At 40.6% G+C, this 72,089-nt stretch overlaps 1 protein-coding gene and 1 pseudogene across 1 annotated transcript; both read left to right on the forward strand.

Moving 5' to 3' along the window:
• The first annotated feature begins 33,838 nt into the window (after positions 1–33,838).
• Positions 33,839–34,365, forward strand: LOC105303175 (annotated as a pseudogene).
• A 17,836-nt stretch (positions 34,366–52,201) lies between these two features.
• NFKBIA (NFKB inhibitor alpha) lies at positions 52,202–55,468 on the forward strand. The gene is made up of 6 exons (XM_011376668.2): positions 52,202–52,553; positions 53,125–53,233; positions 53,551–53,761; positions 54,047–54,135; positions 54,267–54,527; positions 54,876–55,468. The coding sequence occupies exons 1-6, from the start codon at positions 52,327–52,329 to the stop codon at positions 54,921–54,923; spliced, it is 945 nt and encodes a 314-aa protein (XP_011374970.1). The 5' UTR covers positions 52,202–52,326; the 3' UTR covers positions 54,924–55,468.
• Positions 55,469–72,089: the final 16,621 nt, after the last annotated feature.

The following is a 72,089-nucleotide window of genomic DNA, read 5'->3' on the forward strand; positions in this document are numbered from 1 at the left end:
GCTATTAAATAGTCACACAAAAGCTGAGCTGACAAATTACTCTCTCCATGGTGCTCGACAAAGACAGACAATAGATCATCATCATTTACTATACTCAAATCCTATTAATCGCAGATTAATGAGAACATGTCTAGTGGGGAAGAAATTACCAGAATGTGGGCCTATTGGCTTGTTACTCATGTAACATCTGCTCTGGCTTTACCTTTAGTGTCATGTCATCTTTTATCACATTGAAATAATGTTTGCTCCAGAAACATAATTAAGATAATGGAGCAGATTCAGAGCCCTTCCCTTAATAATTAAAGAACTGGGGTTATATTTCTTAGTCCAGTGGCTTTTAAAAACCTAATTTCCCTCTGTTCTTGATTATTTCCTTTTTCTTTTGCTCATAATGATCTATCAAATCTTGGGTTTTTTTTGTTCCTTCTCTGTAAACTATGTGGTTAATACTCATACTCAAAACTAGGACAAAGTCCAAATTTGAGTTCTTTTTTCTATGGAGATAAAATTCAGGTAACAAAATTCACCATTGTAACCATATTAAAGCGTACAATTCAAAGGAGTTCCTTTTTACAATTTGAATTATTCTAAATTCAAAATAAGACTTAGATGATTCTATAAGGCTTGTGATGAGCATCAAGTATTGTATTTGCTTTCCTTAATCCTCATCTACAATGTGTTGTTTTATTTTTAATAGTCAAATACTTTCATTTTTTTAAATGTGTGGTTTCACCAATGTTTTAGTCTTTCATTCTTAAGCCAATTTTCTGCTTTACTTCAAAGCATAGAAGTTGAAATTTGGGTTCAAATATTTTATACTCTTGGAGGTCTCCTATTGTCCTCTTGTCTCAACAAGGAGTAGAACTGGGGGAACAAATACTAAGTTTAAAAAAAAAAAGGCAGTGGCATCTGTAATCTGCTGATAAAGAGGAAAAAAAGAATCACAATTTATGATTATAAAATTGAAGAAAGTAATTGCTCATGTTATTAAAATCTAGACTATGTACTTGTCACTCTTGGAAGGCAGTGGTGATTAGTGCTCAGGGCTGGGTAAGCTGTGATCTAAGGCTTTGTGATTAAGCTGTGATTCAGCACCACAGGGATAAAAACAGCTCCACAACCACGAGCTGGCAAGCACCAGTTGAGGGAGGGAGGAGGGGGAGGATTGCAAAGAGCTTCTTAATTAAATTTTAATTATTGCTAATTAGGACTACTGTTTTTTATATCCCCAACACGGAAGACAAGAGCTGATCTTGCCTTTTTATTATTTTGCTAATTAGTTTCCCAAGGAGAGGTTTGAAAGGGCAGACTCTGCTTTGACAGTATCCAAGTTGTTAGCTGAACTCAGATCTGCAGGTAGATCCCATCCTAAAGCTTGAGCTTTAACATTTCCAGGTAGTTTTTTTTCCCCCTAAATCTAAGATTTTATTCCAGACACTTCAGGAAATGAGCTATCCCTATTCACTATGTGAAGAAATCCATGACTTAGTTATTCTTTTGTTTATCCTGTCTACCTCACCCTCATACAAGTCTCAAAATGTTTTGCTTAATTATTAAAACAGAAAAACCTCTACATACTCTTAATATACTCACGTAAACTTTTGTGATCTGCTAAATGTTAGAGATGATCTCTGCCAGACTTAAAGGAATAACCAAATGTACACATAAAAAGTGATTGCTAATTTTCTCTAGCAGTGAGTGAACTTAGTGCTCTCCAACAAGTAACAACAACAATATCCTAGTCCCTGCCCCGGAGAGCTCCCAAGTTCTATTAAATACCATTTAAGATGAAATGCTCCAGGTAAACCACACTTGAGATTGCAAAGCAGAAACCCTAATTGCAAGCTTGAGGACATAATCCCAGAAGGTTCCCAAGACCCATTAGCATTATAAACTCTTTGCAAAATTTAAATCCTATTTTATAAGTGCACACATTTCAGAATTCTTCTCCCCAGATAATAAAGTTAAGAGTTCTGAGTTGGTACAACTCCCTGTGTTAATTACAATAAAATCCATCAAATGAAATTACATTTCTAGAATCAACAGCATTTGGCCAAGCATACACACATGCCTTGACAGCCTTCCTTTACAGCTGGAGTTACATTAACACATGTGTTTGTTTCTGCACCTTTTATAGACACAAGAGCCCTGTGATATGTTAATTTACACCAAATCCCAATCCTTTCCCTTGTCTTTATCTTCCCAAGTCAATGATAGGATGTGTCAACACCTTTCATGTTGGGAAGAAAAAAACTGCTTAGACAAGATTTTGTTTTTACTCACTTTAATTAAAAGTACAGAAACTAGAAAACAAAGAGTAAATAAATTAAATCTGCCTTTCAGCGCCATTCACCATCTGCCCTGTCAATATCCACTTTGATGTGAATTATTCTAAAAAGTCATCTGGGTCTTTCTTACTCTGATTAGTCAATTAGCCACATCTCACACTGGTTTAAAATGTGTTTCTTCAGGTCAGTGAGTTGCCCTCACAAGCTTAGGGTAGTTGACATACCAATAAATAAAGACTTCTGAGATTTCCCATTAGTACTCAAAGATTTCTGTTGCTTCTTTATTTAGCTTATTCAATATTTGAAAGCTCTCTGATAATTATGTAACTTTTCAAAATAATAAACATTACACGATTATGTTTTATTTTCCTTTATTTTATATTTTTATGTTAGATATGAAACAGGTAATAACCTACTCATTAACGTCAGTATTGACCTCGTTTTTGTAGGTGAAGAACGTCCCCCAGAATATTATCCAACCCCAGTTATGCTCCTTTTGCAACTTGCTGGTTATAGTATTCCTGCTTGTTCCACAACCACCTATATTAGTCCACAGGAATTGGTTTTTAAAAGATACTTAGACTATTCCAAATCTCTATGTGTGACCATGGAAAAAGCCTCTAGATTTGGGTGCTTTTTAAGAGAATGGGGTGAGACAGTGAACAAGGGTGGCGGGGAATAAAACAGAGTGACCTTTTACAGAATAATTGTGTGTCAAGAACTGAGGAGTCTGATTAACTCAATTCTGTGCATCTGAACCACACACTCCGCCCTGCCCCTCACTTCCACAAGCCCTACCAAAACGAAAACTCTGTGACCCACTTGCATTCAAGGACACCTTGGCACATATAGTTCTACAAACCTGGAACTAAGTTCATGACTTCTCAAAGTTAGAATTTTCTAATCATTTTATGTTAAATTTTGGCAGGTTTAGTGAGTTACAAGATATAAGTTTTCAGATATAACAAATAGCATATGCCTAAATTAAAGCCTATATAGTGGGTATGATTTAAAAAAAAACATTCAGGTAGCAAGAAATATCACTGTATTTTATATAAAAACTTAATTTTGGGGTGGGACAAATTGAGGTAAAACTGGTTCTACCCATCAATCACCTCTGTACATAGGTTACCACTGAGTCTCCCATAGTCCTGTGCAAATGGCACCTTCAGTATCAGTGGTTCTCTTCTGCTTCGTTTACATATTTGGGACTTGGAATTTTCCTCAAAACTGACTGAATCCCATATGTCTAGAGTTCTGAAGAAACCTCTCTTTCTACATCACTTCTCCAGGACATTCTGTCTCTACCTGAAAATCTCCTCCCTTTTTCCTTCTCCACAAACTCTCTAAATTTTCTCCAGACCCTAAGCTTTTGGAAACAAAAGCCAAGTCTTGCACAATACCCTGCTTTCTGCCCTATAGAGACCCTGAGCAGGAAGTAGAAAAGAAAATATGTGGATATAAAAACCATTAATAACACAAAATATTATCCATATCTCATACCACATACTAGGAACATTCCATATAGATCACAGATCTAAATGAAGAGAGAAAGAGATGAAGGAAAGAAGGAAGAGCATGCCCCCCATAGAAGTATGAAAAGGAGAATTCCTGTATAACTTTGGCATAGGAAAGGGTCTTTCTAAATATGACTCAAAAGCCAGTGTCATTAAAGAAAATATGGACAGCCTACATTAAAATATTTTAAAGTTCAGCACAGCAAAAATAAAATATGTGATATCAAAAGATGAATTGCAAATTGGAGGGAAATGTTTATAATAATTCTTGCCACAGACAAAAAGCAAATCTTTATCTAGAAGGAACCCCATAAACAAAATAAGGAAAAAGACCATCAACACAATTCAACAGGAAAATGAGCTAAAAATAGGAACAATTCACAGAAAAGGAAATAAAAACATTTTTGAACACAAGAAAAGATACTTAACTTCACTTATAATTTTTTTAAAAATGCAAATTAAAACTACATTGAGATATCATTTCTCAGCTATTAAATTGGTGAAAATCCAAAAGTTTGAGAATGCACAGTGTTGACAAAGCTATGGGGAAACGGGCCCTTTCATACAGTGCTGGTGGAAGTGTAAATTAATACAACTCCTATGGAGGGCAATTTACAATGTCTATCCAATGTACAAATGTACATGTTCCTTAACTTAGCAAATCCACTGCTGGGAATTTATCCTACAGATATCCTTGAATAGATTATTCACCAAAACATTGTAACAGCAAAAAATTGGAAAACAATCTAAGTATCTATTACTAGAGAATTCACTAACTAAATGATGGTGCATCTATATATTGAAATATTTTGCAAATATATGAAAACAATGAGAAAGTTCTATATAGTTATATTGATATGTGTCAATATATATGTGTGTGTGTATATATCAATATATATGTGTGTGTGTATATATATATGTACATACATATATATATGTATATATCTCCAGAATACATAGAGATATTTTTTAAGTGTAGAATAATACCATCTTTTGTGTACAAAAGAAGGAGCTATATCTATTCATAACCACTTGTATATGTAAAAACTCCATAAAGATTCAGAGGAAACCAGGCAGATGGGGCCAGATATGAGGGGTGTACTCATATCTCTATAATGTGATTTTTTTATTGTGTACTTTTTCATCTTCATGTTCTCTCTGATCCTCTCTACTACTTATGAGTTATAAATTACAACGAATTCTGATAATTATTTTTCATCTGTTTATAAATTTTGAATGATTTAAAATTTAAATACAAATAATTGTCCATCTTTCAAATTTTTAAGGTTTCTAAGCTTAAACAACTATTTTCTTAAATCCCATTAGAATGAATACCAGAATGCTGAACAGTTTTGTCTTCTTTTTTTTTAAAAAAAGAGTAGAGGTAATTTTACTTTAATCGGATCTTCAAAAAAAGTTTATTAGAGTAGAGATTTTTTTATGCAGCAAAATTCCATTACAGGAATTTCCAAGAGACTTCTAATATTCTAAAATACTATTTTATTATGTTTGCTGTATCAGGAGAGTGTAATTATTAAATATATTAGCCAAGAACTGAAACTTGAAATATTTATTCAAAAAGAAGTTTTTTATTTTAATATTATTTGTGGTACTAAATTTGATCCATACTATTAGTGTCAGCACAATGTATTCTTCACAGTATTGGACCACACAACCTAGCGCAGAGCGTGGGCTCTAAGCTCAAACTATCTGGGTTCATGTCCTGACTCTACCACTTACTGACTGTGTGACCTTAGATAAGCAACTTTACTTCTGAGAGCCTCTGCTTTGTCATCTTAAAATGGAGATAACAATAGTACCGACCGCATAGGATAGTTCTGAGAACTAAATAATTCAGTGCCTGCACATAGAAAGTACCCAACAAGCTTTAAGTATTATCATTATAGATAGACAGATATACAAAAAGAGAAAAAAATACCACTTGACTTTTGGCAGAGACTCCAAGGAAGAGTATAAAAACAATGCCATTTTTCACAGAAACAGAACAAACTGCTTTAAGATTTGTATAGAACCAAAAAACTCAAATAGCCAAATTTCTTCAATCCTGAGAAAGAAGAACAATGCTAAAAGTATCATGCTTCCTGCTTTCAAACTATCATGAAGGGATAGTAATCAAAATAGTATGGTATTTACCCAAAAAAAAAAAAAACAGACACAAAGAGCAATGGAACAGAATATATGACCCAGTAATAAACTCATCCATATATGGTCAATTAATTTATGACAAAGGCACCAAGAATATACAATAGGGTATGGACAGTCTTCAATAAATGGGAAAATTGGACAGCCACACGTAAAAGAATGAGAAGCAGGCCAAAAATTTTGCCTTTGGAGATATTAATTTTAAGCTGGTTATTAACAAACAAAAAACTCAGAAAGAACATTTGGCCCTTCCCCCTTTCTTGCCCAAGAGATCTGATAGAAAACCTGCTTTAGGAAAGAAATCTTAACATGTTCACTTTAGCCTAATTTGAATTATGTATAGTAGATAGGAAGGTGTCAAGTAGGAGCCTGATAACTAGATCACACGCTGTGTCCCACTAAAGCAAGAATTTACCTGCCATATATGTTCTACCATTCTTCAATTAACTGTATGTAAATCACCCATTCTCACTTTTGAAATCTAAGATTCTGTTTGCCCCTTTTCTCCTTTGTCCAAAATGACATATATGCCCAATTTTTCCTGTCTGGAATTTTCATGCTTATGTCAATTCCCTATACATGTGTATTAAAATTTGATTTTCTCCTATTAATCGGCCTCTGTTAATTTGACTATTAGCCCAGCTAGAAGAACTTAGGAGATGAAATAAAAAAGCACTTTTTTTAGCCCCACAAATGAAACTGGTTCATCCCTTACACCATACACAAAAATTAACTCAAAATGGATTAAAGACTTGAATGTACGATCTTAAATCATTAAAACTCCTAGAAGAAAATAGGCAATAAGCCCCTTGACATTGCTCTTAGCAATGATTTTTTTTATTTTGACACCAAAAGCAAAGACAAGCAAAGCAAAAATAAACAAGTGGGACCACATCAAACTAAACAGCTTCTGTTCAGCAAAGGGGACCATCAACAAAATTAAAAGGCAACCTGCCATATGGGAGAAACTATTTGCGGATCGCATATTTGATAAGGGGTTAATATCCAAAATATATAAAGAATGCACACAACTCAGTAGCAAAACACACACACACACACCTCAATCCGATTGAAAATTGGGCAGAAGATCTGAATAGACTTTCATCCAAAGAAGACGTACAGATGGCCAACAGATACATGAAAAGGTGCTCAACATCACTAATCAGCATGGGAATGCAAGTCAAAACCATAATGAGATATCACCTCATACCTATTAGAATTGCTACTATCAAAAAGATAAGAAATAACAAATGTTAGCAAGGATGTGGAGAAAAGGGAACTCTCTTGGTAGGAACATAAATTGGTGCAGCCACTATGGAAAACAGTATGGAGTATCCTCAAAAAATTAAAAATAGAACTGACCATATGATCCAGCAGTTCCACTTCTGAGTATTTATCTAAAGAAAACAAAACCACTAACTTGAAAAGATACCTGCACCCCCACGTTTACTGCAGCATTATTTACAATAGCCAAGACATAGAAGCAATCTAAGTGTCCATTAATGAATGAATAGATTTTTAAAATGTGGGGCAGATGTGTGTGAGTGTGTGTGTAATGAAATATTATTGAGCTATAATAAAAGAAATCTTGCCACTTGCATCAATGGACCCTGAAAACATTATGCTAAGTAAAATAAATCAGACAGAGAAAGACTAATACTGTATTATCTCACTTATATGTGGAATCTGAAAAATAAACAACAAAAAAAAAACCTCATAAATACAGAACAGATTGGTGATTGCCATAGGTGAAACAAGGAGGAGCCTAAGGTGGTGGGAGTGTGTGTGAAGGGGGTAAAGAGAGTCAAAAGGTACAAATTTCCACTTATAAATGAGTCATGGGGATGTAATGTATAGCGTGGTGACTATAGTTAATATACTGTACTGTATGTTTGAAGTTGCTGAGAGGAAAAAGTTCTCATCACAAGAAAAAAAACTAACTGTGTGGTGATGGATGTTAACTAGATTTATTGTGGTGATCATTTCACAATATTCACAAATATTGAACAATTTTATGTTGTATACCTAAAACTAATACAATGTTATATATGTCAATTATACCTCAATTTAAAAATGAAAAAAATATATATAAACAGAAACTTTATAAGCCATGCACAAATAAACACATGCAGAAACAAAAGAAAAAAATTCTTCAAGTCGGTGTTTTCCTTTGAGAAGTATTTTGGAGGGCTTATTGTTAGCTAGCAAGGGAGAGAAGCACACACATCTAATTTGAAAAAGCACTGAATCAATGATATAATTTTATATCTGGAAGAACACAACCTATTGTTCACATACTGCAAACAAAGAAAGTAAAGCTCAAGAAAATTATTTTGCCTAGGGGTGAAACAGAAGATACAGTGCTTCCTAACAAGGGGCATGCCACTTTAAAGAATCATACGAGAAGTTGGGGGCAGTGGGATGCAAGAGAGATAAGACGAGATAGTTGCCTTTAACAAAGGAGCTTGAGACAGATAGAGAATCAAGAAATAGTGCTTTAAAAGAAAATAAAACTGGCCAAATGATCAGAGGAAGGAGATCACTTATCAAAAAGAAGGAAGTTTCAACTTAAAAGAAGAAATTATTATTGGCTTGCATCTCTACCACCCTGTCCTCTCTCATGCAGATAGATTTCCTTTGGCTATTTGTTTTGAGGAAGAAGAATAATGATTAATCAGAAGAGTAGGTATTTATCTTTCTTTCCCTAGAGAGTGAATAGGAACCCGATCCTCCATCTTCCCAGGCTTCCTATTGCAATAATGAAATTCCATTACATTGAAAATGATGTAATTCCCCATGGGGTTAGTTGTAATCAGACTTGACCTATATATGGATGGACACAGTAGTGATGAGAACTAAAGAACAGGGAAATTAACAGAAAGAAAAGGACAGCATTTAGATTTGTTTTGATGGATTTACTTTGTTTTAATTTGGTTACAAAATGTCTATTAAAAACTTGCTTCATTTCTGGTAAGAAAAATAATGCAAAAATAACAGACAAATTGCCAAACAGCTCCAGGTTTCAGTGGTCTCTAAACAATTATCAGGGCTTGTTATTCCTCTTTCCACCTCTGCCCCGCCCCACCCCACCACCACCACCATTGATCAGTTCTCATTATTAGCTCTTAGAAAAGCAGACAATCCCCAGGACAAGCCTGGCTTCAGATCGGAGAGTCAATATTCTACTGTAACAATCTGCCAAAAAACGCAATTCAGGCACATTTAAAGTGTGTCGCCCCAGAGGAAAGCTAGAAACAGAGGCCATTCACAGGGGCCTCACTATTAAGTTTGATTCATCCACAGCTGCCTCTGACATTTCTAAGCCAGTCAGGGTTATCATCAGAAAACGCGAGTGAGCAAATGCAGAGTGACAGCAGACCACAGCACAAAGGCTGCCTGCCTGGTTCTAGAAGTTTATCCAACTCCCCTCACTATCTGCCCCTCCCTCTGCCCTCTTCCTCCCACCCCCATGTGAAGAGCTGAGTGCGTGATAATAAGAATTCACAGAGAATGAGTGCCAGGAGGGCAACGTGTGAGAGGAGGGGTAGCAGTACTATCACTTAAAAAATAATTTTTGAGGCACAGGCTGAGTAACAAATGCATGCTTCTCTTGAAGAACCTTTGGAGCTGTAAGACACAGGTTAAACACTAAATACATGTAGGTATGTGTATGCGTGTGTATATGCATGTGTGTGTGAAATTGCCATTTTTGTAGTCAAAAATGATCAAGCATCCACAATTTTAGGTCATTTGACCACATAGATTTACATTTGACAAATATACATAAACAAAAACAGAATGGGATAGAAATGATTTCGGCAAGATCAACTGTTAAGCCAGATGTGAGTAAAGAATAAATGGTTTATTGACATACTGTTGAATTGTTAAAAATCCATCTTTCATTAGTATGATTTAATTATATTTAGTACTTAAATTACGTATATGAAAAATTGCATTTTTAAGGACTATTTAAGTGTTAGCAATATTGAGACAGGAGGGCAACTTTCTACTGTTGAATTAGTCAGGAAGATCAGCTCCTGGAGCCTGATAATTTCACAAGGATACCTGCCCTAAGGTACCACCTATCGACATCAAGGAGCCTTGGGAGGCGAACCACAACGCTCTGCACACCAGCAATAGGGCACTGTCCCTAACACTGCGCAGGCGCAAAGAGGTCCCACTAGCCCTAAAGTGACCTTTTCCCTAATTTAAATCACACCCAGAGGTAGAGATTTACCACGCTAATGAGATGCTAGGCATGAAGAGGCAGTTGCAGGCGCCAAGAAATCTCTGCTTTTACGTGGCTAGACACAGCCTTTACCCCACGTAGCTCCCTTTAAAACCCTGCCCCAACTTCTCTCCAGGAGCCACCTGAACCTTTCCTTTCTCGGTGTTGGTTCCCTGTGCACAAGCTGGATAAACCTTTGCCTCTTGCCTGAACTCTCTTGCAGTGATCTGTTTTGATTTACATCCTGGGAGATCGGAAGAACCCAGGATACCGGCAACAATATAGTAGTAATGAAAAAGGATATAAATTGTGATAAAATTCTAATTGTATTTTTTAAGCGAATACAAAAAAGACAGTAGCATATATACAAAACACTAACAACATTTCTGGATTCTTGGATTAGAATAAACTTTCCTGCAGTTTCAAAATTTTGATCACTTACAGATTTTACTATCTTTTCTTCAACCTCAACATCAAAACATCAATCGCTAACCTTAATGAATATGCAATTATCTTATAACCAAAAATATATATTTTTAATTTTATTTTATTATTAGTTTCAAGTCAAAAATACTTTTAAATACATGCATTATTTTCCTTAACTGTACTCTTATTACAAGATAAAGTTTATTATTCTCTTGAGAGCTAGCATCAGAATTTTATTACAAACTTTCTTTGCAAAGTAGTTTAAGTAGCAAATGGGGCTCCCCATGGTATTTTGAGAACATGGTAAAAATGCTTTGCATGAGACTGACTACAGAATCTGTCACCCAAAGCCTCCCTGAAGGTGAGAATCTCAGATTTCCAAGCCTCCCTGAAGGTGAGAATCTCAGATTCCTTGGCCCAAATCTAGATCAACAATTATAAGCTCTTCCAGGAAAGAAGTCTGGTAATCTGCTCTAGACAAATGTTCTTATAGCCAAAACATACTTCTGCAAATGCATCTCTTTGTCTAACCCCTAAGCCCAGCTCCTTTGGGAGAAAGAGCTCCTACAGTGATGGCTGTCTTCAACCTGAGAGAGGCCTGGCACCCCCATAACATCTGAGACACCTCCACTGATTGTGGGTTTCCTGCAAGTTGAGTCAAAACAGACACAGTTGGCTCTGTTCTTCCATACCCATGTCTAATGCAGTCTCAAATCTTTTCCTAAAGGAAGCACTCAGTCAGGCAAATGGGGCCTCACCCAGAAGCGAATTATAGAACAGAATATCAGGGGTCCCCAGCAGCTGCATCAGCTCAGCTGGAGATTTCACAGAAATGTGGCCCTATCTGGTTCTGTTGACATTCATGCAATAGTCTTCTCCAGCCATTTTACCTGATATGCTTCTGTGGGCCATTTAGGCCTCCTGTAGCAGCAACTTTCTTCTTAATGTCCTAGCCATTAAAGTCCAAACTCCAACCGAGGTTATGGGGGCATAATTGGTCCACTAGTTCTTCTAGTAACCCTATGTATTCCACAACATTCCACCCATTGCAAGACTATATATGTGTGCCAGGTGAAATATACACAGACAGAAGTGTGTAGATCCCGAGGATAATGTCTAATGCTTAAGAGACCTGTTGCCTACCTTACACATATTCCTAGTCCTTTGGCAGGCTTCCCTTAAAAAAATCTGGAAAAACCCAGGGTCCACCCATTCACAGGGAAAGCAAAAGGCCAAACATAAAAACATATTACAATTAGGACCTGGCATCTATTACATACAATCTTGTTATCATGGATCACACTCTTCTCAGCCTGTTTCAAGCTTGATTCTGCCAGTAAATAGCATAATTGCTTTAGCATAAGGTGCTTTAACCCATTTCCTGTTTGCCCCAAGAATACTTGCCAACAGTGCTTGCAGCTGCAATGTTTACCCTGAGATAACTCGTGAATTACAGTCCTAACCTTACCCCCAAAGTTTGCCACAAAATATCTTGCTTTTATTATTTTTGCATTGCTCTAGTATATCAATAGTCTTTAGAAACAAATGACATCATTCTATTCATAGCATTGTGTTTTTAGTAGTGGTATTTCCATTTACAAAATATAGTAATTCTTGATCGCTAAAAATGTCAAATCCTAGAAAACGTAGCATTCCTACGCGTGATGTAAACATCGTTCTCGAACAGTTGTCAGCCAAAGATTCATTTGATGAATCCTATTTATGTATACATTTCTGTTACATTAGGATTAGAGACAAATTCTGTTTATAAATAAGTCCAAGAACGGTTTTTATTTTCACATTGAAAACCAGTCAGATTTGCTTCAGCCTCAAAGGCATGTTTATGTAAAATAAATTAACGCTGGCAGTGAGCTTCACTTTTTTTTCAAAAGGGTTAATCACCATCACAGCTTTGACATCTCCCACAATTTCAACCTCCTGGATCGCAACTTACATTTTTCCTGGCACGGGACATCTAGACAAACCACACAGAAATAAACTTGTCCTATTTCAGGACCTTTCTCTTGGACGTTGAATCCATGAGTAACCATGAGTGGGTAGGGCTCAACACTTACAGAAGTTCCCACACCTGATAAGAGAACCTAAAGAAAGTCTAGAAAGATTTTGAGCAAGAGAATGGTACAATGAAATCTGTGCTTTAAGAAAGTTAGTCTGGCAACCGCAGGATGGCCTTGAAGGTAATAGTTGCGGAATTCATGGGAAAGTTATTATAATAATCATATATGAGAGTCTAAAATCTAAACTTGCGAGGTGGTATTATAAAGGAAGATGTATATATTAGAGATGTTGGAAAAGAAAAATCAAAAATTTAGTAAGTTTTACTCAGATAAAAAGAAGGCCTAAGAGAGGTTGCTGGCGGAATTTACATGACTTAAAAATAGAGGCAGGACATAAGAAAATTAAATATTGAAGAAAGCTGGTATTCCTGAGGGATGAGCAATTTTAGGGATTATTTAGAAAGAGCAAATCACTAACGATGAAGAAAACACCAAGCTCCATGCACCAATGGAACTAAAATTTGATTTCTTCTGTGTATATATGAATGTGCTCTTTCCTAAATTCAAGAACAGCTCAGCCAAGAAAAAGAAATCTGAATAAACAACTCACAGAGGAAGAAACCTGAATGGCCAATAAGCATTTGAAAAGATATTCAATAGTGGAATTGCAGCTAAGGACTAATTTCTAAAAAATAGAATGTAAAACTAAAATGAAGTACAGTATAGCCATTTGCCTTGAAAACCTCTTAGATCTCCCAAAAATGCAGTATGTATGATTTAGTGGATGCATGATTGTATGTATGATTTATGCAAGATGTATGCATAAATATATAATAGCTTATGTTGCAGGGGGGCTGGTCCTCAAGACCACCCTCAGTTTCAGTGATTCACTAGGAGGACTCACAGAACTCAGAAAAGCTATACTTGTAGTTATGGTTTATTACAGCAAAGGAAAAAGTTTTGTAGAGCAGAGTCCAGGAGAACCAAGCATAAGCTTCTAGTTGTCCTCTCTTGGCAAAGTCACACAGACAGTGCTTAATTCTCCTAGCAACAATCCTCAATGTGTGACAATGCATGTCATGTAAAGTATTGCCAACCAGGAAAACTCACCCCAGCCTTGGTGTCCCAGGTTTTTGTTGGGAGCCAAGTGCATAGACATGAAGTACCTATGTGACTGAACTAATCTCCAGCCCCCCAGAGGTCTAAGACAGCATGACCCAGGGCCCCAGATGAACCAAAACAGGTGTCCACCCTAAATCACATTATTTACATAAACTGTCTGGCATGGCCTATGGTCACTATGCAAAGACACTTTTATCAAGCAGGAGTTTCCAAGGCTTTTTGATCTCTCCCAGGAACTTGTCAAATGCCAGTCCTAAAGACTTTTGAAATATGCAGGATTCAGACACCTATGCTCTCTGAGTTAATCCTTTACTACACATGCACATAAAAATATGGGCTATATGCTAGATTATCTATGCAAAACATAACTATATAACACTGCCTTTAAAAATGAGAATCATAATTCCTCTTATAGGATTATACCCAAGTAAGTAACAGATATGAATAAAAATCTACATTTGAGGATGACAGTAAAAGAGCAAAAATTTGAAAACAATCTAAATGTCCAAGATTAGCAAAACAGTCAAATAAATCATGGTGCATTCATATCTTGGACTACTATATACCCATTAAAATCCAGATACTGTTAAGTAAAAAAAAACATGTTAATAATACACACACACACACACACACACACACACACACACACACACAATACTACTATCTATAATCAATCCTCATTCATAGATTCTGTATTTGTGAATTCAGAATTCTCTAAAATTTGTAACCCCAAAACTAGTAATTGTAGTGCTTCTGTGGTAATTTGTGAACTTTCACGACCTGGCAAAAAATTTGACTCTCCTGACAACATTTTTCTCGCTGAGATCAAACACAGTAACACTCTGTCTTCCTGTTCCAGCTCCCTTACTGTAAACGAGTGTCCTTTTCATGATTTATTTACTGCCATGTATTTCACATTTTTGTGTTTTATTTGGTGAATCCACCGTTTTAAATGGCCCCCAAGTGTAGCGCCAAAGTGTTGTCTAGCATTCCCATGGGCAGGAAGGCTGTGGTGCGCCTCACAAAGAATATATGTGTGTTCAATAAGGTTTATTCAGGCATGAGTTTTAGTGCTGTTGGCCATGAGTTCAATGCCGATGAATTAATAATATATATTAAATAAACTGTCTTCAAACTGAAACACACATAAAACAAGGTTATGAATTGTTGGCTTAATGAAAATGAAGTGACCAGAGGCTCAGAGGAACCTAACACTGTACTTCTCATAGGATCCGTGGTTCATTGTTTGCAGTGACTTTATAGAACATGACTACCACAAATAATGAGAACTCTATGCACATACAACATGGAAGGATATATATATCAAGGTATTAATAATAAGAATGTGTTTAATTTTTAATTCTCTTCTTTATACTTTGCTCTACTTGCCAGATTGATTTTCTAATAGCAACATGTATAATATATATAATTAAGGAAAAATTAATTACATAATAAATAAATGTAAGATTCTACTAATTTTAGACCTTAGTAGCATTCAAAGAGCCATAAAGTGCTCTAACGGGCACTAATGTTTCTAAAGGTACCAGTGCCGTAAGTAACCATAGAAAAGAACCACCTAGGTGAGTACATGGTCTTTACCTTTGCAGTCATGGGTAGGGGCTAGTACAGAAAGGAGATTGAATAATATTAAGCTTACTCATAAAAAAAAATAAAATAAAGAAAATAAAAAAACAGAACAAAGCTTCATTCTATTTGTTTTCAAAGGCATGGAAGGGAAAAACCTTGTTGGCTTGCCTCTTTCAGCCTGTCTCCAAATAAAGCTTATTTATGAGCTGGGAGCCGAAAAGGAGTGAGAATCCCTCATTTGTTCCCACTCTGATGCTTGCCGGTAGAGATAATAACTGTGGACCTTGTGTAACCAACCCATCCCACATCACACGATGGTTAGGTCAAGCTTTAAGTGAATGTGTTATTTGAAAGTCAATGCTAAGATCACGAAAATAGCGTCGCAGTATTGTGACTGTCTCAACCTCCAGATTTTCTCCGGTGACCTGTTGGTTGTCAACACTTCACCCTCACATTACTCACAAGCAATAGCAGCTGTGGCAGCATATTTTCATCCTTGGTTTGTTCCAACTCCCCTAAGAACCGTATAGAACATAGCTCCCATTTATGCCAACTCTTCCTTTGCAAAGGATCCCATAGGCTTCATTAATTTCTCAACCTAGCCCCAGAGGTCATTGCTGTTGTTTTGGGGCAAAGCACTACCAGATAGCACACAGAAACCAGGATGGCCATTTGAATTAAAAAACAAGAAAGCGTTCTTACTACAGGGAGCTCAGAAAAACTGCATATGACTGGTTAACCTGGTATTTAGTCAGACATTCTCACCCTGACAAAGAAATAATGGCTGTCATTGGCTCTGAGGTGAGGTCCTCACCCTGGAAGTCCAAAAATCATTTTGAACAGGTGGACTTCAAAAAATAAAGTTTAACTCAAAAGGTACTCTTTGGTATAGACAATTTGACACATCTTGAAAGGAATACTAATGCAATGGAGTTTCCTTATACAATGCACTCAAAACTCCAAAGAAATTAATTTTCCTGATACAATGCAGCTGGATATTAGCAAGAAAGAAGTACATGAAAAAACTAAGGTCAAATGCATCAAGCAGGGAGAACACAAGGCAATTAATGTGAGAGGAAAAGAGGATGATGGCTCTAAAGGAAACGGAAACAGGGTATTATCATTCTTTTGATGATCACAGACCAAGCCCACTTCAGCAGGAAAAAGGTTTCATTAACTAAATGGCCTAGAAGCTCTTAACACAGATGAATCAGAGAACATGTATCCAGGACAGGGAAAGAAAAAAGTTTGTTTAAAATGAAAACCCAAGAGATCTTTCATAACTAAAATTTCTTCTTAACTACCTAAAAATCAATAAGAAAAAGAAAAACACCTCAGTAGAACTATGGGCAAAGAGCATGAACAGGCAAGTCACCGAGAAGAAAAAAAATAAGCTAATGAACATTAAAAGCTGCTCAGCTTCCCTTATAATCAATCGGATAAAAATTAAAACAACAACGTGATCATTTTTACCTATTAGATTGGCAAAGATGTAAAAATTGATGATACTTAGTTTTGGCAAGAGGGTAGGAAAGAGAAAACATAAATGGGGAAACATTCTTATTAGAATTATTAATTAGTACAGTCTTTTGGAGGGAAATATAGCAATTTTGATTACATTTTTAACGTTCATCTCCTTTGACTCAACATTTCTATTTTTAATCACTTGTATCACAGAAGTGTGCAAGTGTTTAAAGGTGTTCAGTACAGCTTTATTTATAATATTTTAAAAATCTAGAATAACCCAACTGTCCATTAATTGAAGTTGGTTAAATAACTATGGTACTTATAATGGAATACTATAAAGCTAGTAAAAAGAATAAGACATTTACACAGCATTAAGTAATTAAGCAACTTGCAAAACAGTATGAATAGTATAACCTAACCTACACATGTAGCCTAGCATAGATTAACCTTGTTTAGAGTTTATAATTTTGCCTTGATTAACCTATAAACCCATTTAGATCACTCTAAAATTTACAAGGTTTGTGTAATGCTGTCCTGTAATTTGCTGTAAGTCTCACAGAAAGACCAAGATTTATTCAGAGTTTATCCATACCTATGCAATCCCCGATGTTGATTGCCAAAACTGTTTTTCAGAAACAAGCCTAGGATGTTTTGCTGGTTCAGGGGGTGAACCACCTGAGATGGACTGGAGCAGCCTAAAGGACCCTCCAGTGACCTCCTCATGAACTTTCCTCATTATAATCACAGAGATTTTTTCGGCCATTTTTTAACATGCAATGTACGTATAGCCACGTTTTCTATCTGCCTGTGCACTAGAATGTCCCCATCTATACATACAGTAAGGAAGTCTCAATATTTATGCATGATTTCCCCTAATAAAGATGGATTAGATGCTTTGTTCAGGGGCACACCACCCCAGGAGTGATCGTGGTGTGTCCTTGCTTACCGGCTTACAATAACATTTCTTCTCATAAAGTCATCTTGGAGTTGTCGTTTGGCTGGCAACTACTGAGCACTCGGACCGGTTTGGTCCAGTAACGATATGACACAGGTGTCCTTTACAGGGTAATGAAAATGTTCCTGAATTAGATAGTGGTGATGATTGCACACATTGTAAATACAGTAAAAGTCATGAAATTGAATAATCTAAAATGGTTAAAATGGTAAATTTTATGTTACATGAATCCTACCACAATTAAAAAATATGAATAACATGATCTCATTTTTTTATGGGAAAAGCAATAATATTAGTATGTATATAGAAAAAAAACCTGGAGGGATATACTAAAGAATTGATAATAATTACCTCTGAAGGTGACAGACATGGTATATTGCCAATGTCCATATCGCATGTGGCTCTAATGTTCAGATTTTTAGTAAAAGAGCATTTATAACTTTCATATTCAGAAAAAATCATATTAAATCACTTGAAAAGTATATCCTTTTCTGGAGAACAGAGGTCTGGTTATTTGAGAACAAAAAATTCCTTTGAGGTTAGTTAATTTGTGTCCCCACAAAATTAATAAATAAAAATTCCTTTCACCAAAGATATTTAAAAATATCTATTTCAGTGATGATGGGGTTCAGGACATGCTACCCTTGAAATATGGCACCTTGGGATATTAAATATCTTAAGCTGAAGGAATTTAAAAAACAGCTGGAGTAGGAAGTTCACTCTGACCTCCACCCCTTGCCCTTCTTCCCTAAAACAGGTCATAAAACTCCCATGTGAAAGGTGCTCTCCTTGTACCTGGAGGAAAGAAGACATCCTCATCTCCAGAGATGGTATTTGGGGCTAAGAAGGCTGCATAAACCTTCGTAAATTAACCCTTGTCTTCTTAGTTACTTCTTTACCATTTACTACTTGTATGCCCAAACCTCTTTATCTTGTCAATTCTTCACAAATTTATTGTTTGTTTAAAAAGTATAAAACCTTTCTTCTCTGGTCACTTCTTTGGGTCTTCACTCTCTTGTGAAGGCTCCCATGTACATGTAAAAATTCAGTAAAACGTGTATGCTTTTCTCCTGTTAATCTCTCTTTGTCAGTTTAATTTTCAGACCTAGCCGGGGACAAAAGAGGGTCAAGGAAAACTCTTTTCTTCCCCTATAATGGGAATTGTATTGTTTCAGAATTGTGAGATTGTTTTTCCTTATTCAATAAAGAATATGTACAAACCCTTGTTCCATATAGTTAAATGGTAAAACTAAAATTCATTGAGGCTGAAACGTAAATATTCATTTGTCTAGAAGGAATTGGTTACTAAAGTCTATGTACCCTGAATTATACTTTTGCTTCCAATCAAAGCATCTGCTGAGTCCTCGCTTTCAGACAATAAAAGGAAGTATCAAAGTCAGGATCAGAAGTTTGGAAGTCTGGTTCCAGTACAATTGCTAACTTGCTGTGTGAACAAAAGCAAACTCTTTAATCTCTTTAGGCTTCCATTTCTTCATCTCTAGAAATGGGGAGATGGTACTAAATAATTAGAGTGGTATAATTATGTGATTGTGTGTGAAATCAAGAAGTCAAACAAAAATTACGCTCAGAAAATTCCATTAAGGCAGTATATTACTTTATATAATCTTAAGTAAGTCTGTTAAGGCAACTAAACACAGAACTATGGCCAAATACATATGTTTGTGAGGATGGCCAACAGACGATATGCTTCCATGACATTTTAAAAACCTGGAAGTGAGGCAGCTATCAGAGTTCCAATGTGTGAAATGAAATTCTTCTCTAAAGAAATGTTTGAGCCTTCGAAGAAGAACAGTTGATTCAACTAACCTAATGTTTCTAGTTCTAAAGATGAGTAGTTTTGCATACATCTTTAGAACTAGAAAAGACAACAGAAAAGAATGTTACTCCTTGCTGCCCCCTTGTGAGCTTTAAGGAAACTATTCTTTGGTTTACTAAATTTATTTTTAAATTCAGCAAACATTTATTAAGTACTTACCTTGTGCCAGGCACTCTGCTGGTGATGAGAACACAAATATAGACAAGACATGATGTCTCCTCTTAAAGAATTTACAGATTAATAAAGGCTATCAATGGCGAATATTTATAATATGGTGTGATAGAGACAAGTTCAAGGATTTACTGGACCACCTAAATCAACCAGTTTACTTTTGGGGAGGCAGAGGGGGACACTCCAGGAAGTCTCTCACAGGAGAGAAAGGAGAGGTGAGCTGTTTCCAAAAAATATTTAGGTCGTAGAATTGAAAAGACTTGCTGATACAGGGATACAAAGATATGGTGTTAATGATCAAGGAAGCACTCTAGAATAAAAAGGAAACTTTAAAATAATCAGGATTTTCATTGAAAGAAGAAATTGAAGAAGATACAAATAAATAGAAGAATATACCGTGCTCATGGATAGGAAGAATTAACATCATTAAAATGTCCATACTAACCAAAGTAATCTACAGATTCAATGCAATCCTTATCAAAATACTTGTATATTGACTATACTTGAAAGACTATACTTTCAAGGATCAGTTCGATAGTTTGTTACTAGAGAAGTTTCTCTAAATGTGTAGAGCACCATTTAAGAATAAACTTTTGTAAAAAAAAAAAAAAACACCAATGGCATTTTTCATAGAACTAAAACAAATAATCCTAAAATGTATATGGAACCACAAAAGACCTTGAACAACAACAGCAGTGTTGAGAAAGAACAAAGTTGGAGGCATCATACTACCTCTTATCAAACTATGCTACAGGGCTATAGTAATCACAACAGCATGGTACTGGCATAAAAACAGACACATAGATCAATGGAACAGAACAGAGAGCCCAGAAATAAACCCATTCCTATACAGCCAATTAATCTATGACAAAGGAGGCAAGAACATACAATGGAGTAAAGACAGTATCTTCAATAAATAGAATTGGGAAAACTGGATAGATACAGGCAAAAAAAAATCAAAATAAAACTAGACCACCTTCTTACACCATATACAAGAATAAACTCCAAATGGATTAAAGAGTTGAAACTGTAAAACTCCTAGAAAAAAAACATAGGCAGTAAACCTCTCTGACATTGCTCTTAGTAATTTTTTTTTTTTTAGATATAAATCTCCTCAGGTAAGGGAAACAAAAGAAAAAATAAATAAATGAGACTACACCAAACTAAAAAGTTTTGCATAGGAAAAGAAACCATCAACAAAATGAAAAAATCTACCAAATAGGAGAAGACATTCACTAATGATACATCTGATGAGGGGTTAATATCCAAAATTTAGAAAGAACTCATACAACTTAATGCCAAAAAAAAAAAAAAAAATCCAATGAAAAAATGAGCAGAGGACCTCAAAAAACATTTCTCCAAAGAGGAAATACAGATGACCAATAGACATATGAAAAGCTGATCGATGTTACTAATCATCAGAGAAACACAAATTAAAACCAGGAGATACCACCTCATACTTATCAGAATGGCCATTATTAATAAATCAAAGAACAAGTGTTGGTGAGGATGTGGAGAAAAGGGAAGTCTCCTGCACTGTTGGTAGGATTGTAAATTGGTGCGGCCACTATGGAAAAAAGTATGGACCTTCCTCAAAAAATTAAAAATGGAACTACCTTATGGCCCAGCAATTCCGCTTCTGGGTATTTATCTGAAGAAATCCAAAATATTAATTTGAAAAGATATATGCACCCCTATATTCATTGCAGCGTTACTTACAAGATATGGAAGCAACCTAAGTGCTCAGCAATAGATGACTGAATAAAGAAGAGGTGGTACATATATACAATGAAATATTACTCAGTCACAGAAAGAATTAAATCTTACCATTTGCAACAATATAGTTGGACCTTGAGGGTACTATGCTAAAAGAAATAAGTCAAACAGAGAAAGACAAATATCATATGATTTCACTTATATATGGAATCTAAATAATAAAAATTAACAAACAAAACAGAAAGAGACTTAGAGAACAAACTGATGGTTGCCAGATGGGAAAGGGATAGGGGGCTGAAAAAGATAAAGATTTTAAATGCAAATTGGTAGTAATAAAATAGTCATGGGGATGTAAAGTATAGCATAGGGAATATATATGTAATAACTATGTACGGTGCCAGGTGGGTACTAGACTTAAAGGGACAGGGGGGAATCACTTTGTAAGTTATATAAATGTCTAACCACTATGCTGTAAACCTGAAACTGATATAAAGTAATACTGAATGTCAACTGTAATTGAAAAATAAAAAATAAAAAATTAAGAAAAAATAATCAGTCTTTTCAATTCTTTCATCATAGTCTCTGAGTTATTTTCTATCATGATCTCACTCATATTTCATACTTAATTTATTCTTCCAATCTCAGCTATTATCATTTAGTACTTTTAAGTATTTTTGGCGGGGAGTGTTGTTATCATTTTATGTTTGATAAATATAGATTGTGGGCATAAAAGGGGCTACATCTTAAATCTAACACAGGGAAGGCCCGTGGAACTTAAAAAATAGGGATCAAAGTAACCACACTGGGAGGTCTGAATGTAAAATCCCTAACTAAAAGCAGGTCATGCTAGATAGTCACGTCCTAGTTCTACAGCTTCCTTGACAAAGGTCAACATTTAACTTTGAAATTGTCTATTGTCTTTGTGCATCTAAGATAACATACCTTTGAAATGTCAGAGTAATTTTCTTTTCCAGACCTTTCAAAGGCACAACCACAGGCACCAAAGCAGGAGACCACATTGTTATCTTGTTGCCCATGTATCATCTTTGTGTGCTATAAATGTTAACTGTCCTGTACCCACCAATGGGAAGGAAGTACTTGTCTCTGTTTTACTTTTTATCTAATCCTAGAGATTTCCCTGCTTTGCTCTTTCCGGTCTCCCTAATCGACCACCAATGGATTTCACATAACCCTCCTTACTTCTCCTCCTTTGATTCTAATGTATTAAATAAGCTGTAAAACTGCCATTCTCCAGAGCATTTTCTCAATCTGTTGATATTTTGCTTCCCAGCAATTGTCCACAGTTTGGCTCAAATATACTCTTATAAAGACTTTTTCTTAGGCAGGATGTTCTTTCATTGACAAGACAAAGGACAGGTAATAGTCAAAATAACACAAACACTAGAGTCATGGAAGAATCTTTTCCAATAAGCAAAAGCATAGGCGCTATCAGAAACAAGTTAAAATTTTTTGTTTCTCTCACTGTTGTAATCTCTAAGGTCATCTACAGAACCTGGAACATTATTGGTTTGTTGAAATAATAATTTTGAACAAATATTTAAGAGAGGGAGACCCACAAGTATAAGCTAGGGCCATTTATCAAAGAAAACATGATATTAAGTACATGGGTTAATTATTAAATAGTGCTAATTTAGGGGACTACTTGAGACACAAGTATCCAAATATGTACAGAATCTGACAGATCTTTTCCTTGAGCTTCAAGGGATTATTTACTTTACATCTACCCTTTGGAATATGAAGACAGTGAAACAGAGTAGTAAGTGGGGCCTGGCTTTGGACTCAGATCTCAGTCCACCACTTCTTTCCGAAATGTCAGTCGGTGATACCCAAAGCTGCAACCACTTCTTTTCAAGACTTACATATAAATCTTGTTCAATAAAAACAATTAGCAGGAGAGAACATTCAACAGTTGTAATTACCTAAATGTCCCCCCATTAACCATCTGAATGACTAAATCCTCTACATTGATTGTTTTAATGAATGATAATTAAAACCAAATAACCTCTGTGCTCATTCGATTTCTACAGAGATGACAAAACTGAACCTGTAGGCATTATATTGCAAGGCTCTGAACTAAGCGAGGCAAAGCAAAACAAAGTAAAAGGAGAATTGGGTGGTGAGTCCATGGAACAGTGCTGGTGCACACAGAAGAAAGAAGGTGCTGGACCACCCTAGCAAGCACATTTTGATTACCAGTAAATGCGAAGGCCCCGCAATGCCACGCCCTTGTCAAGAAAACTCTTCCAGGCTTTGTAATGTGTAATGGTGTAGATAATGATTGCTTCCCACTATTTCCTACCGCCAACCAACATGCAGCTCATTTCTGCCCTCTGAAGCATTGCTTCCTTCACTGTAGGGTCATTTACCCAACTCTATAAGGCCTCGTAGGTATATTATGTGTTGTCAGCTTAGACATTGTAACAGAGTGAAATGCCCGGTCTCTCGGACTCCATCTTGTTCGAGCCCAAGGTGTCTCCACAGCCTTCAGGCTAACAGCCTCCACTTTATCTTATACATAGATATGCTAATCATTACAGAAATTCTCCTTGCCACGTCAGTTTTACAAAAACAACCCTTCCCTCTTCTCCTTGCTTAAAAGAAGCCTAAATTCTACTTTGTAAAGATGGAGTTAAAGAATCACTAGGCTCTGTCTTCTCAGTTAGGGCTTTGTGTTTTGGCCTTTCAAAGCGTCAGAGTACAGGGACTTTGGACCGGTACCGACATGATTTAGATTTTTACTTTTAATCTAAGAATTTTGCATTTCCTCCAACCCTGAAAAATATCGGTGATGAACTAAGATGAGATAGACTTGGTTTGCCATATTTATAATACAGAGAGAGCACACATCAGCTTGATTAAGTTAAGGCAGTGACTATGTCAGACTCCTCGTTGTGCCCTTAGAGGCTAGTGCAGCGCACAGTTAAATTAACAAAAATATTTTTGGAATTGAACTTAACACAAAGTAAATTAAAATCTAGGCTAGGCCTAACAGAATGTACTAATCATGCAATAATATTGCCAAAGAACCATATTTGTTAAAATTTTTAAGTACTTAAAATGGCAGGTGAGTGGACTCCATAACTTGTTGCTCTGTGATATGTGTGAATACTGTGATCTAAGCTTTACTCCGCAGGACTAGCACTTTCAGGTGGAAGTCAGAGAGAGCCAGAAACTTTGGGTAGCTCAGCACTTCCTATAACCATTCAGTCAATTAACTTTTATTACTAAGTGCTAAGCACCATTCCAGGCATTGGGTTGTAATGGGGGAGTTGTCTGGGGTCAGCTGAAAGTATTGGAAGGCTCTTTCCCAATGAACTGCACATTACCCTCAAATCCTCTATTTTCTTGGAATTTCTTGGCTTTTTATCTTCCTGTAACTTTAGCTCCCCCAGAAACTTCAAAAGCTATCACCACCTTGAAGGATATACATTCTAAAATACCATCTCCAGTCTCTCTCTAATTTTTTTCCCTGATTTATATTTGTTCATATTATTTATCACTACCTGACATTATCTTATAATTAACTTTTTTATTGCCTTTCACTCTTTCTAGCATATAAGCTTCATAAATGCAGGAACCTTGTCTAGCAGTGAACATCACTTGTGTGTCTAGAGCCCGAAATAACAAATGGCAAACACAGGGGCCCAGTAAATATTTGTTGGATATGTGAATAAATAAATCTGCCTTTCTTTCAGTCTCTGTTTATCTTTCTTCCTATTAATATTCTCTCCACTAACTGTGAACATCCTCCAGAGGCTGGCGTCCTACCAATGTACCAAGATATTTCACCCTTTTTAATTCAACCCCACCTTTCCACTATATAAACCGCTACCCCAGAATCTCACCCCCTTTGTTACTTAATAAACATTTTATTTTTGCCAAAGGAAAAATGCAAAATCAGTCCCCTCTTCACATCCCATCTGTTACCAACTCTTACCACTTATTTTCCCATGCTTTTTCTAGCTTTTTGCCATTGTTTAACTCTCAGTAATATACCTTACATTTAAATTGAGCACCATCATTTACAAAGTATTGTAACATTAACAATCTTATTCAACCCTTAAACCTATAAAACTGGGTATTTACTTTAGAGAAATGAAGCTTATATACATAAAAACCTGTAAATGAATGTTTCTAGCAGTTTATTTGTAAGAGCCAAAGACTGAAAACAACCCAAATATCCATCAATAGGTGAATGGACAGACTGTGGTAACGCCATATAAAGAATACTACTCATTAATAAAAAGGAACACACTATTAACACATACATTGACCTGGATGGGTCTCAAAAACATTACACTGCATGAAAAAGCCAGTCTCAAAAGTTTACATATTGTAAAATTTAAATAACAAAATTATAGTAAAGAAGAAAGATCAGTCACTGCCAGAGGTTGGTGACAGGAAGAGGGGCAAGGAGCAGTGGTTACACAAATCTATATATTTGATAAAAATTCATAGAACTGAATGGCAAAAAAACCACAGAATAAACCAATACATGTAAGAACTGTGAAATCTGAATAAAATCCATAGTTAGTTATTGTTAGCATTGTTCCAGTGTCAATTTGCTGGAGGAAGCTGAGTGAAGGGTACATAGAAACTCTTTTTACCATTTTCACAACTCTCGTGAGTACAAAATTATCTTAAAATAAAAAGTTGAAATTATGTATAATTATATGAATTGCACATTTAATACAAAACGACTTTTAAAAGGGATAGCAAGTAAAACATTTACATTGAGAAGATCCACAAGTGCAAACATTAGAGCCATATTTAACATTATTTAGATCTACATATTATGAATCAGTCCAATAACTTAATAATAACGGAGTGACACCCTACATTGGTACCTGATAATCGTGATTAATAAGAAGCAAATTTAATTTTACTAACCTGGATCCACAGTTGCCAATCAAGGTTTAAAGAATAACTGCTTCCGTTGAAATGGTCTGTTTTTACTCTCTGTAAGGCAAGGCCTGCCATCTGCTGTGCAGGAGCCACCTAGCCTGAAATGTGATTAGAGCACGGTGGGTTTAATTGAATGTTCTCTTAAATAATATACAACTTCGTTATATACAAAATTCGAACATAATTTTAATCTGTATTACTTCATATGGAAAGTGAATTTTGGCTCAATATGTGTATAGTATACAAATAATTTTATAAATAAACACTTAATCACTGGATGCGAGGGAAACTTATGTTAAAGCTGAGGGAGAAGTGGTGCTAGCAGCCTCAGCAGCTTACATATATTAGGGCTTAAACCAAAGGAACTGTACTAAGGGCCCACATAGATTGCCTCATTCCATCCTAACAACAGCCATGTGAGGTGTTACTATTATTGCTTTTTATAGATGAAGATATTGAGACACAGAAAGGTTAAGTAACTTGATCTGAGTCACACAAGTAGAAGTAATTGGCAGAACCGGAAACCTCAACTGGTCTTCTAATTCATGTCCACTGCTTTTGCCCCTACATAACAGTACCTTAATGTGTACTTGCCTCCTCACCTTCAGCTTCCCTTCCTCTCAATCCATGTGCTAATTTTCCTATTGCTGTCATAACAAATTACCACAAATTTAGTGGCTTCAACAATACAAATCGGTTATCTAAAATTTCTGGAAATCAGAAGTCCGAAGTGAGTCTCACTGGGCTAAAATCAAGATGTTGCAGGGCTGTGTTCCTTCTGGAGGCTGAAGAGAACACATTTCCTCACCTTTTTCCAGCTTCTGGAGGCTGCCTGTGGCCTCTTGGCTTGTGGCCTCAGCCCTCCATCTCCAAATCCAGCAACATCAGGCTAAATCCCTTCCACACTGCCATCTGAGTCTCTTTCTTCCATTTATAGAGACCTTTCTAACAACATTAGGCCCACCTGGATAATCCAGGGTACTCTCCTCATCTCAAGGCCATCTGACTAGCAACCTTAATTTCATCTGCAGCCTTAATTCTCCTTTACCACATAACCTCATATTTTCACAGGATCTGAGAATTAAACATGACATTCTGCCTACCACAAGCCGTAATGCTGGCACTGAAATAACCTTTCATTATCACTTCAGATGGCCGTTCTTTTCAATTCCTATCCATTCTAAACTTTATTTACATGTTTACATTCCTGCCTTGTTCTTAACAACCGAGTGTGGCTTAGAAATACATATACTCTGGTATAGAAAATTACAATTTAAAAAATCAGAGAGAATTCTGCAAAGATAGTAGATAAGAAGCACCAGGAATCTGTCTTCCCACCTAAACAACAATTGCACTGGCAGAATCTACCTGATGTAACTATTTTGGAACCCTGGAGTCTATTGAAGGTTTGTGGCTTCCGGGGTAATGACAGGATGGCAAATTGGGGTTAATTTCGGTCCATTTTCAACTCTCAGCTCAGCTGCAGCCATTCATCCCCCATCACTCCCAGGCCCTTGGCAGGTAGCTCTGTGTGCATTTCTGGTGCAGCTTGTACACATATTGTGGGAGTCAGGGTGAACAATAATAACCCTGTTTTCCAAATATCGGGGATCTGTGCCTTGATCACGGATTGCTGTGTCTGATCACTGAGGTGCAGAAACAGAGATGGGCAGCCATCACTGTACCGCTCCCCTCCACTGTTGCAAACGTCTCTCCTTCAGACTAAAGCCACTTCTATGAGATTTAAAGGGTTGGCCCCCTTTTCCTAACCCCCTTCAATTTTCTCTTTTCTCCATTTTGGGAGCCAGGACATTCAAAAGCAGCTATATACAGGGAGACATTAGAAAGTTACCACACATGTCCAGGGAAAGGCACAGGTTCAAAAAAGACCTGAGAAAATCTTGAGTGTACACCTCAAGCTCATCTTTGGAAGAGACAGCCTACAACAATTTTTTAAAAACCAAAATAAAACAAAACAAAAAGCCAGCAAACTTTAGGGAAGTGAGAAAATCTGATTTCCAGAGCTTACCATTAGATTAAATGTCCATGTTTTCAACAACAACAAATCACAAAACATACAAAGAAACAGGAATGTTTGGCCCAAACTAAAAAAAAAAAAAAAAAAAAAAAAGGGAAAAAACCAAGAGAACCAGATGGTGGACATACTTTACTAAGACTTTTTAAAAACTGTCTTAAAGATGCTCAGAGAACTAAAAGACAGGGAGAATGTCAAGAAAATAAAGTCAAAATATCAATAAAGAGATAGAAAATCTAAAGAAAAAACAAATTCTAGAACTAAAAACTACAATAACAGAAAAGAAATTCTCAAAGGCATGTTAGAGCAGGCTGAAGAAAAAGGAATCAACAGACTTAAAGATTAGACAATGGAAATTATCAAGTATGAGGAATAAAAAGAAAAATATTAAAGAAACATTAACAGAGCCTAAGGGAACTATGATATAAGTAAGCAAACCACCATACGAATTGTGGAAGTCTCAGAAAGAACGAAAAGAGAAGAGATTATTTGAAGAAATAATGGCTGAAAAATGTCCCAAGCTTAATGAAAGACGTGAATATAAACATTCAAGAAGCTCAACAAATTCTAGGGAGGAAGAACTCAAAGAGACCCACACCAAGACACATTGTGATCAGACTGTTGAAAGACAAAGAGAGAATCCTGAATGGAGCAATAGAGAAGCAATGCATTGCATTCAAGGGATCCTCAGTAAGTTTACCAGCAGACTTCTCATCAGAAACCTTGAAGGCCAGAAGGCAGTGTACCGATATTCAAAGTGCTGAAAGAAAAAATGTCAACTAGGATACTATATCTGGCAAAACTTTTCTTCAAAAGTGAGAGAGACATTAAGACGTTCCCAGATAAACCTAAGCTAAAGAAGTGCCCTGCAGAAAATGCTAAAGGGAGTCATGCAAGTCAGAATGAAAGGACGCTAGACTGTAACTTAAAGCCATATGAAGAAATAAAAATCTCAGTAAGTGTAAATATGTGAGCAAGTATAAAAAGCTAGCATTACTGTAAAAATGGTTTGTAACTCTAGTTTTGGTTTTCTACATGATTTAAGAGAATAATACAATTATTAGTCTAACAGCTAGTATTATTATAACTTTGATTTATAACTCCACATTTTGCTTCCTACACAATTTAAGTGACTAATGCATTATAAATAACATTAGTTTATGGTTTAGGACACATAATGTGATTTTGTGACATCGATAACTGAAAAGAATGGGGATGAAGCTAAACAGGAGCGGAGTTTTTATATGTTATTGAAGTTACGCTGCTATAAATTTAAATTAAAATGTTATAATTTTATGATGTTAAATGTAACCCCCATGGTAACCATAGAGAAAATAGTTCTAGAATATACACAAAATGAATCAGAAGGGAATTAAGATGCTTCGCTACAGGGGTCCCCAATCCCCGGTCCACGAACCAGTACTGATCCATGGCTTGTTAGGAACTGGGCTGCACAGCAGGAGGTGAGCAGCAGGCAAATGAGTGAAGCTTCACCTGTATTTGCAGTAGCTCCCCAGTGCTAGCCTAGCCTAGCATCACCAGCTCAGCTCTACCTCAGATCATCAGGCATTAGATTCTCTGGTGCCAAAAAGATTGGAGAGCGATGCTACAAAAAAAAAAAAAATCATCTCAAACACAGAAGACAGCAATGCAGGAAATGAAGGACCGAAAAAGATACAAGGCATAAACAAAACAAATAGCAAAAATGACAGAAGTCCCTTTTTAGGAGTTATTCCTTTAAATGTAAATAGATTAAATTCTCTAATCAAAAGACATAGATTGACGGAATGGATTTTTAATAATGATCCATCTATATGCTGTCTACAAGAGACTCACTTTAGATCCAAAGACACAAATAGGTTGAAAGTGAAAGCATGGAAAAATACATTCCATGCAAATAGTAACGAAAAGATAGCAGAGGTGGCTATACAAATATCAGAAAAAAAACAAGCTTTGAATCAAAAAAAGTTTGCAAGTGTCAAGGAAGGACATTGGATATTAATAAATGGTTTAATAAAGAGGATAAAACAATTATAAACAGTTATGTACCTATAACACAGACCAGCAAACTATATGAAGCAAAAACTGACAGAAATTTAAGGAGAAAATAGATAGTTCCACAGTGATAGTTGGAGACTTCAATACCCCACTCTCAATAATGGATAGAACAAACAAAATTGAGGTGAGGACTTGAACAACACAGTAAACTGAATAGATCTAAATGACATATACAGAACAACTCTACCAAGCAAAAACAATACACATTCTTCTCAAGCATACATGGGACATTCTCCAGGAATAAACCATACGTTATGCCACAAATTAAGTCTCAATAGATTTTAAAAGATAGATATTATAAAAAAAAAATCTCCAACTACAAGATAAAGTTAGAAATAACAGAAGGAAAACTGGAAAATTAATCAGTTGTGGAAATTAAACAACACACTCTTAAGTAACCAATGAATCAAAGAAGAAATCACAAGAGACATTAAAAAAATACTTAAAAACTAATGAAAGCAGAAATATAACATACAAAAATTTATGGGACACAGCAAAAGCAGTGGTTAGAGGGAAACTTAAAATTATAAACACTTAAATTAAAAAATAAGAAAGATCTCAAATCAGCAACCTAACTTTACAACTTAAAAAACTAGAAAAAGAAGAAACAAAATCAAAGCTAGCAGAAGGAGGGAAATAATAAAGATTAGAGCAGAGATAAATGTAATAGAGGATAGAAAACCAATAAAGAAAATCAATGAAACCAAAAGCCAGTTCTTTGAAAAGACGAACCTTATGCTAGATTGCCTAGGAAAAGTTAGAGAAAACGCAAATTACTAAAATAAATGAAAGTGGGGACACTACTAAGAGAAAAAAAAAGGATTATGAGAGTACAATTGTATGCCAAAAAATTAGATAAACTAGATGAAATGTACAAATTCCCAGAAACACAAAACCAAGCCTAAATCATAAAAAATAGAAAATCTGAATAGACCTATAACTAGTAAGGAGATTGAATCAGTAATCAAAAACCTCCCAAAAATAAAAGCCCTAATGGCTCAGTGGTGAATTCTACCAAATATTTCAAAAAGAACCAATACCAACAATCCTTCTCAAACTTTCAGAAAATTGGAGAGGTAGGAATACTTCCAAACTCATTCTATGAGACTAGCATGACTCTGATACCAAGGCCAGACAAAAGACACCACGAGAAAACTACAGACCAATATTTCTTATGAACATTAATGCAAAAATCAACAAAATACTAACAAATTTAATTCAGCAGCCTATTAAAAGGATTATACATTATGACCAAGTGGCATCTGTTCTTGGAATGCAAGAAGGGTTCAACAGATGAAAATCAATCAATATAATACACCATGAACAGAGTGAAGGAAAAAACCTTTTATGATCATTTCAATTGATACAGAAAAAGCATTTGACAAATTCAACACCCTTTCATAATAAAAATCATTTAACAACTAGGAATAGAAGGAAACTCAATATAATAAAAGCCACATATGAAAAATCCAGAGCATATTATTCTCGATGATGAAAGCCTGAAAGATTTTCCTCTAAGGAACAAGGCAATGATGACTGCTGTCATCATTTCTATTCAACATAATACTAGAAACCCTAGCCAGAACAGGTAGGTAGGTAAATAAAGTAGGTAGGTAGGTAAATAAATGGCATCCATATTCGAGAGGAAAAAGTAGAATTATCTCTGTTCCCAGATAATATGATCTTATACATAGAAAACCTAAAAAACTCCACGCAAAAACTGTTAGAATAAATGAATTCAGCAAAGTAGCAGAATACAAAGTCAACGCAGAAAGGTTGGCTTCATTTCTATACACTGATAATAAACAAACTGAACGTGTTGCGGAAAAATATCCCAAAAGCTCCAAAACCCAATCCAACGAAAAACCAAGCAGTAACTGGGAGAGAAGGAGAATTCAAATTTATTACGTGCGGTCCCAGACGAGCTAGTGCTCTGAAGATCTGGACAGTGGGCTCAGTTGAAATATTGCTTATATACCAGAATTTTACACAAGCTATTTGGTCAGTTTGAACTCAAACCTTTACAAATGATGGGGGTTGCTATGGAGACTACAACGAGTAACATTGGTAAGGCTGGGAGTTGTCAAGGGTTGCTGACAGATACAAATTGTTACAGAAAACTGGAGCTGCTAGGGTACAAATAGTTACATTTGTGGAGCAAAGGCACACATAGTTACATCTGGAAGTCGAGCAAAGTGCAAGGGAGCTTTTGCAGGAGCTTTTGCATGCAGTAAGCTTATTTGCAGAAAGCAAGCATATTTACAGAAGCTGATTAGTTTTAATGAAATTCCTCAAATTTCCTCTTCAAATGGAAATTTTAAAAACCGTCTTACTTACAATTGCATCGGAAAGAATACTTAGGAATTAACTTTTCTAAGGGGGTAAAAGACTTATAGAATGAAAAAACAACACTGCTGAAAGAAATTAAAGAAGCCATATATATAAATGGAAACACATCCCATGTTCACAGATTAGAAGACTTAATATTTTTAAATGCCCATACTACCCAAAATGATATATAGATTCAATGCAATCCCTGTTAAAATCCCAAAGACATTTTTTGCAGAAATAGAAAAAAATATCCTAAAATTCATATATCTCAAGGAACCCAGAATAGCCAAAATGGTCTTTATAAAGAACAAAGTTAGAGGTCTCATACTTCCCGATTTTAGTACTACAAAGTTACAATAATCAAAACAGCACTGGCATAAAAATAGACATAGACCCATGGAATAGAATAGAGAGCCCGGAAATAAACTCACATACTGATGATGGTCAACTGATTTTCTGCAAAGGTGTGAAGACCATTCAACAGGAGAAAGGACAGTCTTTTCAACAAATGGCACTGGGAAAACTGCATATCCACATACAAAAGAATGAAGTTGGACTCTTATCTAACACCATATACAAAAATTAAGTTGAAATAGATCACAGACCTAACTATGAGACCTACAATATTAAACTCTTAGAAGAAAACAGAGCGAAAGCTACACGACATTGATTTAGCCACGATTTCTTGGCTATGACACCAAAAGCACTGGCAACAAAAGAAAAACTAGACAAGTTGGAGTGCATGAAAATTAGAAACTTTTCTACATCAAAGGACACCTCCAACAGTCTTTCCTGAGTTGCCACACTTTCCTGCTTCGACAGTGCTTGGAGGAAAGAGGCACTAATCCTCCAGCCCTGCTGGCCACACAGAGCCATCCCTCTGCCACCCCTCACAGTGCTCTCAGACCACCCAAAGCCCCCACTCTGCTCCAGCACTGGGCAGCCAATGCCACCTCTCCCTAACCACCACCATGACTACTGCGCCCCTCCTCATTGGTGGGCCAGAACTACCACAAGAACTCAGAAGCCACCATCACCCAGCAGATCAAGCTGAAGCATACACCTCCTGAGTCTACCTGTCCACGTCTTATGACTTTAACTGCAATGATGTGGCTTTGAAGAACTTTGCCAAATATTTTCTTCACGAATCTCAAGAGGAGAGAGAACTTGCTGAGAAACTGAAGCTGCAGAAACAACGAGGTGACTGAGTCTTCCTTCAGAATATTAAGAAACCAGATTGCGAGGACTGGGAGAATAGGCTGAATGCAGTGGAGTGTGCATTACACTTAGAAAGCATGAATCAGTCACTACTGGAACTGCACAAACTGGCCACTGACAAAAGCAACATATACTTGTGTGACTTCATTAAGACTCATTACCTGAATGAGCAGGTGAAGTACATCAAAGAATTGAGGGACTTCAAAAGCAGCTTGTACAAGATGGGGGCTGGAAAACTTGGCATGCCAGAGTATCTCTTTGACAAACACACCCAGGGAGCCAATGATAATGACAAGTCTTAGCTGGCCTCCCATAGCCACAGGGGTGACTCCCCTGGTCACCAAACCAGTGCAAGCATGTTGAAGTTACCTTTACCTTTTCTAAAGATTTCACCAAAATATCTACTTAAATCCTTTCGTTTGTATCATTCCTTCAAATAGAGCAATTGGTAACAACCCCAACCCCCCCCCCCAAAAAAAAGGACAGTTTGAACAGAGTGAAAAGGCAACCCATGCGAATCACATATCTGGTAAGGGATTAATATGCATAATATATACAGAATGCCCAAAACTAAACAAAAAACAAATAACTTGATTCAAAAATGAGCAAAAGACTTGAGTAGCTATTTCTTCAAAGATGATATTCGAATGGCCAATAAGCACCTGAAAAAAATGCTCAACATCACTGATCATTAGGGAAATGCAAATCAAAACCACAATGAGATATCACTTCATATCCATTAGGATTGCTACTATCAGAAAATCCTAAATAACAAATGTTGGCGAGGGCATAGAGAAATTGGAACCCTTGTGCACTGCTGGTGTAAATGTATAATGATACAGTCACTTTGGAAAATGGTATCATGGTTCCTCGAAAAATTAAATATAGATTTAGCGTGTCATCCAGCAATTCCACTTCTGCGTATATATCCAAAAGAATTGTAAACAGGATCTCAAAGATATATCTGTATGATTCCATTTATATGATATGGGGCCTGGGGACAGGGGGAAATGGGGAGTTATTATTTAAAGGGTACAGAATTTGTTTTGCAAGACAAAAAGAGTTCTGGAGATGGATGGTGGTGATGGTTGCTCAACTATAAGAATGTAATTAATAACACTAAACCGTGTACTTAAACATGGTTAAGATAGCAATTTTTATATTATATGTATTTTACAATAAAATTTAAAAAAAAAAATCAGGGCTAATTTAGGCCAAATTCAGAATGCAGATATGTAGATCTCAAGTTTCTATGTAGTTATATCAAGCAACAAATTTAACTTGCCATCTCTCTACTACCTTTCACATTCCAGGGACATATATTTTACAGTCAAGGTTCCTTATGCATTCAACAGGTGAGAGAAAATTATACTTTATCTAGCCAAACTATCTCAAGTATGATTTTAGAATAAAAGCAACGTCATGACTGCAAAGCCTCACACAATTTACATCCCAAGCACTTTCTCAGGAGACTACAATACAACAAAAGTCAGTCCTTAACTGCTGGTATAAGGTATTGTGTATTTTTCTCTAATCTCTCCACAGAACCGATTACAAACTACTTGAGGAATGGATGCATTTTATACTTCTATTACCCAACAGGATTTTGAGACTGTGTTCATATCATATTAGAGATTCAATAAATGTTATTTATTCTAGGGGTTATAAAGAGTGAATCTTCCATTAGCCGAGACTAGAGGAGGAAGGAAGTCACCTGGGCCATGGGGAGTTTTCCGGCTCATTTCTCTAACCATTCACTGAGCCGGCACTCCATTATCTGGTCCCACCGAGTTCATCTTACTTCACCTCTAGCTTTTGCCATCATATGCCCTCCCAGCTGCAATCTACTTGGCTTCTTCCAGAAACGATAAATATTAATACTTTCCGCTAATTATGTTCAACCAGAGAATTACAAATTTGAGCAGTTTCTCTTGCTTGTCAAGAAACTTCTTGGGTTAGGAAAACAGCTGTGCCCCACATCCAAGGAAAGATAGTCTCTGCAGTTCTACTAAGTCCAGTAGGTGGCAGTGACACTACAAACCTGTTTCAGTCTGATCTATGTTTATTGAAAGAATCCATCTCCTTTGCCACTGAGCTTATAACATTTTTAGTGTAACTTGATGGGCCTTGTCTGTAATTTAACAATATTGGAATCAAATTCTGATACCTAATTACACAGATTAGATTTCAATTAGCACTCACTATAATTTGATTATAAGGCTTTAGCCATTCAAATGGCTAATAAGGAAACATTTAGATAATTGTAGCTGTCTGGAGTTATTACATTTGCTATCATTTCACAGAGTGATTCATGTAAAGACTGGACAGTAAAATGTGTTTTTGTTGGTAGAGACAATGAATGATGGTTTGCTGCGGGGCGGGGGGCACTATTAAGTATTTCGCTTTTGTAGTCTGGCATTTGGGATTGTTTTTCATTAGGAGGGAAATAGGAGTGTAAGGTGCTTGCCGTTTAGCTATTTTCCGAAAAGATGTTTTTGAGTCTCCATCCACAATATTGTTTCACTTGGCAAAAGAAAAGAGGAATTAGCCAAGTTTCCTTTTCCTCTCTTTTAACTGGACTGAATTACATTCTAACTGAACAGATTATCCACATCAAAACTTACCTCTTGCACAAAGGCCCTCCTGAGTAAATGGAATCGGGGTCTCCTTTCTCATCTAATACTCTTCCCAGGTGCAAACACCAGAGGGGTTTTACCCAAGTTGCTAGACCATTTGGTAGGGATATTGAGACATGCTTTAAGCATAAAAGGAATAGTTGGACTAAATGACCTTAAAGGTCACTTCAGCTCCTACCATCTAAGATTTTAGGGATCAAGAAAAAATTGACACTGCTCAAAGAGCCCTCAGATCCTAGCAGCCCATACGCAGTGTATTTTTCTGGATGGGACAGAGGGCCTGTTCCAGGTAGAGGGGAAACTTCACCTACAGAAAGTCACCTTCTACTCTGGGTGAGCCACTAAGAACCAATTCAAGTCTGGAAAGAAAAGTCATCAATGAAAACTCATGAGTTTTTATATCTACTACCTTGTAATTTTTACCCACAGATAGCTTGATAATTTGCTAATATGGCTCAAAACTATATTCTGTTCAAGGAAACAAATGTAGCCTCTGAAGACTCAAAACCGAATTTTGAGGGAAGCTTAGAAATCTCTTTTGTTCTGCTAGAAAATATTTCCCATGTACCAATGTGAAAACATTAATCTTCATATATATCCCTACCTTCTCAGAGGTCTACAACATAATCTTAGAGCTCAAAACTGCATCTTTTCCATCCTATGTTTCTATGCAGGACCTAATCCAGGGTCCACAGACAACAAACAGTCAAGGACTTCACTGTGCCATACACCCAATTCTATCCCAGGTCATATTGTTTATGTGAGAATATAAGAAAATGCAAAACTTTCTTAGAAGCCTAGTAGTTTGTCTTTCATTGTGGTGACTATTACTTTAAAGATTTCTATATGTTTGAATATAAATTCAGTAATCTTCCAGAAAGACAAAACATCCTATCCCATCTTTTAATGTGTTAATATCTTTTTCCCCCAGTACAGGTGGTTATGGGTGGGCCACAAAAGGCTTGACCATAAAAAGAATGTAGGCTGTCAAACTGAAGGTCTGAGCCACCGCCCAGCCCAGCCCACCCCACGACTCATATAGGTGGGGTCAGTTTTTCCCAGAAGTGCAGACAATGTAATTCTGTTAAAAAAAAAAAAAAAAAAAAATTTGGCAGACATTGCCAGAGCAATTATCTCAGAATTTAGTGAAGAGGTCAGAATGGGGGATGGGGTAAATCACATATACACATAAAAGGTGGCCAAAGAAACACATTTCCCTGTATATCTGTCTCTCCAAACTGGTCTGTATTCAATTGTTTGGGGAAGCTAGCTGCTGAACAAACTCATTAGCCACTTGGTGGAGGAAACTGCTGTAACCTTTCAGTACTGGGAGATCCATAGCTCAAGTTTGGACCTAATGTTTCCTCTAACGAAAACAGTACAAATCAGTACAAAAGAAACAAAGCGATATTTTGTGAAAGAATTTCCTGAATGTTGTTAAAAACCAATTCCTAAGATCCGAGCCTTATCTGTTGTCTGACTTCATTTCCTAATACTCTTCCTCTGATTCACCCTACTTCACCCACCTGACTCCCTGCTGTTGCTCAAAGAGTGCTCCCACCTCAGGGCCTTTGCACTAACTGAACACCACCCTGACTCTTCTTCCCCTAGATGTTCAGAGAGCTCATTCTCTTCCTTCCTTCAGATCTTTTCTTCAGTATTGCATTTCTATCTTTCCAGTCAATCTACTTAAAATTTCAAAATGTCCTCCTGCCCTGACATTTCTATCCCTTTTCCCTGATTTATTTTTCTCTGTGGCACTCTAACATATATTTTCCTATTTAGTATCTTTGCGTCTCCTGCACAAGATAAGCTCTCTGAAGGCAGAGTTTTTGACTGTATCTCCAGTGCTCAGAAGAGTGTCTACAACAGTGCAAGCGTTCAAAACAGTTTTGAACGCATAAACTTCAATTCCTTATTCATACTTTCCACAAGTACACTCCAATTTACATAAAGAATATATTACTTCTAAGCAAATTAATATTATATGGAGAGTTTCTTAGAGAATGATTACTCAAACTGGGAAACCCAGCTGCTTTCTAGAACCCTCAAGTACTTTTAAGTGTTAGAGATAAAGAAGCACATAGAATAGTGGTTCTCAAAGTGAGGTCCCTGGCCAGAAGCAATAGAGAATTTGGAATTTATAAGAAATACATCCTCAAGCCCCACCCCAGACATACTGAATTAAAATCTCTGGGGGTGGGGCTTAGCAAAGCATGTTTTAAAAGCCCTCCAGGTAACTCTAAGACTCTTGGTCAAGATGGTGGTAAATGCTGTACTCACCTCTTCCCATGACATCAAAATTACAACTAAATTATAGAACAAACACTCTTAAGAACCACCTAAAGACTAGATGAATAGAAGTCTTATAACTAAGGATGTGAAGAAGCTACATCAAGACTGGTAGGAGGAGCAGAGAAGCCAAACAGGCTGGTCCCAAACCCATGTGTGGCAGTTAAAAATCAGGAACAATATCTCATATGCAGAGGTCCCCCCCGAGGAGCAAAGGGTCTCAGCCCACACCAGGCTCAACAGCCCAGAGCACTAGTGCTGAAGAGTCCCCATAGCATCTGGCTGTGAAAATCAGCAGAGATTCTGTCTAGGTGAGATGGAAGGCTGCTGTAGACGTGGGCATCCTCTTAAAGGGCTTGTGCACAGACTACTCACAAAGGCTCATCCAAAACTCCAGAAGAGGGACAGCAGCTCAAAAAGCACCAGGGACATACAGGGAAGAACTGAATTGTCTGGCTTTAAGGCAAGGGCTGCAGGGGCAGCTCTCTCTGGTGCTGATAGGCACCATTATTCCCTTATTGAGCCCTCCCTCAACACAGCCTGCAGGTGCAGGCAGGCACCAAATCTGAGTCTCCATCAACCTAACACCGCTCCCACCCCACCTGCTGATTCCCCAAGACCTTGCCCCACCTAACTCAGGCACCAGGCTAGAAGGAACATTTTTCAGAGGCTAATCCACACAAGTGGTCCACCTGGACCTGCCCTGAGAACATTTCTAAAATCTCTCAAAGGTCCACAAACCCCAAAGCAGCAGCAGCTGGCCTCAGCGTTCCCTGAACCTCTTGCTAAGTAGCCCCAAGCCCAGCACTAGTGGCAGCCGGCCTTGGTTCATAGCATAACCTCTCCCAGGTGCTTCCAAGCCCAGCACAAGCAGCTACTAACCACAGGTAACTTTGTAGCTCCTACCGAGTGAACCCAGGCTGAACACAGGCAACAGCTGACTTTGGCCTCCACCAGAGCCCCTCCCCAGAGGCTGCAGAACCAACATACCTGGTGGCCAGCTTCAAACCATACCAGAGCACCATCCAATTAGCACTACAAATGACACACCCAAAAGGTGGACTCAGCAGGCACCAGAAATCCACTAAAGCCAATCCACCCTATGGGGTCAGCCCTCGAACAACAGCTTGTTTACTGTTGTCATGGCCAGTCTTGACAGCCAGTCAGCCTGGAGGTCAATCCCACCCACTGATGTGCCAACAATAATCAAAGTTCAACTACAACAGTAGAGCATCCAAATCAGGTGAACAGGGAGACTGCATCTCTGGACCCCATAGGACACCTACTACATAAGGCCACTCTGCCAAGATAGAGAGACATAGCAGATCTACCTAATACATAGAAATAAACACAGGGAGGCAGCCAAACTGAGGAGATAAAAAAAGCATGTCCCAAATGAAAGAACAGGACAAAACTCCAGAAAAAGAACTAAACAAAATGGAGACAAGCCAAACCAGATATAGAGTTCAAAACACTGGTTATAAGGATGCTCAGTGAACTTAGGGGAAGAATAGATGAACTCAGTGAGAATGTACACAATGATAGAAATCATAAAAGAACCAGTCAGCAACAAAGAATACAATAACTGAAATGAAAAATACATTAGAGAAAAGAAAAAAAACAAAAGAACAACAAAACAAACAAAATAATACATTAGAGGGAATCAACAGCAAATTAGATGAAGCAGAGGCTGAAATAAGCGATTTGGCAGACACGCAACTGGAGCAGCAAAAAGATATAAGCATTTTTAAAATGAGGATAGTTTAGGAACCTCTGGGATAAGATCAAGTGTACCAACACTCGTAACATAGAGGTACCAGAAGGAGAAGAGAGAGCAAGGAATTGAAAACCTATTTGAAGAAATAATGACTGAAAACTTCCCTAACTTGGCAAAGAAAATAGAAATACAAGTCTAGGAAGCACAGAGAGTCCTCAACAAGATGAACACAAAAGGGCCTACACCAACACACATCATAATTCAAATGCCAAAAGTTACAAACAAAGAGAGCATCTTAAAAGCATCAAGAGAAAGTAGTTTCTTACAAGGGCGCTCCCGTGGCTGTCAGCTGATTTCTCAACAGAAATTTTGCAGGCCAGAAGGGGTTGGCATGAAATATTCAAAATGATGAAAAGCAAGGATCTAAAATCAAGATTACTTTACCCAGCAAGGCTATCATTAAGACTCGAAGGACAGATAAAGAGCTTCCCAGACAAGAAAAAACTGAAGGAGTTCACCACCACCAAACCAGTATTACGAGAAATGTTAAAGTGACTCCTTTAAGAAGAAAAAAAAATATATATATGAATAAGAAAATTTCACAAAGAAGAAAGATTCTCACTGACAAAGTCAAACACATAATAAAAGCAGTGGATCAACCAACACTAAAGCTAATACAAAGGAAAAAAGGAAAAAGTAGGAAGTTCATAACAGTAAAGGATTATAACAGTAAAGGATACACACAAACTTACACATGAAGTAAAAAATAATGACAAAAACATATATGTGGAGGGAGTGAATAAAAATGGTAGTAATTTTAGAATGTGTTTTGACTTAAGTGACTATCAACTTAAAACAGACTGTTATAAACATGGCTTGGTATATATGAAGCACGTGGTAACCACAAACCAAAAATCTACATGAGAGATACAAGAAGAGAAAGGAACCTAAACACAACACTACAGAAAGTCATCAAAATACAGAAGAGAGCAAAAGAAAGGAACAGAACTAAAAAAAATAATAATCAGTAAATAATAAAATGGCAATAACTACATACAGAAAGTCATCAAAATACAGAAGAGAGCAAAAGAAAGGAACAGAACTAAAAAAAATAATAATCAGTAAATAATAAAATGGCAATAACTACATACCTATCAATAATGACTTTAAGTGTAAATACTTTAAATGCTCCAATCAAAAGATGAATGGATAAATAGGTGGTACATATATACGATGGACGATTATTCAGCCATAAAAGAATGAAATCGTAACCATTTGTGACAACATGGATGGACATAGAGGGTATTATGCTAAGTGAAATAATTCAGACCATATGACTTCTCTTGTAAGTGGAATCTATAAAACGAAATGCACGAACAAAACAGAAACAAACTCACAGATAACAAACTGATGGTTGCCAGAATGGGAGGGGGTTCGGGGGCTAGGTACAAAAGGGGAAGGGATTAAGAAGTACAAAATGGAAACATGGAGGAGTGAGAGACATCCACAGAAAGAAATCTAAAAAGAAATACAAAATGGCAGTTACAAAATGGTCATGGGCATGTAAAGTACAACATAGGGAATATAGTCAATGATATTGTAATAACTATGTATGGTGTCAGATGGGTACTAGACTTAACAGAGTGATCACTTTGTAAGTTTTATAAATATCTAACTACTATACTGTACAGCTGAAACTAATTTAATATTGAATGTCAACTGTAATTGAAAAATTTTTTTTAATTTTAATTAAAATTTAATAAGCCCTCCAAGTGACTCTAATGCTAGCTGAAGTTTAAGAACCAGCCACTGATAGAGGAAAGAACAGTGGGCTGTTTATCTAGAGATCTGGATTCTAGTCCTGATCTTTTTAACTGTGTGACCTTGGGTACATCCCCTAACTTCATCCTCCTCCATCTGTACTTACAAAGTGAAAGAGATGCTAAATTTTTATCATATGCTTTTAATGCACTAATGGTAAATCTTTCAATCACAGCCCTTAAGAAACCCTTTCCTTAAGGGTTTTTTTTTTTTTAATTGTATATTTGCAAGTAATTAAACATCACATCCTAAGTAAAACTTTCTTTCAGCTTGGGCTTTTTCTTCTAGAGTTAGCCTGAATTAGTGAGCAATTCACTCAGACACACACTCTTGCCACACTTGACACTTTTACAATGACCATCTTCTGGAACTTCTGACCTTTTTCAGCTTCTGGGGCAGCCCTCTTTTCTGGTTTCCCTCCCATCTCTTGGATATTCTCAGGTTCCTTTGTTGATTTCTTAGCCTCAGCTCATTCCTTAAACGCTCATGTTCCCGTCTTCATTCTTGGAACTCTACATACAATTCCTGGGTGGTGTCCACACCCTGACTTTAACTATTTCTCAAGTAAGCTGATGACTTCCAAGTATTTCATTCTCTTAGAACTTCCCACATGAAACCACCTGTCCAGGCCCCTAAAATTAAGATGTCTAAGAAAAAAACTCATCCTCTTTCCCCCAACCCACTCTTCCCCTTATTTTCCCACTAAGTAGCCCAAGTCAGAAACAGAGTTCTCAGATGCTTCTCTCTCTCCTTCATCCAATCAGTCTCCAAGACCTGCAGATCCTTGTTCTAGGATCCTTCTTTACCCATCTCTCCTTCACTCTTCAGTCACTGCCTTTAACTGGTCACCAGCTTCATGCCTAACCCACTCCAGTCTATTTGCCATACTGTCATCCAAAACACACGCTGATGACAGCTGCCATGTAAAGTACCTCAGTGGCTCTCTGGCTTTCAGAATGCTGTTCCAGCTTCTCTGCTCAGTCACATGACCATACACCAACTCCCTCCTAACACTCTCATCTCCCTCTACCATACACCAAGCCATGTGCAACTGCTTGTTTCATACTTCTGTACTTTACCACAGACTTGACCTTCACTTGTCCTGTCCTTTCCCCCTTTCTGATAACTTGGCCCTTAAAAGCTGTCCTTGACCAACCCTCCCAGTCTGACTGAGCTTCCCCTGTTCCATGTTCCCTGAGCACTTTGTTCTTACCGCAACCATAGCTCTTATTATTCCTTACTAGAATCACTCATTTGCTTAGTTATCTCCCCACCAGCCTATAAGCTCCTTGAGAGAAGGCCCATTTTATTTTCTCAGTACCTGGCACAAAATAAATGCTTAAAAACTGCTTGACAAATTAATGTTTATTTTTTCTTTATATATACTCTTCTCTTTTAAAGATCCCTTTTTTCATATTGCCCATTTGTGTCAATATCTCATATTTCCTTTATCTCATTCAGTCCTTTGACTAAACATAGCTATAGATATTTAGAGACAGACATCTGTGCTTGATCCTGGAGCAGGAACTAAGAAAAATGCATTGACCCAGGGGGAAAGCCTCTGATCACAGGTCTGGGGGTGGGAAGACATGAGAGCCTGTCTGTAGGAGCTGTGACATTTTGAAAACACCAAGTTCATTGTCACCTTGAGCTTTCTCTGCAGGGCAAAAGGGATGACAAAGGTTGGGGCTTTTGTCCTCTCTTGTGGGCAGATTTCCCCCATTGAGTTTTCCTTTTGTGGTGCCTGTGGCCACGAAGGAGGCTGCCCCAGGAACCCCCACCTATTTTTAGCCTCATTTCGACACCCTACAGACAGCAACCCTCTCATGCACATCTATGTTAATTTTCAATCCTGCTGTTGCCAATATGAATCACCCAGAATTGGCCTGACAAATCGCTAGACCTGAAATGAGAATACAACTTGAAGTGAGAAGGCAAAGACTTCAACAATGGAAAGTTGCCAAGATGCCTGACTTCTAATATGTCTAATAGGTCCCTGTGCTACTTTTATAAAAACAATTTAATGTATGTTCACATACGATGTTATTTGAATGAAGTTCTCTGTGATCAGGGTCCAAGATGTGGATGATAAACTCCTTCCCAGGATTTCCTCTTTAAGAGGAACTTATCTGAGAAATAAATTGTTCTAGATGTTGCCTGAGTCGGATAGACTACAAACTGTATATCATTCTTGGCACATCAATGGCTTTTCATTTTAAATACTGACTAGGTTAGTTTGTGTGTGCTTTGTTAAACTAGGTCATACTCTTGAGTGATGATATTTTGGGTTGGAAATGCTGCTGCTCCTGAAAGTCATCAAAAATCACCTGAAAGGGCAGCTGTGCCTCTGCCAGATCCAGCCAGTCTCGTGTCCATGGGCTTCAGCCCAGCAGTCCACTGGTGGGAGTTCTGATGATCCATCACCCTGCCAGGCAACCTCTTAACCAAATAGACCAATTCAGCCTCCTTCCTCTCATCCTATGTCCCCAAAGGATTTTTGACACAGGGGATATTCTAGGCAAATGTTCATCTAATGTCTCTAAACTAGAGCTTCTGCCCCAATTTCCTTTTGACGTCTCATCCTGGGGAGCTGCAAGCCTCCAAAGACCTCAATTATCTCACACTGAGGTTTTCAGAAGGCAGAGTCTTCCTGCTTAAACTGGGTCCCGCACTAGATGTTACTGGGCGGCAGTGGAAAAGGAAAGAAGAGAAGGGGGCACCATGTAGGTCTATCTATAATCTCTTCGCGCCTTACGAGCGCTCCAATCCCCTGGTGGGCCGGGTTCTATGGTGACTCTGCTTACTCCTAATAGCCTTTATTCCACAATAGCTCCTTCCTTTGAAAATGAGAATGATAACATCTCACTCCAAGTCAGAAGCTGGACCAGATGAGATCAACAGAAACAAAGCAGATTAAATGAAGAGTGAGGTATTAACAGAGAAGAGTCAAAGAACAATTATATCAGGTCTAAAGAGGATACTTATGACGTAAACAGTGGACTGGATGAGGGGGACAAAGAAACCCATGTTCCCCCGCCCAACAGTTCCCACTCCGCCCCATATTCTTAATGCCTAACTAGAGTTAAAAGGGGACACGAGCAATAACTAAGCAGTACAAGGCAATGTGTGACCACAGGCTCAATGTCCCAAGACAGACCATAAGACTTAGATTCAGAGGAGGGCGGCACGCTCCAGTGAGAGGAAGACAGGGAAGGATTCTTGGAAAGTGGAAGGGTTGGTAGGCTGGCAAGGAAGTGGGAAGAAGTTGGTCCTTGGACAGGGAGGACATATCCCAGTGAAGGCCAGAGCAGCTGGAGCAGAGCGTTGCTGGGGAGATACGCAGACTAGGAGTGGCCAAGCTGGGAGAGTTCTGACTCTGAAGGGCTTTAAATGCTGCAAGAGGAATTCAGACTCTGTCCTGCAGGCCCTGAGGTCTTGTCACAGAAAAATAACATGGTGAAAATGTGTGTTAGAAACGGTAATGAAAGGAGATGTAATTGGATAATTGTACTTGAATTTTTAAACTATTTTTTAACCAGGTGCAAATGTTTCCATTTAAAAATGAATGAATTTTTAACACTATAGATAATATAACATAATGTGTGCCAATACTTTTGAGAAATTTTTAAACAGGAACAGTCAAACAATATTTTAGTGTATGGTGAAGAACAGTGGGAGGGCAGCATGGGGTGATGGGTTTGAATGCTGGCTTCTGAGTGACTTAAACCTTTCTGAACCTCATATTTCTTAAAAACAGATAATGATAGCACTTAAGTAAATGGTTGTGAAGATTAAATAGAATAAAGCATATCAAGTGTCAAGTATTCAAAAAACATACATAACAAATTGAGAGGCTACTATGGTAAAACACGGCCTTCACGAAGGTGGGGGATGGTGGACATGGAAAAGGGATGGGCTGGAGTCATTTCAAAAGCAGAATGAACTGATCGGCTATGGGGATTTCAGGAGAGGGACCGGTCACAGTTTTCCCCTGGGGCTGTGATAAATGATGCACTATAGTCACATCTAAATATCTACTCTCTTTGTACACTCTCAACCCACCTTTCCTAAAATCCCCTCCTTAGAGAACATGATTCCTTAGAGAACATGATTCCTCGAAGAACAGTTATTCCACAGACAGCCTGAAGATGTCGCTACAGACAGTACATCCATACTGTGCTCATCCTGGTGTCGACTGCCATTTGTGAAGGGAAAATTCCACTGTTGCTCCTTACCTAACTCCCCTTACTCCAGGTCCTGCCCTGAATGCAGCCTCCTCTTTCTCCTGTGACTCATTATCTTTCCCTCTACCGCCCTGCTCTGATGCTCTGGCCGCCTGGAGTCGGATCTGAGCCCTTCGAGGCACAGAGCCAACGCTGACTAGGTTGTATTTGTGCTTCCCTGCTCTCATCATGTTCATACAGATTACTTACCAACAGCCATACCCATGCTGTCACCCCAGCCACATTCCCCCTAGCCTCTTGAGTTTCCGCCAGTGAATGCAGGGGGCACCCCTCTGCCTTTTCATTTAAAGACTTGGTGATGCATTAATCTACCTCACTTTCTGAAAATATAAATGTTCTTGGTAAAATAATCCCTAAACTGTAGCCTATAAACAGCCCAGATATAGGAAATGATGAGCGTTCCTGAGCCAAGACGAGTGACTTATCCAGAGGGAATATGTCACAGTCATAGGACTGGACTCTGACAGCTGAGAACTGGTAACAAGGGAAAAATGTTCCAGGCCGATTTCCCCCTTCTCCCTTCTCATGGCTTCTGCTTGTGACCCTTCTTACTCTATTTGCTTCTGTTATTTAAAAATCGATCAAAGGATAAATTTCATAATCAATATTTTTATAGGTCTCTCCCATGCATAGCCTCAGACATTTCAATTTTTAATATGTCTCCAAGTAATCTGGGGCTCTACTCCAGATAACAGAGGCTCTAAAAAGAAGTTTGAGAAAGACATTATCTTAGTGATCACAAGAAAGGACTAAGGATCAAGGTTCCTAAATCTTTACTCTATTTGTAATCGGAAGCAAATATTTTAGCAGCTGTGATTCTGTTAACCTTTGTCCTAAACCATTCCCCAGACCTTAGACCATAGAGAAAAAAAAGAAACGTCCACATTCTCATACAGTTTCTGGTGGTGGATTTTGCCTCTGATGCTGAAAAGGATCATGAGTCCCTCACCTGATTATGGTGCCCAAACAGGGACCTCCTCTCATTTATGTACCATATCCAGCTGAGTTTCAGGCTTCTGTGCAGAACTGCTCCAGTGCTAAGTCACCTTATACCCTGACTAAACGCAGGATGAATTTACACCCAAGACAGAAGAGCACATATACTGACATGAAGAGGAAGCGATGTGCTGTTAAGCCTACACCCCTTCCTGATCCAACTACTCCTCCCCAAACACAACAGAACATGAACAATCTACACACCTATAGGTATTACTTGGTTACTTCCAACAAACAGTGAAAAAGGAGAGCCAGGAATTTTGGCTAGGGGTTGACACGTGCAGGAGTGTCACGTGCAGGTTTCCTCCTTCCCTGGGGGCAGGTTACCCGACTAAGCATATGGTTGAGACACTGACAGAGCAGAAACACCCCAAAGAGATATTTACCGAGAGAATTTTAATTAAAAGAAAAAAAGTCTTTGCAAGAAAAACCATAATTCTGTTGAACTTTTTATTCTTTTAAAGTGTAGTGTTTAACAGTTCTTCGGGGGAGGGGTAAAATTGTTTTCAGGGCTTAGAGTTTCTGATTCCAACCCTATCTGTCAGGGGCATACCAAAAACTTCCTGGATGGACATGCTCCACCCCCAGCCTCTGGTTACAGGGAGGAGCAGAGACCCCGTGACACCAAGGGAGCTAAAAGCAGGTCCCTTCCCCAAAGCACCAGGAAAACATCATACATTGGCTGAAAAACAGGTTGTAATCCCAGGGCCTGTCGGCTTGATGTAGCCATAAGAAATGCATTTTATTTGGTTTTCGCAAAATTTTTAAATTTGAAAATGTTCACATCAAAATCCATTTTCTAATTTTTTTCTTTTACAATGGAATTTTTAAAAAAGTACTAAGTTAAAAATGCCATTTGGCAAAAATTGTCTGATCTGAGTATGAGGAACATGCTCTCTCAGGTCTAGACTGCTAACGATGCCACCATTCCCCCTTGGACTCACATGGCCAGCTTCACTCATCTGTGAAACCTGCGCAGCCCTTATGGATAGGTATTTGAGTTTGATACCCTTTAAAGCTTTGATCTCCATTAAATTGCAGGATTCAAAGAAACACATAAAGGCTTTTACAGTCTTATTTTCAGGTCACTATGAAAGAAAATCCTGACAGTTATTATTCTGTGAGGAAATTCAGAGCTCAGGAGATCCAGGTTTTGAGGAGGATGGATGGAGGTGGCTGCCAACCACTACAGGAGGAATGAAAACTGAGCCAGGCATTGGAAGCAGAATATAAATTCAGATTGCAGGGCGGGGCTGCCCATCAGCAGGGTGCCGACTCACTTGGCCTTTAGGACTCTCATGGCTTCTCTGTCTTCCAGCCTATCTGCACTGAGATGTGGAGCCTTTCTTGGGAGTTCAATCGGCTGGCGCTAAAACAGCCTCAGTTTAATTGGCTGGGGCAACTGGCACAGGACACCCTGCCTGTGATGTTAAGAAAAGCCAAATATGTTGGACCCTTGGCTGAACTTATAGGAAAACTCCACGCTGCTAGGCCACTGGGCACTTCAGTGCATATTGTGAATTTCCCACTCAAGAAGAACGGTGAAGTCCCACGCTGGTGCTCCTTTTCCCACGGGGGTGCTCTTGCCCACAGTGAAGCCCTGGAGTATCACTGGCCAACCTGTCATTCCTATGGTTGTATTGAGGCACTGACATACAAAGCAGCTTTGAGGTTAACTTATTCGTTCTTTTTCCTTTTGCATTAAAAAGAAAAAAGCCAAATGACATTAAAAATTAGTTACCTAAGGTTTAACATCTTTAAAGTGGTCAAGATTAGCTAAAACGTTTGACAATTCAGTGGGGAGAACTCTAAGTGTCCAAGAGTCCACAAATGTCTTTCTAAACCAAAAATCAGTTTTGCTGTCTTCTTCTGGCCCTTCTGCTCATGTTTTCTGATTTCCAAGTATGTTCTGTGTTGCCCAAGTTGTAATGTTTGTTGATTTAAACCGTACAGAGCTATATATGATAGAGAGAAAACCTGTTTGATCACATTATTCAAAACTGTCTCCCAGGTAGCAGAAAAACAAAAGATACCTCCTTGGGGAATCCCCACCATAAGGACAGGTCATCAAGTCTCAGCACCTCCCAAAATTTCCAAAAGCGTCCTGCCACATCAGAGAAAAACTGGACCTGACTCTTACCACTAGGTGTCACACTAAACAATCAAGAATAAAGATCACCAGGTCCTGAAGGCCATCAGGAAAATAAAGCCATTAAAGGAGGTATAAAGAAACACTCCTGAGATACTTTTCCTTATGCATGATTTTCTTTTTAATAACTATTTTAAATCTGCAGCCAAAAGTCCTCTTCTATGGCATCCTTTATTAGGGGGGCATTTACAGTTCAACATTTCTGTTCTTTCTAATAGACGTGAATATCCCCAGATAGGGAAACATCTACCCTCCTAACCATTTGGAGTAGAAAATACTTTGAGTATCTTCCAGATTATAGGGTATTCAGTCTCATTTTCAAAATGTATTTTCAAAAAGTGTCAATACACCTGCTTTGGCCAAATGATTGATATGCTAGGATAGAAATTAGATAAATGGCCATGGAGTACCTAGGTAAATTTTTCTGCATTTTGGTTTCTTTTCAGGATAGTAGGAACAATACCTATCTTACAAGATTAGTTCTGAGAACAACGTGTTGCATAAAGTGTTGGAGTCCTTCCAAAAATTTATACTGTGAATTTCCAGGAGACATGGTCACTCTTAAGCAGAGCTATACATGCATTTGTAGCCAAGTAACACAATTTTTAAGCTGGGGAAAAAAACGAAATAGCATTCAACTCAATCTTATTATTACGAAAGCAGGTATGCCGCAGCAAAGTTAATTGATCCCTCCAATTAATATGCAGTTAATTAGAGATAGACCTTGGAACTGAGATTTCCTATTTATAGTTGCTGTTCCACCTTGCGTCAAAACTTGTGTATTTGTATATCACACGCCTGCAGACACAATGGAGTCTATCTCTAGGAGGTTTTCATTTTAGCATATAATCATTGATCACTACTACCCTGAAGATTTTCTCGATTTTACTCCCCCCCCCCTGCGCCCCGCCTCATTTTTTGTGTCACCTTGATTGACCCGTATTTCCTACATTAAGATATTGGTGTGGGGGAGGGGTTCAAGAGGAGGAAGGTTGGTAAGTAAAAGGTCAGTCAAGCTAAGGATGACTGCAACAATTGTCAGAAATCTCTGCAGAACTATAGAGGCCTCCTGGGGCTAAATCTGCAGAAGTTGCTTTGTTTTGCCTGGACCAATTCTAGAAGTAAATCGATTAACTTCGTGACTTGCTGGCTAGGAGGTGGGTTTGCAGAGGAAAACATAAATTCCATTTCTGTCGGAGAGACCAGAGGATGGTGAGCCTGGAGTTCCTGCACACATTGCAGGGATAAGTCCAACTGCTGCCCTCCCCCAGAGCAGGAAAGCAAAGAACCAGGAGGGGCAGGATGGGGGCAATGTTAGGACTGCTTTGAGCCTCCTGCAGTATGCCTAGCAGTTACTTTCTTAGCCATCACTGAAGGCCCAATCTTGGGTAGGGCATTACTCAATCCATTCTTCAGCCTCCTTCCTTCTCCAAAGTCTTCTGGAAAGTCGCCCAGCTCAAGTAGGCCCAAGATCCATTCTCTGCAGCAGCACAATGCAATTCAGGGAACACGACCTCAATAATTACTGTTATTGCAAGGTATCTACAACCTCTACCACAAAGATTAAAATTTTGCCCTACTTGAGAAAAGTCATGTTCACATTCAGCATTTCCCTGCATACAGAAGCAGAGTGTTTACCCCTCCCCCAGTCACCAGGATTGTTAATTCCCAGGAAATTTGAGGGTCCTCCAAGCAATTAGGTTTTTAACGCCACAACTTTCACAACTTCTGAGAGAAGCATGAGGGAGTGCTACGAGTCCCTGCACTTGCAAACAGTCTGGTAAGGATTCTCACAGAGAGAAGTTTGGGGAAACGAATCCCCACACCGGGCCATCATTTCCACTAGCGTTTTCAAAAGATCAAACAACGCAAAGGACCGGCAGGTTGGCAAACCCCAACGAGGAACCGCCCAGCAGGTCTGCGTCCTTGGAATCTCAGCAGCCAAAGACCCCAAATCCAATCGATCCTGGGAAACCCCAGAAAAAGAAGGTTTCTTGCAGAGGGACAAGATTACTGAGTGCAGACTGCAGGGAAGTACCAGGGGAGGGGGCCTTGGTGGGAGGACTTTCCAGCCACTCAGCGTTCATCAAAAAGTTCCCTGTACATGACCCCAGTGGCTCATCGCAGGGAGTTTCTCCTATGAACCCCGGCTCAGAGTTTAGATTTCTTTTCCCCTAGCAGAAGACGGCTGGTTCTCTTTTTCTGGTCTGACTGGCTTGGAAATTCCCCGGGCCTGACCCCGCCCCTGAGAAATCCCCTGCCACGGTTTATAGGGCGCCGCGGCGGCGCTGCGGAGCCCACAACAGTTCGAGCCGGCCGTCCCTCCTGCCTGTGACACAGCGAGGAAGCGAGCGCGCAGCCCGCGACCGAGCACATCTGGAGAGCAGCGCCTGAGCGGTCCCCGCACCATGTTTCAGCCCGCCGAGCACGCCCAGGACTGGGCTATGGAGGGCCCCCGGGACGCGCTCAAGAAGGAGCGGCTGCTGGACGACCGCCACGACAGCGGCCTGGACTCCATGAAGGACGAGGAGTACGAGCAGATGGTGAAGGAGCTGCGGGAGATCCGCCTCGAGCCGCAGGAGGCGCCGCGGGGCGCCGAGCCCTGGAAGCAGCAGCTCACCGAGGACGGAGACTCGTAAGTGTCGCCGGCTAGGGTGGCGGGGGTGGGCGCCGGGCCTGATGCTCGAGTCTCGGGGCCTGCGATGCGGCTGTGGACCCGGTGTGTTTGCACCGACCCCGAGACTGTGTAAAGCTGCAGGGGGGTAGGGGATCGGGTCTGTTCCCGGGGCCGCTGTTCCGCAGCTCGGCCTTGCAGCCGCGCACGGCCGTCGCCCCCCTCCTCCCCCGGTTCGGGTCCTCTCGGTCGGGGGCGGGGACGCGAAGTCCCCGCTTGCATAAGGGGGGCGGGGAGCAGGAGTTTCTACCCGGCAGGCGGGCGCCGCGCGGCCTGGAGGGGAAGTACAGGGCGTTCCGGCCCGGCGGGAGGGCGGGGCGGCCTGGTCGGCGCCCGCCCGGGAGGGAGGGGGGGGCCGGAAAGTCCCTGGGCGCCTGCCAGGAACACTCAGCTCATAATAACCTCGCGGAAAACACCGCGGCCTCGGCCTCCAGAAACCCCGGCCTTGCGCAATCCCCCGCAGCCCGCGCCGCCCTGGGCCCCACGCATTGTACTCACCAGCCCTGCGGGTTTTTCCCTCTCTTCCCCTCAGGTTCCTGCACTTGGCCATCATCCATGAAGAGAAGGCACTGACTATGGAAGTGGTCCGCCAAGTGAAGGGAGACCTGGCCTTTCTTAACTTCCAGAACAACCTGCAGCAGGTGCGCCTCTTGCCCAGCCTCGTGCCTCTGACCCCGTGATCTAGCACAGTTGCTCCCAATTCTTTATAAGTCGTGACAGCCAGTGTTCATTAGTCTCCCTGACATTTATACATTGGAATCAGCTAGCATTCTAGAAAGTAAATTCCATTAATTTTGTGAGGCCTTAATGATGCCCACCTGGGGCCTCTGGTGTTTGCCTTGCACCTGTCTGGGAGGAGCAGCACCCACAACCTGGGGATCTCTGGGTTTCAAAGGAACTCAGACTGTAGGTTTGGTCCATGGCTTAATCTCTTTCTGTTCTCTCTTCTGTATTGTAGACTCCACTCCACTTGGCTGTGATTACCAACCAGCCAGAAATTGCTGAGGCACTTCTGGAAGCTGGCTGTGATCCTGAGCTCCGAGACTTTCGAGGAAATACCCCCCTACACCTTGCCTGTGAGCAGGGTTGCCTGGCCAGTGTGGGAGTCCTGACTCAGAGCTGTGGAACCCAGCACCTCCACTCTGTCCTGCAGGCCGCCAACTACAATGGTACGTCTGCCTGCCCGGCCCATGAGAGGGCAGGCGACATGGAGAAGGGAGAGATGAGCTAATTTAAGGAGTCCAGGCAAGAGCTTAAACTCTCAACGTGTGAAAGACTGAGCAAATATGTATACAAAAGGCCCATTTGGTGCCTTCGTAAAGTTCATTCAGAACCCAGATTCTGGGTTCTTCAAATTCAGAAGAATTTGTCCCTTAGGAAAATAGGTGAAAGGTTTTGTTTGAGATGAAAGTGTTGAAACAAGTGGTTATACTGTCTTCCTTTTGTTCTTCTAGGCCACACGTGTCTGCACTTAGCCTCTATCCATGGCTACCTGGGCATCGTGGAGCTTTTGGTGTCCTTGGGTGCTGATGTCAATGCTCAGGTGAGTGCTTCATGCCTCCAGGTGGAGTGCATCAGGCCCCAGGGCCCTCCTCACTGACACTTCACATGCTCTTGTTGCAAGCAGAAATGCCAAATTTAACCATAAGCATCTCAAATTCTTTTTGGTTTTAGGAGCCCTGTAATGGCCGAACCGCCCTTCATCTTGCGGTGGACCTGCAGAATCCTGACCTGGTGTCACTGTTGTTGAAGTGTGGGGCTGACGTCAACAGAGTCACGTACCAGGGCTACTCTCCATACCAGCTCACCTGGGGCCGCCCAAGCACCCGGATACAGCAGCAGCTGGGCCAGCTGACCCTAGAAAACCTTCAGTTGCTGCCAGAGAGTGAGGATGAGGAGAGCTATGACACAGAGTCAGAGTTCACAGAGGACGAGGTGAGTCTCAACTCTGTTCTACAAAAAGTAATGAGAGTGACCATACTCCCTCCACCCTCCCAGGCCCCTAGAACTAGTCTTTATCCAAAGTTCTCAACATAACGAAGTTCTCAAACTTCATTATGCATAGTCAATATCCCAAGAGTGTGTCTGGTCTTTTTCGCTCTTTTTTAAAGGAGAGGAGCATAAAGGAAAACTCCCTCAGCCCATGAAGTTAATTCATATTTGGGTTATAGAAAATAGCCCACAAATACTTGAGTTATTTCCAGTAGCAGTCCTCACCGCTATCCCAGCACTCCTGGCAAAGCTCTGGAAGTTTAATGTGTCTTTTTTTCCTCTTGTTTTTAGCTGCCTTATGATGACTGTGTGCTTGGAGGCCAGCGCCTAACGTTATGAGCTTCAGAAGGTGTCCAAAAGACTATACACAGACTTTGTATATTTGTACAGAAAGAGAGTTTTATTTTTCTAAAAAAAAAAAAAAAAAAAAGAAAAAGAAAAAAATCAAAAGGGTATACTTAGGACCACACTGCACACCGCCTGGCCCGAAACATTTTACTGTGGTGGATCAGCCCTCATTTTGTTATATTTGTGAACCTTGGATGGGGGACAAGAAAGATCACTGGAATTCAAAGAAAACCTTTTTAAACCTCATCATTGTGGGGTTTCTCAAGGTCATCCAAAATTTGTTGAAAGGACTGCATTCTATTTATTGTGCTTTTTGATTGAACCACCATGGATTCAGTGGCTGAGCTCAATTATATCCTGTGACTGACTGTAACAATGAGGTGTAATGTTAAACCTTTTCAGTGGTATGCGGTTAAAAGTCACTACCTGTGAAGGTTTGTGTTACCCACCTGTGAATGGTGTACATAGTGTATTTTGTTGGTAATTATTTTGCTACTTCTAAGATGTATATTTATTAAACAGATTTTTACAAACAATTATCCTGATCATTTTCTTCTTGCTGCTGTGGCACTTCTATTCTGAGAGTCATTCGATCCTCAGGTGGAGGTGGAGAGTCATGTGGGAGCACTTACCACAGCCAGTCATGGAACCCTTTCAGAGAGCAGCTTCTCACACTGTTACTCGCCAGCTTTGCAGGCAGCCCCGGGCCCAGTGTGTGGGAGGGGAGGCTCTTGCAAGATTGCAAGATGATAGGAAACAGGCTGGGGGGGGGGGGGGAGGCGGGGTGCAGCAAGCTGCTTGGCCTATAGCTTGAAGGCTCTCCATTGTTATTTGCTTTTACTCTTTTGAGTTAAATTATTCCGGGACCCTTATTTCCACTTTAGGAAATTATTTTGGCCAAGGAGTATGCTGAATTCACATTTTCTAGAGCTGAAAAAGATCTTGCCTATAATACTGGAAGTTCCTAAAGACATGGACTCAGGAATGGGACTACACTAACATTTGTTAGCAGGTGCCCACCTCTGAGCCTTTCCTCGTAAACTTTATAAACTGAGCCATTGTGAAGATTGCATAAGACAATCTATGTAAAAAGCATAGCAGAGCGCCAGGCACACAGTGCTAAAGAAAAATACAAGTTATTGCACAACATCCTGTATTTCACATGGGAAAAAACAAGCCCAGAGAAAATGCTCTATCCAGGGTCACCTTGCAGGGGAGGCAGGTGGTTAACATCTTTTAAATGAATTCCACCTCTAAACCCACTTTGTTATAAAGTATGTAGTATAAAAGAGAGAAAGGCTTGAAGAATTCAATCATTCTAATTCTACTGAATGATTCTACAGAAACATTTTACGAGAAATCAATCACTTGTGAAATTTGGGTTTATATACTCTGAATCTTGATGTTTTCATTCCTAAAATGCATCTCTTGCCTAGGTAGAAAAAGGAATAAAGGAAAGTTTATGGCATGCTATCAAATGCAGAATGATGTATAAATACAATTCACATACTTTGGCTTATGCCTAAGAAAGCATTAATCACCATTATATTACATTATCCCTTTCCTGATCCACAAATGATGTCAAAGTCAAATGAATATAATCATTACCTTCCTCTCAGCCCAAAAAGGAGCCAATACTTAGTGGGTCTTTCATATATAAAGAGTGTTACTGTAGACTGGACTGAGCTGAGCACTGGTGGCCCCTCTACCAGTCTTGCCTTCTTTGAAAGTACTCGGGGCCCATCACTGAAATTCCTTGTCCATCCCACAGCACCTGAACACAGGTGTTACATGATCTAACACTTGAATGTTGATTAGGTTCAGCTCTCAGCTAAGTAGAAGAGGTAAAACGGGTAGGGGAGGGATATCTACCTCATATCCAAAAGAACAAAGGTTGGAAACTTGGCTCCCAATTTTGGAATGATGCCCCTAGCACTTCTCAGCCAGACCTGCTTCTTTTTTCCCCTTTAATGGTGTTGAATCTGTGCCAAGATGTCCATCACTCTCACTCCAGTTTTGAGGGTTAGAGCAGCAGGACAAAGGGATGTAGCCCACTCCTCCTCAGCCTCCTGGGTGATCGGCTTTTTTGTAGAGGTGTCACCTTCCACAATCACAGCGAAAAGGGCCTTCTTCTGACCCATTTAGGCCCAGCTTCCCACCTTTGCAGGCTTCAGCTTTTTTGCTCTTTCAGGATCCCAACCTTCTGTGTGGATTCTATCGTCGAGGTAACTGAGTCCAGTTAAGGACCAAAAATGGACCCCAGTTTCTTACTCTCCAGTTCTTGTTTCTATACTCCTTTCTTTTAAACTCATTTTCTTTCCTTCATGCAATCAGTTGGGTACTAGAGTCTGGAGTTCCCTAAAGAAAAATTTTAGACCTCAAACATTCTAATCTGTAGAAAGTCTTCCTCAAATTTCTAAGTAAACAAGAACAAAAGTTTTCAAAGAAAATAGTTCCACAGACCGAGAGCCTTCTATGCACTTTGATTTTCTCCAAGAAGCTAAAGGTCCTGTCAGGACAGGTAGAAATAAGGGGACCTTGGGAAAAGGGAAGTGACACAAGAGGGAAATAAAAAGTCACATCAGCAACTTCCTTGAATTTAGTTCTTGATTCCTTCTGCCTGCCTCATCCTCAGGATAAATTTCCTTTATAAGTCACATGAACCTAGTCACTTCCAGAAGGAAGGGTTTTTCTTTCAAGAGGGAACAAACTGCAGTTTGAGCAATTTGAAGACCCGCATGCAGGGCCTGAAAACACCCGCCGCTGGATGCTCTGGGGTATTTGCATTGAAACTTCGATCGCTACTGGAAGTGATTAAGTGGTGACAGTTAGAACTGAGTCAGTGAGATGGGTTCTTCCTTCGCCCCCTTTCCTCCCGATTTTCATCAACTTGCCTTAGGTGTAGTTGAAGTTTCACTTGGCAAGAAAAGTCAGAGTGTGATATAGAAAAGAGGCATGAGAACTACATAAACTGACTAAATACTAAACCAGGTTGTATTCACAGCCTACAATATGCTGCTGTCAGACCACAGGGAACCTACAGAACAAAAGAAGTTTCCTGCTGTGATTTCTAACAAACTATTTACCCATACCCCAAGAGGAAAACAGTCTAAGTTGTACGCGCTACGCAAAATAAACCCAACCATTCATTCTCTATGGCCAGACCATGGGGATCTATAGAACAAAGGCTGAGCTCGCTAGCATGCCTTTCATGCTGCACATCCATACCATCAGAGGAAAACAAGGAAACAAAGTTTTTAAACTATAACTCATAGAAACTAAGAATCACACATAAACTGAATTCCTCAAACACTCGGGGTCTTTCTCATTCTCTGTCTCTGAGAAGACACCACATTCTGTCTATGGAGCGTTATTCCTTCTCTGATAAACTTCCCTTTGGTCTCTAACTCTGGCAGGCGCTTGAATTCTTTCCTGTGCACAGTCAAGGACCCTCACTGCTCCTCTGTCGGTGCAGGCCTTGAGTCCCCACTTGGCGGGGATTCGCGCATTCTGCATCCAGAGGAACTTAGGTCAGAAACATGCCCAACAAGTATTCTCCCACCTCTGGCACTTTGACAAGCCTATCCCAGGTCATCCCCCATTTTAAGGGACCATCACGGAAACAAACTGGATATCTTCTGTGTGTTTCTCTCCTAGAGAAGGGGACTCAGTCTCATTCGTTCATTTGCATTATAAACACTATTATTCTCCAGGCCCTGTGCCAGGGGCTAGAGACACAGAGGGAAACCTGTCACGGCCTCTGCCTCAAAAAGCTCTTCTCTTTGGTGGTCAAGGAGACAAACAAGCACACATAAGATAGCATGGTAAAATGAAGCGCAGAGCTTGATGCGAGCCCAGATCAGAAGCCTCAACTCCAGACATGGAGGGGCACTGAGATCAAGAGATTATACCCTAGTTAGCTATTTGCACCCTCCCCCCACCCCACCCCACCCCCGCCCAGTACTACCTATTCTCTCATCTGATGTCCCAAGTGACCAGTAGCACTTTTGACAAGTGGTTTGAATCAGAACAAAACTAACTTCAGGGCTAGGATTCAATCAATCATCTACCGCTGGCCACCATCTCATTTTTGCATCTGTGTGTGATCCTAGATTGCAAAGCTGAGCCCAAAAGCAATTTGCCACTAGTCTGAATTAATGACAAATAATGTGTTTGCCTTAATCCAGAGCTTCTCAAACTCAGCATGCACTCAAATGGCTGGGACCACACTTTGAAGAGCATTTTGAATAATATCTTGAATAAAGCATTATTCTATTTATTTAGTTAAGGCTAGCGCTCTCTGCCAAACCCTCTCAGTACCACTGCAAACCGGGAGAAGCGCTTCTGCAGCTGCTTATGAAGATGATCCAGCATCAGACAACACGAGTCTTTTGAAAAGAAGGGCTGGATGCTGAGCACTGACATTAAAATAGAGGCAAAGGCCAACAAACCTGCCATCTAACCTGGTAAGTGTAATAAAGGAGGTGGCTGACACAATACAAGGCCAAAGGCATAATCATCTGAGGTCCAAGAAAGGAACAAAAATTACAAATGAAATGCATTTGAAGGGTAATTCGCTAATTAAGATGAAAAGCTGGTTTTTAGATAAGCTTATTTGTACGTTTGTTTGGGGCTGCTCCGACCAGGCCTCGATCTGGAAGAGTGGGGAGGGAGCTGCTTTCCTATGACAAAGTCTCCACTATGTCCTTATCAGAATATGAGAAGTCTTAACAAGGAGTTTACCAAAATGCATCAGGGAAGACCTTAAATAAAGAACAGCTTCCCTTTAAATGTTGCCATCATTTCATATTTCCTAATTTTAGAAATTTATTGAGTATAGGCTATATGGGAAACATTCAGCTATTTAGAGGTAATTTTTAAAAAACACAAGTTGCTATATTTTCATGTTGTACAATATTTTATTCAGAATGTTATTTAACTGATCTACGATAATAGATATTATGGGATAAAATAATAGATTGCATTTACTTTTTATTAAACAAGTATATAGTTTACCGTGTACCAGATACTACTCTAAGTGGTTTACAAATATTACCTCCTGTGATCCTCAAAGCACCTTGCGAGGTAGGTACTATTATTATTTTCATATTTTTTATAAGGAAGCTGGAGCACAGCCAAATTAGGAAACTCAGCCCCGGTCACACAGCCAGGCTCAGGTAGACTCACATCCACATTCCCAATCTGTGGCGTAAAGCATCTCCCAAGAGTGCGTGGGGATTCCTGCTAACTAAAACGATTTCAGGTCCTCAGTTCTGACTGTTTCTTACACATTCGTTACTGAAATCCTACCAAAATTGGATAAACATATTACTAAGGATGGCTTGAATGTCTAATTTGTCTTGCTAATGGAAGAGTGTTTGTCTCACAGCAACTATATAATAATGCAGAGAATGCAAGATGAAAGATCGTAGGAAACCTGAGTAAACCAAACAATAGTGTGGAACTCCGGCAGATCTGGACCCGAATCCTAATTCATCTCTGAATGTTTATGTCAGGTTTCACATGGTGCTAAATAAAAGGAAGTGAGGCATGTGTCTCCTTCCAGGAGTTTCTAGTTGTGTGGGCCATATTTGCTTCCGATTGAGGCTATGTTTACCCAAAGTCACCACATTAAACATTTGGGTCAGACGTTCTACAACTTTGCAGAATTTTAATATTTGTCTCCAGGGAAGCCCAAAACAAACAAGCAAATGCAACTTTTAAGGACTAATGAATGAGCCTCTTTCATTAGTGATGATTCAATTTTAAGTTGATTTTAAAAGATCTCCTTCAAGTGACTTCCAGCCCCCACCACTGACAGGTAACTTCCCAGGGCAGGACCTTGCCACGTGGCCCATTGCTTGTTGCCAAGGTGGGCACCCTGAGGCTCCACAAAATGATCTGTTCATTAGCACTTAGTTCAATTCTTTTCCACAAAACAAAGAGGAAAGCTTTGTTTTGAAGAAGCGGCCTAAGCCATAGATATGTAAATATCATATAACTTACAAGTCAAATGGTATAGAAGCTTTCACCCCTTTGAGGCTAGAACTGGGAATAACTGTACCCCTGGCACATTCACCACAGAAGGGTCTGTCTGGGTTGTAAGCAGCACTTCCCAGGTCTGAAATGCGTGTGGCCACAATAGTCTCAAGGGGCTCTGTGCACACAGCCCTCCACCCATGGTCCTCACAGTGCCCAAAGAGGGGAGGGGCAAGGTCAAATCTCAATGAGAATTTCGAATGTGGTTTAAAGAGGTTCTTCTGGTGCAGGGGCTTGACTGAGATTGGGAGGTTTCGTGTTATAGCATTTTGGGTTTGGAAACAGCAAGGTGGGGATTTTAAGGTAAGGTGTTTGAAGCGGCTCGGGCATGAACTGTCAGTGTTTCCTATTAAAGAATTGCTGGGTCTTTCAGGAAATGCCCTCAATGAACAATCAAGTTATTCACCTGGGCAAGAATGTCTTGGAATAGTAAAGTTATTGTACCAAACAATGGAAGAATAAAGTCATGTTAAGGTAGATAGTGAACTGGGGTCAGGAGGGGGCAGTTTCAGCTTCAGTCTGATTGGTCGTTAGGCCCTGAGGAGCATGAGGACACATGACAGACACATTTGGATGGATTAAAAAGATTAAAAGTTCAGGACATGAACCCATGAGCAACGAGGATAAGATTATGGCAGGGCTGACAGGGAGTTTACAGAGAAAATTGTACACAGGGGCACAGAGGAAGGGAGGGGGGATCAAAAAACAAGTTTTATCTGTTCTGCAATTTCTCCCATAATTGACAGGCCTTAGCTGCAATCTCTGTCATTAAAAAGCTGTTAGCTCACATCACAAATTCACCCATGTAATCCAGCAAATTGTGAAGAATAATAGTAAGTGTCATTTCTCAAACAGTGGCTATCCAGTGATTACTAAAAGGGTGGGCGTTATCCCCATTTTGGATGAGAAAATGGAGATTCAGAGAGGTTTAGTCACTTATCTGAGGTGAGACAGCCAAAAAAAGTAGCCATGTCGGGATTCGAACCTTGCCTCTTCTGCTGCCAAAGCTCTTTCCACCAGGCTGGTCAGCGTGAGTCTCCATGCTTACTGAAGTTGTTCGGAAGCCCTCACCAGCTGCCATTTTCCACAGGTGCTGCTGTTAACCTCACGTTGCTCTGGCTGTCTTGTAAACCCGTTTAACTCTGACTTCTATTTTATAACATTTCCTTATCAGAAAAGTTGGAAAGGCACCTCACAGGAGTGTTTGAAAAGTGACTGATCGAGTTGTTGGAAATGCGTAGGAAACTAAGGTTCCTATAAACTCACCACACAGCTATGGACACAGTCTTGGCGCACTGTGCTGGGGTTGTTGAGAGGCCTGTGGCCACTGGCAGAGGGAATGCAGACACCTCTGGTCCCAGCTCAGGGGGCTTTCCCAAGGGGAGTGTGAGAGCAAATAGTAGAAACCTACTGGCAAAGGAGAGAGAACACGCTGCCTCCTCCAAGCCTCCTGGGGAACCTTGTTCAAGGTAATTGTGATTAGGTGTAGACCACATCTCAGCCAACACTCTGGGGCAGAGATGGATACAGTGAGCAAGCACCTATGGGGCCCGGGGGAGGCCACTTCAAGAGGCACTTTTCAAAGGACCAGCTGGCAGCACCCCTGGCGGTTATCATGACAGAGACAGCCTGCAGAGGGATTGTCCAGCCATCTGAGGTTCAGACCAACCTGGGTCCCACTCTGGCCCCTAATCTGCATGATCCTGAGCTAGTTGTTTAATCTCTCTTTTCAGTCTCTCATCTATAAAGCCACGGTGAGGCAGTTGCCCTGCAGAGTTGCTGTGATGCTTAACTGTTTCTAACAGTATCTGTAAAGCTCTGGCCAAGTGCCCCACATATAGTAGGACTCAGTAGATGACAGCTCCTGCTATTAGCACTATTCATTTTAGTAACATTAAGAGGCCATCTGACAACCTCCCTTTGGCACGCTCCCCTCCAATTAGCCCCCTTCCTTCCTCTACCACTCAGGGTTACCCAGGACCTGAGGAACCAGAACCTCTAAGGACAAACTGGGGCATCCAGTTGTCATTTCATGACCTTGTTCCTTGCCCCAAGACTCCACCCTAACCCAGCCCATCTTGGCCACAGGATATAGTTCCCTGGTGTGGGGACCTGATAGATGTAGGGGATCCATTCAGTGCAGACCTGACCCGCAGGAGCGGCCACGGGGCTGGACAGGGAGAAACAAATGTGGAAAACTGAAGTCTGTTATTGGCTCAAGCCTGGTGCGAGTTGGAGGCTCCTGACCTCTGACAGCCCCGTGACGCTGTAGAAGGTGAAACCTCTGTTCCTGTAGTCTGCAGCGGGCCAGGCCACAAGCTACTCAGGGCTGTCTCAGTGAAATCAACCTGTTTATAGAGTATGATGAGCACCCCTCTTCTGGGGACTTGCCAGCTGGTCAGGCATACCCTTAGGACATCCAGATCCCCCCTACCCTGACTCACTATGAAGAAAGTGAACTTTTTTTATGGAGACCCTTCCTTTCCTTCTACCCGCCCCCGCTGTAGGAAAAGCAGGAAAGGAGGGAGCCCAGGTTTCTGTAGTAGCATTAACTGTGTTTGAGAGAATGAAGGAGGGAGGTCGGTACACCCACAAAAACATCCTTTTTACGCTATTAAGTGGAAAAATAAAAGCACCTCACAGAACATTTGCATAGTATATCGATAAAAACTGCACTAAAATGTTCTGCCCACCAGAATTCTTAGCTTTGAGCAAAAGAAACTAATTCTGGATCATTTAATCAGAAAAGAGATTTGTGAGAAATTAATTCTGGATAATTTGGGCAGAAAAGAGATTTGTGATGTGGGGAAGCCCTCAGAATCTCCTGGGAGGCTGGAGAGCCCGAGAGAAAAGCTGGTGAGCTCATCACTGCAGCCTGGGCCATTCCACTGTGGCTGGAATGGATTCCACATAGTCCTTCCCATTTTTAGCCTCTGATTCAAGGTCTGGGCAGAAGGGTGTGATTGCTGGAGCTGCAGTCGTGTGCTCATGAAAAGGAGGCTGGCAACCTGAGTGCCTGGCATTTTTGCTTCTAGTTAGGGCATCCCCCAAATATAAGAAGTGGATTTAGATGACAAATTTGAGTGACAAATACCCCAAGATGCTAATAGTGGTTATCTCCGGGGCGGGGGGCAGGGGACAGAGGGGGAGAGTAGGAGGTGTGGATTCACTGGTGGGTTTTTTTGGAGAATTTCAAACATATACAAATGTAGAAAGAATCTATTTATAGAGTGTGATGAGCTTTGCCTGTTTTCACTCTCCTGGGGCCTTGCCAGCTGGTCCCACACACCCTCAGGCCATCCAAGTCCCCCCACCTGCTTCACTATGAAGAAAGTGAACTTTTATTATGGAGACCCCCATATTAAAATGAACCCTCATCTCTAGCTTCGATTATCAGCTCATGGCAATTTTCTTTCATTAACACTCTTACCATCTACCTCTTTCCCCTCATCTTATTTTTAAGTAAACACCAGTCATCATATTATATAAGTTCATCCTTAAATACCTTAGTGCTTATCTTTAAAAGCTGAGGGCTATATTTTAAATGCCTAGTTTTAATGCCATTATCACACTTAAAAAATAATTAACAATACTTCAGAGAGATTTCTTTTATACTCTTCTTTGTGCACTTTTATATTACTTTCATTATCAGGGGAAACAATTAAGCTGTTCTCATTTTTAGTTGGTTCTCAAAAACAAATTATCCCACAGTTGAGCGTGCCCCCACAAACCCAATCTTAAAGAGAAAGGCCAGTCAGGGGACACAGAAGTATAAGCCAGGAGACCATGGGTATGACTTAGGTCATAAGTAACAGAAGCTCCTGGAGCGAGGGCCCTGGAGGCTCACTGAAGTCCAGGACAGTGAAGCAGTGAGGCTGAAGACCATCAGGAATCACCTGGGCCTCTACCTGTGCTCCTGTCTAAGGGGGAGCTTTGCCTGTTTTCACTCTGTGTGTCCTGTCACATGGCAGGAGAACCTGGTTGTAGCTGCCAAGCTCACAAGTGACGAGTACGGAATGGAGACAGGCCAACCCTTCGATCGACCTTGCTCTCTTTTTCTCTCACACATCCCCTCACACACATATACACTGTAACACACACACACACACACTCATATTTACCCCCACTTGTCTGCACTCACACGCACACCCCCACACTCACATACTCACATACACCCAGGGAGAGGATTCAGACAGGTCTAATTATATCCTAAGAAGTAGGGCATGTTTATGACCTTTCTAAGCCCTGAGAACCTGCCCTGAATCCCTGGGTAGGTCTAGGCAGACTGAAGACAGTGAGCAGAAGGAAGGCCATTGTGAGCTGGAGAGCCAGCCCAGCGGGTGCCCACCCACATGAGGTCTGTGCTGGCGAGAGCTTGTTTTTAGGGAGAAGACCTGGTGCCCATAATGGTTAGAAAGCCGTACGGAGCAGCACAACGCAAGTTCGGGAGGTGGCTTGGGCAGCAGCACACATGAGAGGAAGGTCCCATGGACCACAACATCGCCAATCCCAGACTGCTCACTGGACAGGCCTTGGTCCACGTGACTGGAGCCGATGGTGAGCTCTGTGCCTTTGGGCACTTGGGTTCATATCTGTCTCCTTTTTCGAGGTCCAACAGTAAAAGCCCAGCTGTGCCCATCTGGCTCATTAGATTGCAAATGACGAAGGAAGGAAGGAGAGGAAGGGTGGCCTTTGGATGGTCCCTCCACGCCCTCTGCCAGGGCTGGGGTCTCGCAAAAGAAGGGGGTGAGCAAAAGTGAGAGGTGGTTTTGCATAGTATTTGTTCAATTGGGAACTGGAAGGAACCACCAATGACCATCTGACTCATTCTAGGCCTTCTATAGATGTTAGATGATATAGCAACAGACCCCAGGGAGGGTCAGCGACTGCCCCTAGCCAAGGCTAGTTCCTGGGAGATCCAGAGAGCCAACTCCCAGCCCCAAATTCTTGCCCAGGTTTGGATAGACAAGAAGCCACAAGGTTTTCCATCAGGGGTAGGGGACAAGGTGAGTATTTATCTGGAGCCCCTCAAGGAGAATATAGGACTCCTTTGGTCAGATGGCAGGAGGAGGACCAGATTCCAGAAGCCTGTGGACATCTGGACTTGACCTGTGAGCAATAGGAAGCCATACTAGGTTCTTGAGCAGAGAAGTCACAAGATAAAGGGAAACAGTGGTACTCAGCACAGCTTAGGATGCAGAGTGAGCTATAAGGGACCCGAACTAGGAAGCTGCTACATTTGCCCAGCAGTGAGAAAACACAGACCCTTGTAGAAAGGCGGCTCTCAGTAAGGAAGAAGCTCCGCTGTTAAACAAAATGATTGTGTATATATGCACATGCATGTGTGTATGTGTGTGTGCATGCATGCAAGCAAGCAAGAAGTAATCCAGCCTCAGAAACCCTGCCTGCCCCGGTTCTAAACCCCTGTGGCTGCAGTAGTGGCTGGGCTCAGTCCCTTGGCTCAGGAAACTTTTTGGAACTCAGGACAAATCTTAAACTCTCTCAACTCTTCCAGTCAGCTCCAGATCAAACCATGCTGTGGTTGCCATCAAGTGGGTGACATGATGGGACATGTACAGCTGTGATGTTCTAAAGCTGGTTCAACTCTTGTTGGCTAAAATATATCATATGTGAGGCTTGTGCAAAATTAGGAAAATTCCAGCACTGGTAAGAAAGGCATGACATCTGGGAAAGTTCTTTTTATAAATATACGACTTAAGTAACTTCGCAAAACAAGCGACTACAAAAACATAAAACTTTATTTCCATCCTTCCAATTTCTTGACTAATTATAGTTAACGTCCATACACATTTTACAAAATACATTTATAAGAGCAAATGAACGTTAATGAAAGACCTAGAAAACCATCGATCATGTTGTGACCGAAGGAGCTTTTTCTGGACAACTACTTTTGATTGTGATTTCATGTCCTATTCGCAGGCCAATTTTCTGTTGGAACTACTGCTTCTGGTTCATGAGATGGATTACTAGTTCAACACATCCTGGTGTTCCAGGAGAACATCCTGCTACCAGGCCCAAACCAGCCCGTAACCCTCTGCAGAAGTGCATCAGGTCACTCAACCATTCCGGACTCAACCATTTCTGAAAAGGCGAGAGAGCTAGTCCTGCCAACCAAGAGTCTTAGAACTGAGCCTGGGGCCTTCGGCGAAAAGTTTGAGTCAGAGTCCTGGTTTGATCCACTTATTTAGAGAAGATAACGTTTTGTTTGTGAAATTTCAGATTCCCTTTATGAAACGAAGTTCTGAGTCATTCTTCTGAGCTATTTCTGCATGTGCTTCCTAGATTTCCCAAGATTTTTTTTATATCATTTTTCCTTGATTAAGAAATTAGTGAAATGAGTAGCCCAGTAAATGTCACGCAAGGTAGAAAGACACTGGTGTTGACAGCTAGAACGAATTCAGGTTCAGGAGGTTCTAAGCCGAACATGCCCTTTCCGTTTGTTCCCGGCTCCACTCGCAGATGCAGGAAACATTGTGGGGACCCTGCCCTGGGAAAGGCGTGGACTGGCTCCACAGTGTTGACTTACCTCCTGGATTATCTCCTTCAATGGCTACTTTTAGTTTTAACTGGAACTTTTTGTTCCAACTGCTCAGTGAACTAGCCCTCTGTGATCTTGATAAGGGAAGGTACCTTTCTTATTTTTTCTAGCTTCCTAGCCCTGAATCTTGGCTTGGTCTCCAGCCTTGTGGTTTCACAGACTGTTTGAATAACCAAGGGCTCTGGTGAGGGTTCCATGACCCACTCTTTAGTAGGCATTACCGGGGGTGGGACCAGGGTCAGGCTGAACGCATTCCTCACAGTGACTTCTTAACTCCCACTTTCTGCCTCAGGGGTTCATTGGGCACTCAATGGTGCAGGCTGGGCAAGGACTTCTCACGGCTCAGAGGTCATGGAACTCTTGGAGTCCTCATGCTGACAAAACAAAGAAAGAGCTCCTTGATCTTGGAACCCAGCTTGCCTGGGTGGCCTTTGTGACTCTCTTCTCAGAGGACCGTTCAATGCCTCATCCAGGGCAGGGAGGCCACCACGGAATCACTTCAGAGGGAGGCGGCAGTAGGGCACAGTTGTTAATAACAGGATCTTGGCCTCACCACTTGCCAGCCATGAGGCCATGAGCACATGGCCTGAGCTTTCTGGGCCTCCTTTTTCTCATCTTTAAGTTGGGGTTTTTGGGTCGTTCCTATCTACAAGGTTGAAAGAAGCAATCCAAACATCTGACCCATGGTAAACTCGCACTAATAGTAGCTGTAGGGTAGTGGGTAGAATACGAAGTCTTTTTATCTGCCTTTCTTCAGATAAAGAAATCAGCACCAACCCCTCCCTCCTGCCTGGGCTGCAGAAGGCCTTGTCCTAGCAGGAAGGGCCCAGGCATCAGCACTCAGAACTTCTGCAGTCCCAGGCCTTGGATTTCTGTGGCTTCTGTCCTAGAATGGCTGTCCATCCAAATTCAACACACACTCCTCAGGCTGAGGATTGGCTGTGCAGGAAGAAGGAGTGTACCAACCTTACACGGAGAATACGGATTGGTAGAGAATGTTAACATCTGTAGTCTACCTTGGGAGATTCTGAGAAAGAGGATTTCAGAGAAAGGAACAATTGCTGGAGTAGGAATCACCAGGAAGGGCTTCAGGAGACAGACAGCCTTTACTTTCTTTAGTATGCCAGGATCATCACTCCCCAGCTCCGAACAACCAGTTTTCAACTAAGCATTTTTCACTTGAGCCTCCAGGCCTTTGGCAAGGAGTTTAGAAAAACTGCTCAGAAAACATCCTGGTGCCAAAGGAGAGCAAAGTTCGATGGGAAGGTGCTGCTGGGAGCTGGGATTCCTGGATTCTAGCCAGGGTCTGCAACCCAGGCCCCTTCCTTGTCTCTGAAATTAGGATGATTAGAGAGTTGGTCAGAAGTTCCCCAGCCTCTCCTCTGCTTCAAAGTCCGGGATTTTTTGCTCTCCAGCCCCTACCCCCACCCCACCCCCCAGCCACATCCATACACCTGGGGAAGAAGCCCCAACAGGATTCAGCTGACTCATGTTACGGTAACAGGATGCGTTTCATATTGCTCTCTGGACCTGGAAACAATCGAGAGTGCCAAGGGTGGCCCAGCCTGTGAGTGTTTCCTGTTTCTCCGAAAGCTGACAGGCCTTCAGTCAGCATCCCAGCAGCAGTTGCCAAAAAAGGACAGCATCTCCTGGAGCGTCCCCACCGCCCGGCCTCCCCAGTTCCTTATGGTGCTGCACGGGACCTCGGTGCCTGCTCACTAGCCGCTGACGATGGAGCTGGGAGGTGTCATCCCTGCCCTGCCCTCCTGTTGGAGCTCGTGAAGGGAAGGAGGGGTTAGTTTGCCACCTTGTAGTCTCTGAACTGTCCTGTGCACCTTGGTGCCTGCCACACAGGTCCAGATACAGAGGACGTCTCATTGGCTGACCGACCCCTGTTTCCCCTGCAGGCTCCACATCTCCAGGGACGTGCTCAGCACATCCATCCATCAGTTTCCTGCGGGACCTTCCTCCAGGATGTATTCATGCTTCCAGACACCAGGCCCATCATTTCCTTTAACTATGTGGAACTGGGACCTTCCAGGCTCTGGGCCCCCAGAACGAAGGCGTTTGTGGAGGCCCTTTTGACGGGATACGGAGGGAGTGAGATTGGATAAGAGGAGAGGGTCTGAGATAGCCGTTGTGCACATCACTGGGGTAGTAGGCAGGAACCCGCTGTCACCAGAGCGGATAATTTGGACAGAGTTTAATTAAGGGACGGTTTAGAAAGGCGAGGGGCAGGGTATGGAGGCCATAAGAGGTTTAGTGCAGGCTTGGGGCCATAGCAGCGGCGGTGACCTCTGAGGCCCATCAGGGTGAGAGGGCGGCAGGGCCTGAGCCCAGAGAAAGCCTCAGGGTCGGCGAGAGAATAGGCCCGGCCTCACTCCCTGTCACATCCCACTCCGCTCGCCCGCTTTCTCCCACCACTGAGCCGCAGTGCCCACTGTCCTGGTGGGGCCGAGAAGGGTGGCTGGCGACAAGAGCCAGAGGGACAAGCCCTACTAGCTAATGTTTAAGTGGTTTTGTTTTGTCTTTGCAGCTTAGTGATAATCCTATAAAAATAGCTGCATCCAGACGTCTCAAGAGTCAAACATAGTCGCCCCCAAAAGCCTGGCATCACGCTGGGGTTGCAACATCTGGCCATGATTCGTGGAGGGCTTCCCTCCAGGTCTCTGCTGGGCTCTGCCGCACTGGCTCTAGGGGTGCCTCTCATCACCTGGGAGCTGGAGCAGGCCAGTCTCTCTATACAGGAAAACCCCGGAATCACAAGCTCCACCCCTGGACGCCTTAGAAACTCCAGCTGCTCAGTCATTGTCCCTGTCAAGCAAAAGTACATCTCTGTTGGTAAGCAGAGGAACGAGGAAACAGATTAAGGACACTTGATCCCATCCATGTTCAGGGCGCGGCTTGAGAGACCAGTCTCATTTTCTGCCCACAAAGAGTGTTCTAAAGACTTGAAAAAAAAATTAACATTAACTGGTTAATTCCTAGCTGTTTAATCTTGGACAAGTTTCTTAACTCTCTTTTTATTTGTAAAATGGGAATAATCATATTGCCTTTTAAGGTTTTGTGAGGCTTAATGAGTCCATCTCTGGAAGGCACTTGAACAGTGTCTGGGACACAGTAAAGTTACCTCAATATCAGGTATTATCACATATCAGCCCAGAGAGACAGGTGCATAGTCTGTTTTACACCCCATGAAACTGCAGCTTTGAGGCTTCTTCAACATCGAGGGCCAGCCAGCTGGCCAGTAAGCAAAAGACACCCAGTGTATTAGCTGAGTAACCCTAATCTCTGGGCTTCGGAATTCCTATCTGTAAATTAGAGATAATAATTGCCCTCCCCACCTACCCACAAGCAGGGCGATTGTAAAGATCACATACAGAATGACGACAAGCTCTTCCTAGATGTGATGGCACAATGCAGAGTCTCCACTGCACCTCCCACCCCAAACTGCACTCCCTAATGCTCAGCCAGGGCTGGAACTGATTAAAATAAACCAACTGAAGCAGGTGTGCAGGGGCCCCAGCGGGTTTCTTAGCCACGCAGAGTCCTGGTCTGTCCCTACCGATAGGCCGCTGCAGGAAGGGGCCATTAGCCCAAGTGAACCCTTGAATTGCTGGGGCAGGAGGCAAAAGGAGCGGATGTCCCATCCCAGGTGGTTCCCAGGTTGTAGGAGAAGCAGGGATCCTGCTCCAATCCAGGCCAGAATGGGGCATGAGGAAGGAGAAGTTCTTCCGGAAGAGGTGACCCAGGCTCTGGGGCTTGCAGGGCTCAGAAGGAGGAGGGTGAGATGACTGGATATGAAGCAACAAGTTCCTTTTGCAAACTAAAGCTTCCAGTTGCAGCCAAATGTAAGAGAAAGTGCCAGGAGAGATAAAGGGCCCTGTGAACAGAGCACCCTTCAATGGTGAAGCTAAAAATAGAACCAGAGCTCTCCCCAACCCCACACCAGGTGAGGAATGCCTGTGTAAAAAGCCACCCTGGAATTACTCAGGAACAACCACACAAATTATCAGCATAATTAAATGAGACAACCTGAGTACAGGGCTAAGCATCGGCCTGGCACATAGTGGGTGCACATAGAATTTGTTCTCCTTACACACATGTACACATACAACTACATTCAGCCTCACCACAAGACTTTCTGCAAATGCTAAGAACCTACTACATATGTTAGGCACTATGCAAGGTTTGGGGGACCAGACTCTCTAAGAACCGGCTTCGGCCTCTGGAGCTGGAGGTGCTGGTGGGTGGGTCTCTAGGCTGAAGGAACAGCACAGCAGGAGGGGGCAGGAACTTTGGGATGACTGTGGAGCGTGGGTTATGTGGAGAGAGAGTCCTTGGGTGATACTTTCTTGTTACATGCCCATTTATTTGATCTATTCCTTTGGTGCCTCATGGAGAGGCAGGACCTTGGCTGCTCACTCTTGCATAACCGGCACATGGTCATCTCCGCGTGGGGCCCTGTCATGGAAGTGGATGGCAGTGCAGCCTTTGCCCCAGATGACAAAAGAGCCCTGCCTTCTGGATTCTAGGAGAACATTCTAACCTGTGACAGA

The sequence above is a fragment of the Pteropus vampyrus genome, unplaced genomic scaffold (assembly GCF_000151845.1).
Source record: "Pteropus vampyrus isolate Shadow unplaced genomic scaffold, Pvam_2.0 Scaffold10, whole genome shotgun sequence".
Classification (NCBI taxonomy): domain Eukaryota; kingdom Metazoa; phylum Chordata; class Mammalia; order Chiroptera; family Pteropodidae; genus Pteropus; species Pteropus vampyrus.

Coding starts and splice junctions, on each gene's coding strand:
- NFKBIA (XM_011376668.2), top strand. CDS start 52,327: ATGTTTCAGCCCGCCGAGCACGCCCAGGACTGGGCTATGGAGGGCCCC. Junction 53,234..53,550: donor TCCAGAACAACCTGCAGCAG/GTGCGCCTCTTG, acceptor TCTGTATTGTAG/ACTCCACTCCACTTGGCTGT. Junction 54,528..54,875: donor CAGAGTTCACAGAGGACGAG/GTGAGTCTCAAC, acceptor TCTTGTTTTTAG/CTGCCTTATGATGACTGTGT.